At 42.4% G+C, this 72,089-nt stretch overlaps 1 protein-coding gene and 1 non-coding gene across 2 annotated transcripts; both read right to left on the reverse strand.

The window, feature by feature from the left end:
- Positions 1 to 11,580: 11,580 nt before the first annotated feature.
- LOC125395129 (U6 spliceosomal RNA) lies at positions 11,581 to 11,687 on the reverse strand. Its single transcript, XR_007230456.1, has one exon. It is a non-coding gene; the product is annotated as a U6 spliceosomal RNA (small nuclear RNA).
- A 20,931-nt stretch (positions 11,688 to 32,618) lies between these two features.
- Rnd3 (Rho family GTPase 3) lies at positions 32,619 to 50,996 on the reverse strand. The gene is made up of 5 exons (XM_048426021.3): positions 50,597 to 50,996; positions 50,097 to 50,184; positions 38,846 to 38,955; positions 35,944 to 36,078; positions 32,619 to 34,688 (listed from the first exon to the last, which is right to left on the reverse strand). Exons 1-5 carry the CDS (start codon positions 50,744 to 50,746, stop codon positions 34,437 to 34,439), a joined length of 735 nt encoding a protein of 244 aa, XP_048281978.1. The 5' UTR covers positions 50,747 to 50,996; the 3' UTR covers positions 32,619 to 34,436.
- Positions 50,997 to 72,089: the final 21,093 nt, after the last annotated feature.

Below are 72,089 nucleotides of genomic sequence, written 5' to 3' on the forward strand. Positions count from 1 at the left end.
CAGAAGTTCCTGTAAAACTCTCTTTCCCGTCTAGTCGCGTAACTAACCAGACTCTAGGTACTAGTGAGGTGGATTTGATATGCAATAGACAGATTGTGCTATCGGGCCAGGTATCTACTATTTCTAGGATCAACCATAAAATTTACTTATTAACTGTTTTATGGTGAAATTTGTAGTACCTCTTTGAGATTCTGATTTTTTTTTTAATTCATGAGTTTCTCCATTCAAATTACTATCAAAAGAAACTGGATTTAGCTTTGACCGACCGGGGACCATCAATGCCTCCCTTTACTATACAGATCACTCCTCGGAATTTATTTCCTCCCCAGCCTGTCAGTCAAATGAATTAGAGTCTAGGCCTCCAGCTTTATCATGTTTTATAAATGTTTTATAAATCAGTTTTATCGGCATTTGCAGAAACACACTGTTAATATTTGCAAATGTTTCTATCTAAGCCACTTAGGAGTCTTTCTCAAGGTGCTTGTTGACTTAGAGACTTGGGGTAATCCATAAGCAGCTGTGATTTGTCCAGGTGGTCAAAGAACAGCAATGATCTGCCCTTTCTGTACTTCTTTACCCGAGGCTGGCAGCTTTGCTGGAACGGTACTGTTCTACAGAGGCCGCAGATCCATGCTCTACGTCCGCTCCTCCTCTCTTTCCTCCAGATCGGCCTACAGTCTTCTCTGACACGATGCAATACAACTTGTCATTTACATCGTATAACTTGAAGCTCGGGCAATATAGCCACTTCACAGCAGAGGTGGGTGGGCAGTCATCATGATTTCCAAACCATCTTAGCTTGGTTAAAGGGGCTGTGGCATGTGCGTCAGAAGTAGAACCCTTGCAGAGGGATGGCGTTTCACAGAATCAGTGATGTCTCCAGGGAGAGTAGCGCAGTCTTGTAATCCAGCCACTAAAGCAGGAAGGTTTCGAGTTCAGGTGTCATGTCTGCCTACAGTGACTTCAAGTCCAGCCTGTGAAACGTTGTGAGACTGTCTCAAACTAAAAAGGAGAAAGAGGACTGGGGCCAGAGCTAAGAACATTTGCCTAACAGGCATGAGGCCCTGGGTTCACTCAAAACAGAATTCCACATTTTTGTTTTGGGATTGATGGTTAATCCCACCTTCAGTTCTCAAAGTGAGTACTCAAGATTTGGCCACAAGCTGAACTAAAGGAAGGTATCACGCTAATGTGAAAATCCTTATCACAAGCATCATTCAGGTTAAGTAAATTATTACTGTCCAGGATTTCGGGTTATATTGGGTCTGTCTCCAGAGACTGCTCTCTGAACTATCAGTTCATTTGCTTATAATCTGTCAAAACACAATGCAATTTTAATAAAACAGGGTTGAGTAACCATCATAATAGATAGATGGGCCACTGAAGTAGAAAATAGATTGCAAGATGGCATCCGTATCTGTGGAGATTTGATATATGATGCTAAGAAAAGAAAATAGTTGTATAAATAGGATTTGGAAAATCTAATACAGTTAGGGTAAAAATAAATTGTGATCTCCTCTCAAACAATGTACAGGGATAATTTTTGAATGATTAAAAACTTCAATACAAGCCAGGCTTGGTGGTATGACCTTTAATATAAGCAGGCAAAGCAAGAAAGCCGGAAGTTCAAAGTCTTTCTGTTCTGGAGAGTGAACTCAAGACCAGTATGAGCAACCTAGGCTGTCCCTGAAAATAAAATGTGAAAGCAAAATTCAAAACCCTGGGTTTAATAATTGCCAGCACTGGGGTGGGGTGGGGTAGGGTGGGTAAGCTAAATAGGAAGAGAAGCCTCCAAAAAACAGTAGGAAAAATGTAGAATTATCAAAGTAGAATGAAACTTTAATATTTTAGAATGTTATTATTCAAGTATGAAGAACAAAGCTTAAGGCTGGAAAGATGGCTCGGACAAAGCACTGGTCATAAGCACAAGAATTTAAGTTCAGATCCCAGGAGCGCCGTTAAGTCAGGCAGAGTAGCACACTTCTGTAAACCCAGAGCTCCTACAGTGGGATGGGCAAGGAGACAGGAGAATTCCCAAAAGCTGGAAAGCTAGTGAGCCTGGAATACAGAGAATGAACAGAGATCCCACCTGAAAAAAATTAAAAAAAGAAAACCAAGGAGCACCCGTGATTGTCCTCTGACCTACAGAAAGGCATGGTAGCATACATGTGTATACACACACACACACACACACACACGGATATACACACACACAATTACATGCACACATGCAAAATAAAGTTCATGTTTGCTAATATAGAAAACTATATAAAGAAAAAATCCTGATTACATATATATATTTCCTTTGTGTAATGTGTGAATATATACATGCATGCATATCTCTGTGTGAACTATATATACTCATTTGTGCCCATAAGAATTACATGCATACATGTATTTATATGCACGTGTGTACATGGGAAAAAAAATAAAGATAGATAATTCTCATTGTTAATAAGAAACTGGTTAAATAAAAGGGGGGTTATCGGTAAATGGGATGTAATTACTTTTCTCTTGTCTCTGTTGTCTAGACTATATTTTTGGTTCTTAAAAATTAAACAAGCTTTACTGCTTTTTAAAATAAAGATATTTGTGCCATCCTTTCAAATAACAAATATTTTAATTATTTTATTCCAATGAAGTAAGGCAACTGCAATATTGGTTACTTCCAAAAGTCCTTCCTGTCTGTCAGCTTGGGACACATCCGTCTAATATTGCCACGTAGGGCATGCTACACGAGATATGCTGCAGTCCCCAGCTGCGCCAGCTCAAATGTCCCGTTCTCCACAGATTCCGCAGCCCAAACTGGGGTGACATCTTAGGATGTCCTTCATTTCTAACCGGCATCACAGGGTGATTTACACTCAGCGTTTTCATAGTTCCTCCTTCAGTGTTTGCTTTACTGTTCCGTAGACGCCGTGAGGACAGGGACCGGGTCTGTCTTATTCCAGACTGAGAGCTCATCATTCAACCCCGTTCCAGGCAGGCAGTAGACAAGTTGATAATAAAGCAGTAAATATTGAATAAATGAATGAACAAGTGAATTACATAAATGATGGAATGGTATGCATGAATGAGGAAATAAGTTACTGAAGACAGAAACCACTTACTATAATGTATATATGCTAAGTAGAGAATATAAACACAAATAGCATTTACATGCAAAACACAGGTACCCAGAGAAGAAGTGAGCACCGAATAATCAGCATCTCCTGATTTTTCTAGTCTTTTCCAACAAGAACGGCACCAGGAAGTGCTGAGGGATGGAGGTCAGATCTGTTATTTTTCCAAGGCTCCCTGAATTTTCCAGCTACATTTCAGGTCAGGACTGGCAAGATAATAGGGTACCCGGGAGAGTTTTGTAAGTGAGGGTTCTAAACGGAAACCCACTGGTGAAAGATGCAGCCCTCAGACCCTGAAAGGATCTTAATGCAGGGCTGGCCCGAGGGAGCAGAAAATCAATGGCTTCAACAGCCAATGAGACCTGCTTTCTCTAAAGCGAATTTTGGCAAAGAGGGAACCCTCGGGACCCAAGCTGGCAGCATCTCCATCAATTTCCTCTGGCTCCGCTTGGTAGCAGATAACAGCAGGGCCTGAGGTGAGGAGGGCTTGCCTGAGCCAGGGAGAAGACACCAGGGAAGCCCAGCTGGCTGGTAGACACAATTCCTTACCGCTTGGCTCCCTCCCTCAGCCGTTGGAAACCCACCGGGCATCTACCAGGCAAGGGCCTGACCCTGGGAACATTAATTATAGTCTTGAATTGAAATTACAGCTCAAGCCTTGAGCCTTCCCTCCATCAACCATTGTACTCTGCCACATAAGGGGGAAAAAATGAAAAAGGATTTTCACAATTAAGGCCCTATCGCTTAGGCAGATGCCTCGAAGATGATGGGAGAAACTCCAGGCGGGCAGGGTATTCCGTCTGATCGGTTAATGACACAGAGAAATTTTCAACCTCTCTTTCCCAATGGTCTGTGTTCCTTCCAACAAAATAATACTTTTCTTGGACAGTATGCCCGAATCAAAATCGATAGTCCCAAAGCTATATTTTGTTTCTTTTTGAGTGACAGGCAGAGCATTCACCTCAGAAGAAAACCCTGAACTTCCAGAGGCAAACATTCTGGAACCATCCAAAGGAAACTATTCCCTTATGCCCTTAGCAGGTAAAGCAGGGCTCCTTTTTCTAAAACAATAATATCGACTTACTCTTTAGCCATTGGTACAGTCTGATTATTTGAGTTTATGTTTATTTTTTCTTTATTTTTGGTCTGACTTTAATTATAGCATCAGTGTAAAATTACACAGTTGAGAGAAACTGTTCATCTCATTATGGTTTCTTTTAGAGGTAAAAACATCTCCACAAACACGCCTGTCTCATATCCCTGTGAGACCCATTTTGACCCCAGTTTTGAGTGTAATGCACATTCAATTTTCATTTGGTTTTAGATTTTACTGTTTATGGGTTGATACATGGATTGTAATATATGCTAAAGGTAATCTAAAACTAAAGAGAATTAACTCAGGATTAATTTGAATTGATGTTTGTAATATTTAAAAACAATATAGGATAAAAAAACCATTAACTTAATACAAAAGAAGAAACCTCTTTTCTTTCACTTTCTAGTGGCTAATGCTTAAGGCCTGACTACAAGCCAACATTTTCTCATTTTGCTATTTATAGAGCGAACACTTTTGCTACCCATGTAATTTCAGTGCAGTCTGTGCCAATGTATCCACTAGACTCTTCTGATTTAGCATGGTTATTTCTGGAGTGAAACTTGGAGGAAGTCGACCAGGTCTCAGTCCCAGACACATAGGCATCTCCCTAAAGCTGAGATTTATTGGACTGAAGTTCTGCCCCTGGTCCTTGCTGTTGACAAAGAAATTTGAGCTCTGCTGGGCTTAAAGGGAGGGATTGGAGTGTGTGTGTGCATGTGTGTGTGCATGTGTGTGTGTGCATGTGTGCGTGTGCATGTGTGTGACTCCAGCCATTTCTCATTCTCTCGTAATTACCCATATCAGTATTTCTCAAATACAAAACATGCATGACTTTTCAAGGCCGAGGAAGAAGGCAGAATAACGCGAGCTACAAATATTGAGATCTCAGAACTTCTGGGTTCAAGTACATGTGTGCTACATAAACATTCACAGTGTATTTCTCTTCGAGGGTTAATTTCTAAAACTTTAAACCTAACTTGAATGATCCAAATAACGCACGTGAAGTCTTTGGCACATGAAGTCTTCTCCCTCAAAACTCTATATTATTATCATTATGATGTTTTGTTATGCATGTTGAGAGGGTATAAACTTCATTTCATTTTAAGTAAACTATCATCTTTAGATTATTGAATCTCTCCCTCTCATCTTTTTCTTTCTTTTTTTTCTTTTCTTTTCTTTTTTTTTTGTAGCTGTGATTGAGTCTCAAATTCAGAGATATCTACCTGCCTCTGCCTCCTGAGTTCTGGGATTAAAGGTAATTTTTCAAGAGAAAGTTTTTTTAATCGACATTTTCTAGAATATGGAGATTTTAGGCAATGTGTGGACTTTCTTATGTTTTTAGGGGGTGGTTTGCAAATTTTATAACATCATTCTATTTTGCAAAATAATAATGCAATCACGTCATTTTCCTCTTCCCTGCCTCTCTCCCACCCCTCCCATGCGCCCATGCAATCCAACCCTTACTCACTCTCAAATTCAAGGCCTCTTTTTCTTTAATTGTTGTTGCATATATACCTAGATGCATAAATATAACCTTTTCCGTCTGTATAATATTACCTGACAGTTTGGCATTGGATAATCAATTGGAGTGCTCTTCCCTGGGAAACGCCATTATCCAACGCTCCACATTCCCAAGTTGCCCATAGTTCTTTGTCCAGGGTTGAGACTCCACAAGCTTTTCCCCTTCCCTGTTATCATACCCATCAGTTGTCACTGTTCCTCAGACCTGCTTAGGCAGCAGTGTTAATGAGTTGTTATGGGGATGAGACTGTATCTGCTAGAAATACCAGTGTGAACATTCTTAAGAAAGGATTTCTTCTGTGATATATTTATATGCCGGTTTTCTACCCTTCCTCTTCTACATTATACATTAAGTTTGTTTCCTACTCTATGCCTTGAAAAATTTATCTGTCTCAACTGACTCTTATATGTGAATTAATCCATATTTTTATTAATCTACAGTCTGCCACGTAGTGTTACCTCTCTTTCATCTTGTACCTCCTGCCTCCTTTCTGTGTCTGGCTGGTGACTTCCAAGTGCCTAGACCTTCCTCCTGTTCCTTTCTTGCCCGAAAAATCTTGCCTGCATGTTCTGCCTAGCTATTGGTCATTCAGTTTTTTTATTACACCAATCACAGCAATACACCTCCACAAAGTGTACAAACATCCTACAGTGTGTGCCTGTGTGTGTATGTATGTGTGCGCACGTGTGTGTGTGTGTGTGTGTGTGTGTGTGTGTGTATGTGTGCGTGTGTGTGTGTGTGTGTGTGTGTGTTGGATCATCTCTGGCATTGCTGGTTCTAGATCCTTCACTGGTCCTTTCTGGTTCCCCTCAACCATTCCCATCTTGCTGTGGATGTGCTCTCATTCAAACCTGTTACTCCATTTCCGGCCAGAACATCTACTCATTTCCTGTTAATAATTTTGTCTTATTTTTTTCATATTCTTTTTCCTATCACTCTACGAAAGTTTGTCAGATTTGTCCTTCAACGTTCTTTCACTTTTACTCTTCTTTCTTTATTTGTTGAAAGATAAGACCCCACTCTACAGTCCAAGCCTTGAACTCACTGTGCAGTCTGGGCTGGCTGCAATCCTTCGGCATCCACCTCCTAAATACCTCCTTTGTCATTGGTAGATTTTGTTACCTCTCTATCCACAGGCTCCTGTTCTCTCCCTGTTTCTCCTGGGCCCAGGTAAAGGCGGAACAGTTCCACGGTCGCCTCCAGACCCTCTCCACTCTTCTTTCTCTCTGACTCCACAGCCTTTTCTGGTTGTCACCATACAGAAGCAGGCTGATGGAGAACATGATTCATCGTGGAAAGCATCTGATGAGCAGCCCTGGCTCCCAGCTCTTCACTATTACAAGCCATGGGTCTTGCAGTAAGAGGACCCCATTTGGTTCGAAACATTTGCCTGCTTTCTCCAGTAGACCCCTCCCTCAAGACACACACTGTGATATACCAAGAAATCTTGTGCCAGAATGGCTGAGAGTTCAGGTGTTACGCCACCAGTGATGAAACTCTGTTCCAAGAAACCCAAAGAACACTGAAAAAAATATCCTAATTTTGCAAATTCATTTAACATATCTAATGGGCCCAACATGGCCTGAGAAAGCTCATCCACTTCCATTAGCTCAGCAAATGGACGATCATCTAACATGGAGCCCACTTTACAAGGGTTGAGTATTCTTGCAGCTCATGGTGGATGTAATGAAAGTGAGGGCAAATGGTTAGAAGGCAAGCTTTCGCACCATCGGAGAGCTTAAGAGTCAGAAACCTTGCTAACTCCAGCCAGGCACCACCTGCGCAGGTGTCCTGGATAACATGGCAGGGTCTCCAGTGCCAACTGCGTGAGTCAAATTAACTTCCACTGACCTCAGTGAAGCAGGAGGAAAACCAGTAGAAAGTATTTTCCTAATTTTTTTTAAATATTTATTTATTTATTTATTTATTGTGTATACAATATTCTTTCTGTGTGTATGCCTGAAGGCCAGAAGAGGGCACCAGACCTCATTACAGATGGTTGTGAGCCACCATGTGGTTGCTGGGAATTGAACTCGGGACCTTTGGAAGAGCAGGCAATGCTCTTAACCACTGAGCCATCTCTCCAGCCCGTATTTTCCTAATTTTGTTGGTTTGCTATGCAGATCAAATGGTGAATGCGAATCCACCTGTGAATGCTGTGCCTGGCAAGGAATAAGTTTTACAGAGCTGTCATTGATTATACTAAGATCCCTAGACACAGGCAGGCTGAACCTTTTATATTAAACTCAATTATCCCAGACCTTAGTGTTCTGCACATTACAGTTTCTGCTATTGTTTATGTGTTCGGAGTCTTCTTTGTCAGCAGAGAAAGGTTTTGAGAAGCTTAGAAGGGATCTTCAGACATTGGAATAAGTCAGCCCTATCAATAACTCATGTACGGGAGTGGTACTTTCCGACATTCTGAAGAAGTTTTTTTCTTCACTAACGGCATTTTGAGTCATTTGCTGACTTATTTGAATAAAACATACAGCACAAGAAACCTAACAGCACAGTTTATAACTTGGGAGGTGTCTCATTCTGGTAAAAAAGTGGAGTGTTTTGACAAAACCAAACTGATTTAAACCCCATATGTGTAGTTTTCCACATCAAGAACTGGCCAGATCTCTCCGGCTATCAACCGATAGCCTACAATTTAACTCAGTAGTTCTGACACTAACGGCCAACAATAAATATAAGCCCGACAAATGAAGGGTTCTGCACCACAAAAATGTTCCTACTTCACACACCAATTGCAGAGCTCAAGTGGTGACCATTCTGACCAACTGGAGATGCATGTGTTGTGTGTGTATGTGTGTATGTGTGTGCGTGTGTGTGTGTGTGTTCTGTCTGGAGTTGACTTATTTGCCAAAATGGCTTAAAACTCAGAAAAAGTGGGTGTGTTGTTTTTATTAATTTATGATAAAAGGTACAACACAGTCAGAACCAAAAGGATGAGAGGCATTTAGACTGGGTGAAGGGTGGAAGTCCCTTAAGCTCCTTTGTCCTCTCCGGTGCGCCACCATTATAGCCCCTTGACCCGCTCAGAGCTGCTCGAAAGGACATTTTTACAGGCCTTCCTTACACAGGTCCTATTCAACCATTGGTGAAGGGTGATTAGGTAAACCTTGAGAACCCACCTCCTCCCATAAGGGCAGGAAGTTAGTCTGATGGCCATTCCTTCACCACCCAGCCTCAGGCCTCCCAAAGCTACTTCATTAGCATAAACTCAGATATAATTAGAAACATTTTATTATGGGTAAATAGCAGGTGCTTTGTTTTTCACCTCACCACTGCAGAGATTCTTCCCTAAAGGGGAACTACATTGATCATGTAGGCGTGTGTGTGCACGTGGAGGCCGGAGAACAACTCGCTGCTTCTCTCCTTCCACTCCGTGCGTTCCAGGCCTCAACCTCACGTCTTCAGGCTTGGCATCAAACGCTTCTAACCACTGGACCATCTCAGCCACGCCCACTCAAAAGCTCCCAAGGATTTTAGCCATTCTGGGTCTGAGACTGGGGACAGGTGTTAAAAGCACATTTCCCATTCTGTCCCTGGTGCGTAAAGCACTCTGCTTCCTTGGAAGAACAATATCGCCATGTGCTTTGGCCAACTCTGGACATCCTGGGTTCAAGCTTCAGATCCTACCAGTCGGCTTCCTTGAGTTTAACAGGGCTTAGGTTCGCTCAGGACTATTTAGGGGAAATGATAAAGGCACAGACTATATTTGCCTTAGGCAAGACTAGAGCAAGTAAAACCGCTGTTTTCCCTTTTATCTCCTTGAGTTTATTCAAGCTATTTTTTTAAGCAGCTTAAAGAAAAGAAACACAGATGAAAAATGGCCTTTAAAGACAGCTATGACATCGCATGTATTTTTAATCCAAGCCTTTTTTTTTGTCCTGAGTTTATAACACTGCCTTTGATCATTTGAAGTTCCAATAAGAAAGTTTTAGTAGCATAAGAAAAAAATCAGGGGCCTGGGAGATGACTTAGTGGTGAACAGTTGCTCATACTGTGGACCCAGGCTCAACTCCCAGCACTCCCAGTACCATTGTAGTGACTTGTAGCTGCCCATAACTCCAGTTCCTGGGAGTCTGGAGGGCTCTTCTCACTCTACAGGCACCACACGGAAGGCAATTTGGTGCAATGTTAATATTTAAGTTAGTTTCATAAGTAAATTAATATTTATACTTGATTTTCAAAATTTGACGTCCAAATTTCGTGCCCTGCCTCTTTATACAGATTCACAATGTGGAGTTTGACCTAACTCCCTGGAAGTCCTAGCAAAGGGAATGTTCTGGATCCCAACAATTAATCTTCAAGGCTAAGTAATGTCATTATAGTTGTATCTGGAAGCATATTAACAATTTAAACAAGTCATACAACTGGGCAGGCATTGATTATAAAGATTCAAAATTAATACGAAAGCAAATCATTCCTACAGTATTACGACTTTCCGCTGCGAGTAGTGATCCGTACTCTCTCCGGGGGGGACTTAGGCTGTCACCACAACAAATGAACACAAAGGACAATTCGGGGTGCAGCAGTGTGTGCGCTAACCCGACACCCATGGTGTCGAATGATTTTCAGAGTCTGACGTGAGATGCCAACTTGAGAAACATATTATCAAGTCAGGGAAAGAATTAATATTTTCTTGATGGTATCTGTTGTCGGTGGGAGTTCAGTGACATCCCCAGAAAGAGCGTGGCTTTTGGTGCTGTTTTTTAAGTCTCTACAGAGAAGCAGGTGAGGGAGACAGCAGACACTGGATGCGGGCGTCTCCCTGTGAGTTTTCTCTGGAGTGCAGAATACAAATATTCTAAAATTGAAGAACAGAGAGGACCACACATGTCAATGAAAGCAACATCAGAGACGAAAATAAAACTAATTGTGTATGCAGAATTCTTTCTGGCAGTGTGTGCTTTGTAAAGGGAGCGCCAGGCACTTTCATGTGTGAGATGCTGCAAGGCTGCTCACGTCTTCAGCCAATAGGCATGTGTCAACTATGCAACATTTCCGCTCCACATCAGTGGCGGAGCAAGTTTTTTGGTTCTGAGTTAACCCGTACAGGAAACAATTGTGCTTCTGAAGATGAAAGCCTGGCAGAGGTCCTGGGAACCAGCCAAACCCACTAATGTCTCTGACAGGAAGTAGTGGATGATTTTTTTTAAAAATACAAAGACTAGAGATGTAATCTTCAGGTGAGTTAACTGATCTTTTGAAAAGAAAATTTTAAAGACGCATAAGAATATAAAACCTTGGGCATTTTATTATCCAAGAATAAAGAATTTATTCCAGTGGCAATTGTTACTTACCCAGTTGAAAAGCAAATATGAATGCCTCAATCATACAATTGCCTTTAAAGTGATATCTTTAAATAAGATGTGGCTTCAACATGTAGTTAGTTATATGCTACTCATGACTTTTAAAAGTTTCTGTCTTACATTTCTATATCAAAATTAAAAAAAAATTTGCTTGGTAAATTTAATAAAATAGAAAGTTCAAATTTCTATGTCAGTACTTGGAAACTGTTATTTCTGAAATTGGGTCTCAGTAATTTAGAGCACAAAATAATTTGTGTTTATGATCTCATCTTTTGTTCATGTTTGTCATTAAGACAAACTATGGCAATAAGCCCCTCCCCTGCCTTCTGAAAATAATCTGTTCTTTGTTTTCTGTTGTGAAAATATATGATATATTTTTGTATAGTATAATTTTTATATATTTACATTTAATATGCTTTATTAATAAGATACAATATATTTTATAGTTTTAATAATTTCTTTTCCTCTTTTAAACAAGAAAGCAAACTATCTCCTTTCATTTTACATACCAATCTCAGTAAAAATATGGAACGCTTCATGAATTTGCATGTCGTCCTTGCGCAGGGGCCATGCTAATCTTCTCTGTATCATTTCAATTTTAGCATATGTGCTCGCTTTGGAAGCATTTTGCATTATATGCAAATATATATTTACCATGTCAGGGGTTTTGAAAGGCACAATTCAGTGGTTCATGAGCTTTGCACAACCCTGAGCCTTTCCTGCTTCTGAAACCTTCACATCATCTCAGGCAGAGACAAGGCACTGAGACACTTAAGTCTCCATCTCCTGGCAGTCTATGAATTTTACCATTCTAGGTATATTATATAAATAAAACCAAAGGGTACTTGTGTTTTTACATTGATGTCAGTGAGTCTGGTTGTTTCAAGAGTCACCATTTTGTAGTATCATCAGAATATACTGTTATCATGTCAACAGTTTAAATGAACCACGTAATTAAATATCAACTATACAGATTTGAAATTAATATGGAAAGAATCATTTATGTACTAGTATGATTTCAGGTGTGAATAATGATCTGGGCTTTCTACAGAAGAGTTAGTGCAGCCACCACAACAAATGAAGGCCACACACACACACACACACACACACACACACACACACACACACAATTTCCATTGCTAGGAATCAAACCCTGTACATTACCAACATGTGACCTACTACTGAGCTGCATCCTCAGCTTTGGTACTCTTTTAAGACCGGGTCTTCCTGTGTAGTCCTCTATCTTCCTGCATAGTCAACCCTCTGTCTTAAGGTGATCTTACCTCTATCTTTCAGACTCCTGGAATTACAGGTATGTGCCACAAAATTCCATTCCAATGCCACTCAGAATTCCATTCATTTTTCAAGGTTGAGTAAACCCCCGGTTTAGAGATGTGCTATATTATGTTTGTTCATCATCTAGTGATGGGCTTTTGGATCTTATCATCATCATCATCATCATCGTCATCATCATCATCATTTATGCCCTGGCAATGCTCAAGCAAGCACGGACAGTCCGTTTATGGCGGTTTTCCAGTCGTTCCTATCCTGGTCAGTCCTACGTGCCTTTGTTATTGTCATACCCAAGGTCCCACAGTCTTCCTTTATGCTGTCTGTCCTGTGTTTTGGGGGCCTTCCTCTTTGTCTTATCCCGTGCACTCCTCCAAGCAGTGGTATTTTCAGGTATCTGCCGTCATTTATTCTCATAACATGGCTAAAGTATCTCAAGTGCTATTGCTGTATCCTGTTTGCTTCCTTCTGTAGATGGAGCTGTTTCTTAATGTCGTCCTTGCACAGTCTGTCTCTTTGTGTGACCCTAGAATCCTCCTGAGACAAGCCATCTCAAACACATTCTGTTGCTGTTCTGAGGAGCATTCAGTTGTCCAGGTTTCGGAGCTCAAAGAAGGCAGCTCAAGACAAGGGTCTCATAGACTTGTAATTTTATTGTTGTTGTTGTTGTTATATCTCTTGATGACCAAATGTTTCCTAGTGCCTGGAATACAGCCCTTGCTAACCCTATCTGCCTCTTGACGACTGAAATAGCTCCCTCCTTTGAACTGAGGTTTCCTCCCAGATTGACAACACGGTGGAGGAGCTGAAAGCAGCTACAGTAGGCTCGGGGGCTGAGGTGCTTCTCAGACTCTTCAGACAGCTACGAGATCACAAAGTGATTTCCATGGAATGGAAGCCCTCAGTCATAATTCTCATACTCAAGAAGAACAAGCTGGACCGCTTAAATTACAGGGGCATTAGTTTGTTGTGCTATAGCAGCAAGATCTTCTGCTCCAATATCCTGCAAAGGATCAAGGGCAGAACAGAGGAAATCCTACCAGAGGTTCAATACAGATTCAGAGCCAACAGGAGCACAATTGATCAGATCCTCACTTTGAGACAACTGGTAGAAAAATACGAAGAATTTGGAAAAGACTTATATGTCTGTTACATCAACCTCAGGAAGGCATTCAATAGCGTTTGGAGAAAAGGACTTTGGGAAACAATGAGGTTCTACAGGTACCCAGAGAAAATCATAAGAATACTAGAAAGTGACAATAAAGGTACCTTTGCAAAGTCTGCGGAGAACTAAGTGATGAGTTTAAGACAATTGCAGCCGTGTTGCAGGGGTGCTTCCTCTCACCGCTACTCTCTACTATATCCCTGGAATTATGAGGAGAGGTGTGCAGATAAGTGATGTGAGAATCAATAATTTGTGTTTCTGCTTGCTGAAATAATAGGGCTCTGCTTGCTGGAAGTCTAAATGAGCTGCAGGCCATGGTAAATAGAGTGGTGGAAGTCAGTGAAAACAAACATCGAGAAGACTGAGATACAACACATGGGAAGGGCACACAAGGATTTTAACATTAACACTGTAATAAAGAAACAGAACCTCAAGCAAACAGTCAACATTGTCTATATTTGGATTCTTCTCTCTCTTTAACCATTTTCTCTTCTTTCTTCCTCGGTCATAAAGGAACCACTCAAAATGACTCTGAAGAAACATTCAATTGCTGCTTTAATATTTATCTCCTCAAAGTCTAGTGAGGTTCAACACAGATTTATGTTACTGGACATTTGCCTAACTTCTCGGGAGAAAAGTCTATTCAAATCTTATACTCAGTTTTTAATTGGATGTCTTTCGTTGTTGCTTTCTAAATGTTGGTCTCTAGTATTCAAAATTTCGATCATCTCATATCAGATGTCGGCATTATAAATTCTTCCATATGATTTTGCTGTGAAAGGTACCATGTTTTGAGGATGTGGCCTTTGCAGTTAGTGCCTTTTTGGAAGCTTTGGAAATTTTCTGAAGTAGGACCTAGCGGACCAAAATGGGTCAGGAGGGGTGGGATTCTGAAGGTTTCACTCTGCCCTTGGTTCCTGTTTTGTTCTGGGATCCCTGACTCACTCTGCAATGAACAGTGTCTACTATAGGTCCCCACCACAGAAAGCTCAGTTCTTCCTCTGTGCCTTCTGCACCATGCTTGAAACTGAAACAAGAGTCAGAATTAACCTCTGGTTCTTTAAGTAGCTCCTGTCCTGTATCTTATCATGAAAACATAGTGCGGGAGAATTGTCTGTATTCTGTCAACCATGTTTTAAATAAATGCTGGTTGACCAGACAGGAGGTATAGGCGGGAAAACCAGACAGGAAGTAGAAATGATGCAATGAGAACAGGAGAATTCTGGGAAGGAGGAAGCTGATTCCTGCCACTCCTGCTGAGATCTTCAAAGCAGCAGAATGTGATCTGCCAGCTGAGAAAGGTACTGAGTCGTGTGGCTAACGTAGATAAGAACAATGGGTTAATATAACCTACAAGAGTTAACAAGAAGCCTGAGCTAATGGGCCACTCAGTTTACAACTTATGGAGACCTCTGTGTGATTTTCTTTGGGGCTAAACAGCTGTGGGGAACTGGGCAGGACGGAAAACCCCACAAGCAGGCGCCTCCATGTTACAAAAACATCCAATGTGTCTTCCACAGTCTCTCATTTAATTTGTCTTTTTTACTTTTGTAAACATCCTTTCATGCATGCATGATTTTTTTTTTCTAGAGACAGGGTTTCTCTTCAGCTGTGGTTGTCCTGGAACTCACTTTGAAGACCAGGCTAACCTTAAACTCAGAGATCTGTCTCTCTGCCTTCCAATTGCTGAGATCAAAGGCGTGTACGCCACTCTACCTGGCTCAATGCGTGAAAATTTTAAGTTTTGCTTAAAGCCATTGCCTTTTCTTACAGTTGGGCCTTGAACGTCACATCTGAGGAATTTTGCCAAAGGCCGTGCCGTCAGAACGCTTCCCGTGCTCTTGAGACATTTCTGTCTTACACTGAATATTTATGTCTCTGCTCCTTTTGGCTGACTTTTGTACGTGGTACACAGCAGAGGTATATTTTCTTTATCTTCTTGTGAGCGGCCAGCTTCCCCAGAACCAGGTGTATCGTGGCCAGCGACTGGAAGTCCCTGTTAAAATAGTCATGTTGTCTAGCACAACTTCCAGAAGCAGTGCGCTCCCTGTAAGATGTCTGTCCTCACTGAGTCGCCTTGACACTTGTCAGCCTCAGCCAGTCACGCCTGGATGGCTGCTCTTTGCCCTTACTGTTCTATGTCAGCGGGTGCCATATTGCTTTTCTTTCTCTTTAAAAGAGGTGGTTTCATTCTTATTGGTTTATAGCCAGTTTTGAAATCAGGAAACTAAGTCTTTCAATACAGTCCTTGCCCCAAGACTGTTTTGTATACTCCTGGTCCTTCCCATAAGACATAAGATGTAAGAATTTTAGGACAGACTTTTAAATGTCTGTGGTGGATACCTTCAAGGCATTGATGGGAAGTATCAAGCTTTGCTGAATCTGAAGGTTACTTTTGATAATACTCCTGTTTGAACAGCATTGCCTTCAATATTTGGTCATGAATGCATTTTTATTTACTCTTGTCTCGTTAAATGCATCTCATTTTTCTTGTATTTTCAGTGTACTAGCCTCTTACCTCCTCATTTAAACTTATTTCTACAACTGGCTAATATTTTATTCTTTCTAATGCTGTCAAAAATGAGATCATTTAATTTTCAGATTGTTCATGCTTAGTAAGTAGAAATTTAACTGCTTTTATGTATTGATTTTGTAGCCTGAAATTTTCCAGACCTATTTTTTTAGCTATAATAGGAGTGTGTGTTTGAGAGAGAGAAAGAGAGAGAGAGAGAGAGAGAGAGAGAGAGAGAGAGTCCCATTTCCTTACCTACATGGTGAGCAAATCACTTTATACACTAGTGTATTAAATAATTTATGGGACAGAGTCGCTACCATAACTGTGATCATAGAATAAATGTCAAGCATTAAATATGCTTCAAGGTGCACATTAAAGCCTTCTTTAATTTGATTCCCTGAGCCTAATGCCAAGAATTCCAATGGTTTTTATCACCAGAGGAAACAAGATGACCTATTATCTTTATTAGCTCCCCCAGAAATGAAGTGAGATAAAAAAAAAAAGGAGTCAGGAGTTTGGGTTTTATCTACTGAATTCCTAGAGACTCAACCAGAGAGTTCATGATAAGAGCACATTGTCCTGTTTGAACAACCAAGTAATTTCCCTAAACCAAGATATGGAGCAGATAAGAAGCCAGGCCTGGATCTAAAGTTGAGACATCCTGTGCCTCTCAATTGTTTTCCATTCTGTCATTCATTTATTCCCCCAAAATTTATGGAGGGTAGGTTCCAGGCACCAGACGGGGTACCAGGAAGACATATTCGTCAAAGAACTACAGGTGTCAATACAAGATCAATGATGTAATAGGCTAAGGAGGGTACCGTGTGCTCAGGGAGCATCTGATTCGGCAAAGAGACATTGTCACATGCTTAAGAAGAGTTTTCTTTCCACGATGCCAAATATATGAGGAGAGAAATGTAGTCAAGATGCTTGTAGTTAACTTGTAATGTAGCTATTACCATATAGCATATCAAGCTCTGAGAAGAAAAAGTCGAATCTCAAAATCTCAGATGGACCTAGCAACAAGCAAATGAGTCAGGATTTGACCCCGTGACTCTGTGATTTGTACAAGCCAGTGTGCATGTACCATAGCAGGGGTCTATGAGTCCCTTTCTGACTTAAGAGGGTTTTGTAGATACACCTGTTTTCTCAGTTAGACGGTGTTATAGTACAGAATTCAGACGGAATTGCACATCACGAAACAGAGAACTAGGTAACATTACTCTGCAAACTGACTAAGGGGTAAATGTATATTGGATAGAAAATGATAAAATATTTGGTGTTGTTCATTTTTCAAAAGTATACTTTGAGACCGAAGTGATTTGGGAGAATTTTTGTTGAAAGTGTGATGCTTCTCTCCTCGCCCCAATAAGAGAACTACTTATTTCAAATTTGTTCTGGGAAACCCAGGCTGGATATACATTTTTCTTATTCTTCAAAAATGGCCTTAGCGGCCCATAGGTGTTTGATGATTCCCTCTTTTCTTTGCTGGGGAAAATAAAAGCCAAAATTATGGCCTATTTTAAAACAACCACCACTCTGAGTGATGAACATTGGATCCCTTTATTTTCTTCACGTATCTATTCCATTATCTGGTTTGGTACTGTCTCAGGAATTATCTTCCATATTTCTTGGCATATGGCAATATATAAGTGAATAAATATTCTCTTCAGAGACCTCGCGAGAGAATTTAGATTTGTTTTTAGAACCAAAAATTCCATAAATTAGATTTAGTTTAGTTTTTGAACTGAAAGTCCATAAATCTGATTCCTTTATGATCCTAATTTCAATTTTAACCTTGTTGTCTAGAAAAACTCAGGGAAGCCATTCAGTAGAAAATAAGACAGTGAAGGAGAGAAGTGATGCATGCGGCCAGAGCTTCAGACGCAGTTAAACCGCTGTGTCTGAGGGATGCGGAAGGCTATGATGCTGATGGTGAGGATGGGGGTTTGTAACATCAGCGTGGGGATATAGCCCATAAGACCTCTGTCCCAAGAGCAAATGGTTCTGTCATTCAAGTCCTGATTCACTGCCAAGTGCCAAAATTGACTGGGTGAATAAAGGCAATAAAAATGAGCTATATGTCTGCTATGACTGGCGAGTGAGAACAATGAAATGAGAAAAGAGGCAAAGTTGACATCTTGGGCATGGGTGGGAGACAGGGAGGACAGCATGACACATTCACACTGCGGTCACAGGGGACTTGGCTTTCCTGTTGTTTTCCTAAAAGAAGGATGGAGTCTACAACTTAGGTCCCCGGCAGAGGAGCACAGAGCAGCTGTGTGCTAGCTTTCACATCCTAAAATTCCCTTGTGTCTCTGTTCTTGCATATACAGCAATGTGTTAAGAATTCCAAACTGATTCTCTCTAAAGTCCCCAGCCTTTAAATCCTAAATTGAGACTCATCAATTTTCAGAAAGCATAGTCTCTTACTTTAGAATGCATGACTTGGTCTAAACCAACTACAAAGACCACTTAGATAAGAAACCTGGAGTAAGGTGGAGCTGCCACGGAGATGCTAAATTTTATAACGTGGACTCCGCACAGCAAGAGAGTTTGAGACGATGGTGTTCTCCAAAGGCATTCTTCCTGATCGTCCAGAGTGGCAGACAGTCCCAGTTTCAAAAAAACACTTGAATATTGTGAAAATATATTCCTCTGGACTAATTTCACTGTCTAATTTTGTAGCTAGATATAGACATCTGAAGCAAAGGAAAAGTCAGGGAACCAAGGAAATGACTCCAAAGTTAAAAACATTTACTGAATTCTAGAGGACTGTCCCCAGCACTCACATCAGGTGGTTCACAACAGCCTGCAGCTCCGAGCTCACATTTCTAAACCATGCCCAGACAACACCGCACACGCATGCACATACATGTGTGCATACATACGTACACACATATGCATGCGCGCACACATACACACATATACATTTACACGCACACACATCAAACACCTAAACATGAAATAAACATTTTAAAAGTCAGGATTGTCTTTGGTGACTCTCATCTTACTATACGTGCAAGCAATCAACTTTGTCTCATGGAAGATTCAGCTTGATTTTTCACCAAGATGAGATAGAACCGTTCCTAAAGAAAGAGTATTAGTTACTAGTTTCTACCAAACTAAGTTACTCATAAGGCAAAAGAAGGTAAAAAGGAAAGGTAGGCAAATCAACTTCTACATCATTCATCCCTCACTAAGCTGTCATTCTGCGACCAGGAGAGAGATGGTAAGGACAGAGCCAAGGGACACAGTCCTTCCAACTCAAGCCTGCGTGACCGCTCCATTAAGATACACTGTGCTGTACTGGATGACGTCAGTGAGGGTCTAAATCCCTTGTAAGCTGCGATGCAAATTAACTGATACTTGTAAGCGATGTGTCATGTTTTGCCTGTCCACTTTATTCTTTTACTTTGGTCACCACAAGGAGATAGGACCAGAGATCCCTGGAATTCCTATCTATTTCCATAGAAAAAGATGCCAAACACCCAATAGGACTCTATGCCATAATGTAATCCACTGGTTCTTATTTATACAGTGCACACTAAATTGCCCAAGCATGCTTTACATGAAGAATGCTTTCACCTTTGAGGGAACAGGGTATTTTCTTGCTTTTTATACAAATATGTATTGATTAAAAATAACACACAGATGCTGGCTTAGGTTCTAGCTATAACATCTACCCTCGTTTATTTTACTATTCCTTGGTCTTTTTTTTTTTAATAGCACACATGACAAATTTTGGAAATTTTCTCAAAGGAGTTCAGATTTAGGGATTAGGCTTCTTAAGAATTTAAATTATTTTTATTGTGAAAACATTTTGAATCTGAAAAGATTTAAAAAAAAAAAAAACTTTGTCAAAAGGGATCTCTGAATTGTGTGGCCTCAGCAGTGCCCAAGACTGAGAAAGCTATCGGGAGAAGTGTAATTAGGGAGCGTTATTCATAGTAACAGAAGCAGTGACGTTAGCCAAAAAGAACAAGGCCCTCAGACAGTGAGAGAGGAGCAGACAGGATCAGAAATGATAGGCAAGCTAGCCAGAAGAGAGCTCACTACTGTATAATTATCTGTTACTCAAACCTGTGATCCTCGTGGTTTCGGGTAGACTTGTTTGGGGCATGTTTGTCTGCGGGGTTGGACGAGATCGGAGGTGGGGATGGGAAGACAAGGAAAGATAAATCCACACTGTGAAGTCTTCCACCTCTAAGCGTTTCCAGTTATCTCCTAGAGTGTCTTGTTGGCAGCTACAGGAACTACACACATTTGTGAAGGGGGAAGAAAACAAACACATGAAAAAGTCCTCATGCTATGTTCCCATGAGAACAATGGGTGGGGGCGGAGGGGGGGGGAGGAGGTGTTCCTAGTCCCGGACGTGGTGCAGTCACCCGAGGGCTAGAAGGGACCATACTTTGAAAGGCTTCATGAACCTCAGCTCTGGCCAGGTAAAGTTTAGAGTCCCCCCCTTCCCTCAATGTCCTTTCTGATTCTCAGGCGTTCCCATTAGCAAGCTTTTCTTTAAGGCCAATTATATTTCGTATTTCAACTGCATCTTCTGTGAGCCTCTATTAATAATTCACTAAGGAAAGATGTTGACCAGACTCCCTCACAGTGGAATAGACAGTGGGTCAGTCAACCCAAGTTCCATGAGCCTCCTTTGACAGCAAGTATCCTTACTTCATTTTCTTACCCCGACTTCACACAAATTACATGAGGTCAAGAATGAAACTACTCTTCACACCAGAATATCTCCATGTTACCCAGCTGTCCCACAATGAGGTCTACTCTTGACCCCTGCAGACTCCCCTTATGTAAGAGACCTGATTCTGGCATCAGACTAGGTATCCGTGAGACCATCTGAAAGTTTATGGAATAAAAGGTCCTTCCAGAGATTTCTTTCCTCACCACCACCCCATTCCAAGACTTTGCATAGTTTAAACATAACTGCTTACTTTATTACATACTCACTTGAGGCCATATTAAAAACATCCTAGGTTATTTGCTTATTTTTCACATATAATTAATTATATTACATAGTCTGTCTTTGTAATTATCCCTGTCTCCCTTCCCTAAATCCAGTGTTTGACTATCAGATGCTTTAAACTAAGTTTCCTTCTCTTAGCTTTGGATGAACAAAGCCATGCTGTGTCATTCCTTTCTATTTAAGTAAGCTGATGTTGGAAGAGAAAATAAAAAAAAGTATTTTTATTCACTTAATACATATATGTCTATTGAGGGCTGGTGTGGGAGAATTGTCTGTATTCTGTCAATCATGTTTTAAATAAATGCTGATTGGCCAGGCAGGAGGTATAGGTGGGAAAACCAGAAAGGAAGTGGAAATGATGCAAGGAGAGCAGGAGAATTCTGGGGAGGAGGAAGTTGATTCCTCCCATTCCTGCCGAGATCACCAAAGCAGCAGGATGTGAGCTGCCCCACTGATAAAGGTACTGAGCCACATGGCTAACATAGATCAGAAAAATGGGTTAGTCAAGACGTGAGAGTTAGCCAGTAAGAAGCCTGACCTAACGGGCCAATCAGCATTATAACTTACAGAGATTTCTTTGTGTGATTTTCTCTGGGACTAAATAGCTGGGGAGCCAGGCAGGACAGAAAACCCCAACAAGCTGGTTGTGGGGTAGCAGGCGGGACAGAAAACACAAGCAAGTAGCCACCCCTCATGCATGTTACAGAGGGCCTTATGCTTGTAAGAATCATGCCAGAAACTTAGTTAGAAGGGTGAATAAGACAGTTACATGCACACTCAAGACACTGGGATACATTTCATGGTGTGGGATGCCTCACAAATAACAGGAACATTTAACCAAATTGTATGGACAATGGGAAAATATCGGGACTAGTCAAATTAATGTTGACATCTGAGATAGCAGCTTGAGTTTGCCACATAGATCTGGCCAACCACAGGAAAACCAAATAGTGCTAACAGCAGAAGAAACAGCAAATGTGGATGTCAGAGACAAGGAAACAATGAGACAGGGCCTTGCTTTGTCTCTCTATTAAGCCAAGGAATGTAGAACATACCTTAAAACTTTATTATTTTATTTGAGAGGGGAAAGAAATCTACACTAATGCTATTAGAGCATGCGAAGAATTCCATTCTATAGAATAATGGTCTATAACTTTAGGACACCAATTACGATCCACTTGGAAGCTCTGTTAAGAAGGACTAGTAAGCCATGAGTCATGCGCCTCATGAGCTTGAAGAGTTCAAGAAACTTCTGTAGCTGGAGCAGAGACTACAGTGGGGAGGATGGGAAGAAGACTGTGGTACTAGGAGAGCCTGTGCTGAGGAGAGGAGGTGGGGAGGGCTGCTGGGCATTATGGTCCCTGCATGTGTTTCCCTGCCATGATAAGGGTGATGAAGGCACAATTTCAGGTCAGCTTCTGTCGTTGTACTGAGATGGGTAGTTGAGGCCAATCCATCCATTCCTTCTCCAGTTACACCCCTCCATGGAACAGCAATAAAAACAAATAGTTACAATAATACATTTTTATTCCCAGTTTTGTGAGAAACAACCTTGCTGATAATACCAGTATAAGCTAATTGGAAAAAAAAAAAACCCTCTATGCATACATTGTCGACCAAAAAAAATTTCTCGGCATCTGTATTTGACAGTACTATTAGAGAAATGGAAGTCATAGATGTGTGCCTTATAAAGGGAGATTTAATATTGGCTTGCAGGCAAGTGGCCAGGTAACCCAGCAATAGTCACCTCATCTGCATCTGCATAGAATTCAGTAGCCTCTCAGTCCCCAAAGCCGGATGCCTCAGCGGTCCTACTCAGTCGCTGGAGGCCTGGAACTTCCTGAGAGCAGCTGCTCTTCCCGAACTCTGACGTCAGAACAGTGACTGACAGAAACTCTCCGGACAAAGTTCCGGCAACCAGGCACAAGCCTGTGTTCAGGAACTGCCAGCTTGAAAGCGCTCAAGTGCCGCCGGCTTCCAGGGCAGGTTTTGCCCTCGGCCCCGAGTTACTCCGACCTGGAAAGGCTCTAATAGACACGTGCAGAGGCGCGTCTCTTAGGTTGACGCCTCATCCCATCAAGTAGGCAATTAAGACTTTCCATTACAGCTTCTAGTTGTGGAAAGCACTCAGTAGGCTGAGAAAAAAAAAATAGCTTGTCGGGGGTCCATTGTCTGGAAACTCATCCTTTACAGTCACGTCTGTTGTCGTGAACTGCCATCCTTTCTCCACCTCCCCACAGCCTGTTCTGTCAAGTTATGGAACTGGAGCCGTGCCAGGGGGCTCGAAGAAAGGTGTTTCGATATTGCGAGCTGAAGGCAACTTTCCTCCCATCTCTCTAAGGTTTCAGAGAAAGGACCAAAGTAGCCAAACTATGAGAGGGAATAACAGTCAGATTTATTTATTTTTCCTTGGAATTTAGGACTCTCCTTTGCTGTCCATTTCCAGACCTAAGGAGCTGGAAGAATGACTGGACAAATCTGAATGCCCCTTTCAGAATAGAGGTGATTTTTTTAAAATTATTTGTTCTTTTGATGTTAAGTTTTTTGAGTTCTTGGTATATTTTGAAGATCAGCCCTCTGTCCGATGTGGGGTTGGTGAAGATCTTTTCCCATTCTGTAGGCTGCGTTTTGTCTCATTGGCCATGTCTTTTGCCTTAAAGAAGCTTCTCAGTTTCAGGAGGTCCCATTTATCAAATGTTTCTCTCAGTGTCTGTGCTACTGGGGTTATATTTAGGAAGTGGTCTCCTGTGCCAACACATTCAAGTGTACTTCTCACTTTCTCTTCTATCAGGTTCAGAGTAGTTGGTTTTATGTTGAGGTCTTTGATCCATTTGGAAGAGTTTTATGCATGGTGATAGATATGGATCTATTTGCATTCTTTTACATGTTGCTATCCAGTTATGTCCACACCATTTTTCTTCCATTTTATACTTTTAGCTTCTTTGTCAAAAATCAAGTGTTCATAAGACTGATATCTGAATCTTTGATTTGATTCCATTGGTCCTCCTCTGTGTTTTTATGCCAACACCAGGCTGTTTTCATTACTGTAGCTCTATAGTAGAGTTTGAAGTCAGGAATCGGTGATGCCTCCAGACATTCCTTTATTGTACAGGGTCATTTTGGCTATCCTGGATCTTTTTTTTTATTTGAAGTTGAGTATTATTCTTTTGGCATCCATAGCCATCAGAGAAATGCAAATCAAAACAACTCTGAGATTTCATCTTACATCTGTCAGAAGGGCCAAGATCAAAAATACTGATGATAACTTATGCTGGAGAGGATGTAGGGTAAAGGGAACACTTCTCCATTGCTGGTGGGAGTGTAAACTTGTACAGTCACTTTGGAAATCAGTATGGTGATTTCCCTAAAATTAGGAAACAACCTACCTCAAGGACCAGCATACCACTTTAGGGTTTATACCCAATGGATGCTCAATCATACCACAAGGACATGTGTTCAACTATGTTTATATCAGCATTATTCATAGCAAGTAGAACCTGGAAACAATTGGATGCCCCTCAACCAAAGAATGTAAACAGAACATGCATTACATTTACACAATGGAGTACTACTCAGCGTTCAAAACAATGACATCTTGAAATTTGTAGGCAGATGAATGGATCTAGAAAAAAACATATTAAAGTGAGGTAACCCAGACCCAGAAAGACAAATATAATATGTACTCACTCATAAGTGACTTTTAGACATAAAGCAAAGAAAAACCAGCCTACAGTTTACAACTTCAGAGAACCTAGTCAACAAAGAGGGCCCTAAGAGATATATGAATGAATCTACACAGGAAGGAGAAAAATAGAAGATCTCCTGAGTAAACTGGGAATGTGGGGGTCACGGGAGAGGGTAGAAGAGGAGAGGGGAGGTAAGGAGGAGAGTGGAGAAAAGTGTATGGGCCGTAAAAACAGTAAAAATAAAAATGATTAAAAAAAAAAGAGTAGATGTGATTTATTCCTCTGTACACCCACTTCCTCATTAAATCAGTATTAATGGAACTTCCCACCATCCTCATACAAAACTTTAGGGAAGATGGTAAACGTTCTACTGGAAGCTATTGAACAGATCCTGCAGTGGGAACTAAGAATCTTCCCTGGAAAGATGGCCTTGTTTGAGAAGGAAGATGTCATCATGTGGCCCTTCTCATGGGATTAAGGGTTGGCTGGAGCATCTGACTTCTGCCCTTTAGCACACTTCAGCTGTCACCCTTAGGTTGCTTTTAGTTTCAATGGCTTCTACCATATATACAAGTATTCTCCTTTCTCCATCAGTATAGATGCAGGCTCTCATGTTTGTCATGAAGGAAATGCTTTGCTCCGTTCAGTACAGACTATGACCAGCAATACCTTCCTGCCACCATTTATGCTATCAGAAGAATACTACAATTTTTTTTTGTATTTGGAGTAAGGTTTCACTACATAGCCCTGACTGGCCTGGAGCTTGCTGTGTTTATCAGGCTAGCCTTGAATTCACAGAGATCCATCTGCCTCTCTCTGCCTCTGCCAGGACTAAAAAGCATACTCCACCATTTCCTGGTCTCCACCATTTTATCTCAGAGAAAACCTGAGTTTGTATTTGAAACACAGGCACATTTCTTTCATAAACAGGATTAGATAGAGCTAACCACAAGTTGAGACATAAACACTTTTCGAAGTTTAAAACGGCATTGAGTCACTGATGAAACCTCACACCGTCCAGCTCCATCCCAGTTGACATGGGATTTATTGCTCCGTTCAGTTCATCTGAGTTGCATACGCCACCCACCCAGAATCACTTATGTCTATGTTGCTTTGCAAACTGACTGTGAAACTATCTTTGCAACCAAGAAATATTCATTTTATTGAATACTGGCTCCAAATTGCCAAAATGGTGATACTGGCAATTTTATTACAGTATTTTATTATAATTGTTCTATTATTTTCTATTGTTGATCTCTTTATGTGCTTGCTTTATAAATTTTATTCTGGCAATTATGATACGTCAAGTCTATCTCAAGAGTTTGGGATGATCTTTGGTTTCTGATGGCCACTTGGGGTCTTGTAGGGGATCTCTCCTACAGGTAAATGTCCATAGTCTTACAGAGGGAAAATATGAATTAACCAAGTAACAACTTTTCTCCTTTTATTTGTTCTGGAGCATGTCCAAGAATCCTCAAGATTTGGGGCATGAGTAGAGAATGTCAACCGAAATGTGCGAGAGGATTCTGCCAACAGCTGCCAGCAAGACTTGTCATCTAAATTGTCATCTTCGCTCAGTCTCCTTCTCACTCATTAGACTGTCACCCATAAGGACAAAGGACCTAATTTCTCTCGGTTTCCCTGCGTAGAACGCAGTGTCTGAAACACAGGAAGTACTCAGAAAGGATCTGCTGGCCACATAAATGTCTGGGTTCACAGCAGCAAAAGGCACCGTGCCAATAACTGCTCTCATTGTCTTTGCTTTCCACGCTCAGAAAGCTCTCTCTGCCTTGTCAGTGGGACCACATCTATACGTTAGGGAGCTTAGCACCCGAGTCCCATCAGATGGCTGCTCATTGAGACTGGACCTCCTTTACTGCCAGCATCCTGGAGGAGAGCTGTGTGCAATTCCAAAGCCCGAGATTTGGTGTCTGTGAGTTTGGTGACCTTGGGCAAGGCCTGGAATGAAACTGGTTTCCGTGTTCTTTATAAACAGACAAATCAGAAAAAAGAATCCCTAAGCCAGAAACTGCATCCGTGGATGAATATCCAATCAAGACAATGGACTACTTAAACTTGGAGCTAACGTGATGGGTATTTGAATGTATGGATTTACGCAGATTTTAAGAAAAAGAGGCTTACAGATTTTTATTAGAGTTTAATTTCTTAATGGAACTAATTAAAAGTAATAAAGGTTAAAATATCCCTGAAGTGCTGACCTTTGATATCCCCTTTTTCTATAAAATTTCTACTCTTCTAGGAGAACTGAGTTACTCCACAATATCCATTTTCCCCTCTGTTTGTCCCTTCTCTGCTTCATCACTTAAAACTTTGTTTGTCTAACATGTTCTCTACATGCCCAGAACAAGTGTCCTGCTATCTCTAGCTGTTCACATGTTCGGCTCTCCAAACATCACACAAGAATGATCTTAGTTATGATACAATAAACATCGGATGAAAATTTCTGAAGATTTTCTTCAGTCAGAACTTGGACTGTTTCCCTCAGATGATCTGTGCTTCTCAGGAGCAGGGCCAGGAGTAACACCTACTCCAAAGGAATTTGGAGGGCATCAGGGGCTAGGTGGTGACGGGCACGCTTGTCAAGAATGCCACATTAGGGTTCATGCGGCCAGCGGCTGGGGGTAGAGAGCCAATCAGATCTGTGACACTCAGGAATGGCAGTTACACTGTTTCTATGAGTGGCCTGGAGTTTTAGGAGGAATTCCATGGTCAAAGGCCACCATCTCTTACTCTAAAGAAACCAGAATTAAGGGGTAGAAGAAGAAAAGGGTGGGTTTACTGTAGCTGTGTAGACTCCAGTGGACCACCATCTGAGCATTTTAAAACAATGCAAATTCATCATCTTCTGTTTAAAAAACTAAAACCAAGCAAACAACACCAACAAAATTTAAAACACCCCAAAAATTAAAACAGAGAAGTGTACTGTCCTTCTGCCAGCTCAGGGGAAAATTTCTTTTCTTGACTTTTCCAGTTTCTAAGAGGCAACTGTGTGTTTTCAAATTCTTTTTCCTAGCCTCCCTTTTCCATCTTCAAAGCCACCAGCATGACATCTTCACAACTCTCTCTCTCCTCCAGTCTGAGCCTCTGGTGTCACCCCGCCACTGGCTGACTGTGACTCCGCCTACATGACTTTTATAATGAGTTGTGGCTCTGTGGGGCCCAAGCTTGTTAGCAGGGTCAAGAGCCAGTCTCCTCCACCATGGATGGCAGCATTCGTGTTTCAATTACATCCAACGATGGGCATGATTTGGAAGCCGTTACTGAGCCATCTGCAATACCTTGAACTTGCTTGCTTTTGCTTACTTAATACGCTACACTTCTGTATGAAGAGTTGTATTCATGAATGCTATGTGGAAAGAAGGAAAATGCAGAAAGAGAATTTATGTGGCTGGGAATATGAAGAATGGTCAGAAAAGAGGGCAGACTGCTTGTCTGCAGTTTGAGTTTTAACGGGTCACTCATTGACTGATGACGTAAAAAATAAAGGAATCTCCCCCACCAGTGATTTGTCAGACCTCCTGTCTCTACACTGTTCAGTGGAGGCCTGATAAAATTTGTGAAGGGTTTAAAATAATGATAGTAATGAAGTAAAGAATAGTATCATACACATCCTATAGTTGTACAAGAAGGCAGTGAAAGGTAAAAGTTCAGGAATGTGTTTACATACTGTTGAGTCTCTTTGTGATGGATATAATAACAGAACGTCTAAGAATGAGTAATTCATACTCATAAAGAACAGAAATTTATTTTTCCTAGTTCTTGGGGCTTAGAAATCTAAAATCAAGGTACCAATACCTGGTGAGACCCTCCTTACTGCATTTCACAAAGAAGAAGCCAGAAGGAAAGCAGACAAATCTTGTGTTCTCCCATGTCAGAAAAGCACCACCAGTGAACCCACTCCTGGAAGCCATTCTTGTACTATTTATTAATGTAACCACCTGAGTGGTTCAACCAAACCTCTCCCAAAAAATCCATACTACAACAGCCTCCCAAAAGACCCATACCACAAGAGCCGCAATCAAATCTCCAGCATAAACTTTTGGGGACACCTCCAGACCACCGCAGTTGGTAAGCGCTAATGACGTATATAAGGGACTGGGGTGAAGAGGGAGTACTGAGGTGGGCCAGGTGCAGAGCAGATAGCCATGTGGGCACCAGCCTTTCCTACGCTTTCCCTTCTCCTTGGGGGATTTCCGGGGCTAATAAACCTCAGGGGAACCACAGAGAGTACTTCAGATGCGGAGTGCTAGAGAGAAGCAGATCAGGACTGGACAGTCCTGGAAGCCTCCTTTGTTTTCCTAGTTCAAGTCATTCATTCATTCATTAGCTTACAGCCAGGTTTCAGCATATAGTGATAACTCAGCCAGTCTTCAGCTGAGTGTTGGGAATCTCAAACTACCCTAGAGCATCTGCTATGTAGGAAGAAAGAAAAGAATTTTAAACCTGTACACAAACTGAGAACGTTGTAACCAGAAGCTGAGCAAGGAAGTCCAACTCAGTTTTTTTTTTATTATTTTTCGATCATTTTAAAACATAATAAAGGTCATATTGGCTAATTGCTTCCGGCCTTGTTTTGAAAGTCTATGTTTGAAGATTTAATTATGAATTATGAATAATAACTCATGATTATGTAACAACAATGATGATGATGATTATAAGTCTTAGAGAATAAGTGAATAGAGATTTGGGCTGGATGAGTTGCATACTAGGAAGACAAGACCAAGGAAAGAAGTGTGCAGTAGTCAGGAAATACACACAGTGTCTTAAGAGGGGAAAGCTCTCACCTCAGAATCCTGATGGTGGCATGCAGCACCTCAGCCCACTGGTGGCGCTTACTTAAATCGCGCAGATGACTGTCAGTTCCGTGGGAGCCACTATGTGGTTTGAACTGACTCTGGTTTTCTATTTCCTTCTCTAGTCTCTGTGATTGTGTGAATACCCTGTGTAGAGAAGTAGCTCCCTCTCAGGGAGTCCTAAACATGTCAGATAGCAATTTATTGAGGACATGCCTTTGAGAAAATAAAACTAAATGAGGCAGCATCCTCCTCCTCTAACTGGATTCCTCGAAATAAGGACCATGCAGTCAGCATAATACGGTTAATGCATCTAATGGCTTCATCACTATTCATCGCACCCACCAACCATTCGGCACAAAGCAAAAGATTTCCAGCAGTCAGTGTCAAATCTTTTTCTTTTCCAGTTTTTATTTCAATGCTGGTATCCACAGCGTCCAGTCAGGTTGGGTTCCAGAATTATTGCTATGGAATTCCTTAGTTTTTGCGCAGTTCCGGGAGCCCTGGGGTGTGAACGTCGTGAATGTTAACCATGGGGGGGCTCCTTCCGTCATCTAATACTGCTCCCACCATTCAAGAAGCAGGGATAGGGATGAGAGAAGGGAGGCCACAGGCTGACAGGTGTGAGGATGCAGTGTGAAGCAGAGGGAGGTTTAGGGAGCAGGAAGAGCTCGGGAGGCCAGAGGAGATGGAACCACATCCGGTGGCTTACACAACTACTCCGTGGCTATGGCGTTCTTCTTTCACTTGTCCCAACACCACACCATACTCATGGATTGGAAGAGCATTGGAACTGTCGTGTTCTCTCCACTGCTTGCTTGAGTTCTATTCTTGGGTCTTCCAAATGACCCTGTAGACGACCAGCCGCTACACCCAAACACTGATTAGATGGTTCTTCACTTACCGCGTATACTGTGTTGGAGCATGAGTGAATGGTGTGAGGTTGCTTAGAATTATATCTATAGTCAATTTATATTGTACTAATGCCTTAGAAATAACTTCAATTTCGTAACAGGATCCTATGGATTTATGCCAATTTTAACTTTTATTCAGCAGCCTAAGATTCTACAGGAGAAAGGTCCAGGTACAAAGCCAGTACATTATATTACCGATGGCTCTTTGGGGGTGTGTCCAGGCTTAACTGAGGAGGATTGTCTCCTAGTGACTCTCGAACAAGCTACTAAAACTTTGTGCGAAGGATGACTGGCAATAGGTCATTGTTCTGTCGTCATTAAATGAAGTCGCGCCATTAGGGTGCACTAAGAATTCATCATGCACACTGAATTACAGCACGGTGAATGTGGCTTAGCAGGTGAGCTGGCTACTCACAGAAGTGTTTATTAACCAGCAGCCAGGCACCCATGAGTCAGTTCATGCCAGTGTGGATCAGCCCATCTTGGTGTGAGCTACCTGCCTGTCCGCCTTGACTGCATTTCATTATGAATTCTCCCTGACTCTCCCTCAGAGAGTGAGTTTTAATCGCACTAGGTGCTCAACTCAGCAAAGCGCTGAGCATACCCGGAGGGACTCAAGAAACACCTGGTGAATGAATGGGAAAAATGACCAAGATAAAAATCACATGGTTTGAACCATTGTTGATGTCAAAATAACCTACCCAGAAGAAGTAAAGCACACAGAGAGGTTCAAGTGTCTTCAAGAAGGAGGTCATTTAAAGCTTGTTTCCCATACACCCAATCCCTAGGCCTATTTTCCAGTTCACACTCAAAACATCCTCTCTGTAAGACTAGAATCTTCTAAGCAACCGCTTCTGGAAAAAGATTAATAGAAGTGAGAGAGACACAAAGTCTCACTCCGAGTTGGAAGACCACCTTTCAGTATTTTGAAAGTTCTCGATTGTAGTCACTAATAAATTGAAAGGCCTGTGCACACAGTAGGCAGATTATGTATGCCAGAGGCAGAAGTCAGGGCAGAGGTAGACCAATGGCTTCAATAAATTAATGTGACTGAGAGGAGCTGACCAGAAGGGACATTACTGCCAAGCCGAGACTCAGTCAAGGGTCAGCAGAATTTCTCCTCTCTCCGACTCTCTTTCTTTGGTAACAGAGCTTGTTGAGAAACAAGGTTGTTTTTTTTTTTTTTTTTTTTTTTTTTTTTTTTTTTTTTTTTTTTTTGCAAGTTTGACTTAGATGTAGGCATGGAAGCTCCCAGTGCTGGGTTGGAACAGTGCTTTTATTTCCTTTAGTTCCTAACGACAGGAATGAGTTACAAACATATTCAGTAAATGTCCGGGCTCCCAAAACTTCCAGCCAACTATCCCATGATGCCCATGCTCTTAAGAGAGCTCACTCACATAGGGACCTCTGGCTTCCCCTCTGCTTTGTTCTTCTGAGAATTCTAAATAAAGTGACTATACCAAAAAAGATTTCTAAAGCCATTTTTTTTTAAAGAAAAGCCACAGGATGCAGTTTTTATATGAAATATCTTAGCTATGTTGAACGACAGTCCTACAGAATGTTTTTAGGCTTTTGTGGCAAAATGTGTAGACATTTTAGTGGAAGACAACCAACCGGACCGATGGGACATATACCCCCTCTCTCCCCTACGCTGTTCCGTGTGTACCTGACAATCTTCATATCAGAAAGGAGGCCTGCATTCTCTTGTTCTGTATTGAGCAATGCCTCTGCCATAAATGAGCCTAGTTTGGTTTTGCCTCCACGAAGTTGCAGACGTTGGATCCTGAGCTAAGCCTGCTGCTGAACAAGAATACGCGTTGTAAGGGCATCTCTAGGTTCCCAGGTGACACACTAAAGTCACATTAGAGCTCCTTGCCCAATCTAGGCCTGCACCGTTCATTTCCACTATGAAAGATGTCCAGGGAGTTGTTACTTCTTCCAGATTGATCCCATCCACTATCGTGCCTCGTTTTTGTATATGTTCAAATCACTGAAGTATGACCCATTTTCGTGTGTATTTTTTTAAACAATATGTCAACATCTTCTATACAGAGATTCATCTTTTTCCAAGAAAGTATTGCCAAGACTCAAATTCTGAACTTTACTAATTCCATAAATCTTAGTTCGGATTCTGCTGTCACCTCGGAAGGAACATAGATGAACAGTTAAGAAGGAGGAAACATCCCAGGTAGACAGACATGGTTACTTTTTTATTTGAAGAAAAAAAAACAAAAAAACACGTACGTTTTAATAAATACTGTGGAAACACTGACCAAACAAACATACAAAGTGACTTCAACATTAAAAAAGGAAAAGCAACAAAAAAGTTCTGCTTTATAACAGTTATATAACTTATTTTCTTTTTACAATATTTAAATACAGAAAGCACTCGCCAGCTGTCTTGTAATACTGCCCAGAGCATAACGCCACACCAGTCAAAGCACATTATGTTGGCAGAATGTCTGACTTTTATGGGTAATGATTGAAATAGCATTTTCTTGCAGAGACAAAGTGCTTGTAAGACACAGAACTGGGTGCTGTAATTATCTTAATCTCCCCTCCTGCCACTGTTTAATGGAAACACAGCTTCAACGCTTCAAAAAAGAAGCATCATCATTGGGTTAAAAAAAAAAAAGGTTTGTTTTCAGCAAGCACCACCTAGAAGAGGGCCCTATCTGACATCCTCTCTGGAAGGAACTGCTCAACTATTTTAAATGCTGATTCTCACTCTAGCAACGATCAAGCGTTGAACCTGACCCTGCCTGGCTCTGGTTAAGTGATGTTTAGCAATCACTTGAGAAATGCTCTAGGCGCGTAGCAGGGCTGACATTATAGGCGGCTTTTTTTTTCTTTCTATCTGGGGTTTTTGAAATCTTGGGCACATGGGGCCTTTGTCAGGACAACGTTCATTTGAAGGAGGTGGCATAAGGCAACACTTCCCTATCTGCTGCCGGTCTGGGGGGCATAACAGGTGCCAGAGCTTTTTGCTCTGTGTATCTGAAACTAACTTTCTCCCAGACAACCTCACTCACAAACTGTGCTCTCTGCCCTTCACCTCTCCTGGTGAAAACAGACATCTGTTTCGTCTTTGAAATCACTCTATCACATCAAACCAAGACACCTTTTATTTGACTTCGCGCTTTTTATCAGCAATGGCAAAAAAAGAAAAACAAAACCACCCACTCTTTTCTAAACAGCGCACAAAATATTACATTGAGCAATTTACCACTTGTTAATGACAACCACAAGGATGAACAAAACCATCAGACAGAATATAAAGCAACACTCTTTTTTTTCTATTTGATCTATGCGATCTTCGCAGTGCTGGTCCACGCATCCCGTAAGGCCGCGCCGAAGCCTTGCTTTTCAAACCATCTCCCGCAGCCTCGACCTTCAGGAAGTCAAGAATTTCAAAGCCTCGTGAAGGTTTCCTCTCGAATCCCACAGGTCCCGAAACAATTTCCATTTTAATGATGAGCTAGGAGGAAATTAGATCCCATCCCCTAGAAAACTAAACGCTAAGGTCACAGTGCGAGTTCCCCGACGAGGACGGTATACTAATATATACTTTTTGAAAATGAGATTAAAACATTGGGAAAAAAAATCAAATCGAAGTAGAGATCCATGAATAGCTTGTAACAAAAACACAAAAACAAAACCGAAAACAGGCAAGCACCATTCAGAGCATGGATTTTCTTCTCGGAGGTACTGGCGCGCCTCTTCCTCCAGCCCGTTTGTAGCTCCCTTTGTTTTTGGCATATTCGTCAAGTCACACCTCAAAACTCTTCAACATATTCACTTCGCACCACGCGGTCTACATGCCCAACCTAAGGACAGGATTCCAAACACTGGGTATCCTTGCAAGGGCCTCCTAAGCCTGTGTCTATGTGACTTTGGCTGTGCACTTCAATGGACTCCATCTTTCCGTTTCGCTCTTGTTTTTTATTTTTTGTTTTTATCTTTTTTTTACACTAGATGCCCGCGTCCTCCTTAAAGACGGCGAAGCTTCACATCACAGTGCAGCTCTTGGCTTTGTCCTTTCGCAAGTCTGTAGCAACTGCTGAGAGTTCTGGTCGGCTAGGCATGTGTGAAATCCGCTTTGTGGCCCTCTGTGATTTGTTCCGCTTAACGTTTTTATTTGTCTTGTTTACACACGCCAAGGTGGCGACGTGAAAAATGTCCCTGACGCTGTTTTCTGACTGTAACGCCGAGCATTCGATGTAAGTGGCGGCTCCAATCTGCTTGGCCATATTTGCTCCCTGCGAAGTAAAAGAAAGAATTTCCATCAGTAGGAAGACTTTGGAGAGAAGTCGGAAAGTGTTAAGATGCCACAAAATAATCTTGCATGGGAAAATATCTAATATGCCAAATGGATTTCCCAAGTGGTGCAAAAAACATATTTTTTTCTTAATGAGCTACTTTGTAGTTTTCTAAATATTCAATATCCAATCCTAAGGCCCTCAGTTATGTTACTCAGTAGAAACTGCTCTAACTCCCTACAGCTTCCAAAATACTGATTTGTCCAAACAGTAAAATCCTGAGCACCCAACTCCTGAGAGGATGACTCAAAGAAACAACAGAGACACTAGGGTGTCATGTGACCCTCACTGCCATGTGGAACCAAGATGTGAGTAACTCGTAGGTCATAAGCAGGGCCACTGTGAAGCACAGCCTCATACTGAAACCATGAACGCTGTGTCTTCCACATAGATCTGACAAAGGTGCTTCGGCCCCCAGAATCCACTTTGGTCCTTCAAGAGGTTCTCATTCCTCTCTTACTATGAATGACCCTCAACCCCAGTCAAGAGGCTATACAAAACACAGCGCTGATGAAAGTTAATAAATCAGTTTCTATGATTGTATTGAGTTCGTTAATAAAAAACGAAGAAACAAGCTTGCATTTAATTAGTAAGTAGACTAACTTAGAGTGCCCGTGGATATAATAAGAAGGTGAGTATAGTAATTTTTTTTCTTTAAGTTTTTGTCTTGCTGGGCAAGTGCTCTACTACTGAGCTATATCCCCAGCCCTAAAACTGAAAACCTTAAATGATCCATACCACACACAGCTGTAGATACTGTGCCATAAACAATTGTAGAATCTCATGGTGAGTTTTAGTAGAAGGTTATTTCTAAATGGATTTTCTTCCCTTTGGGGCCAACCATGCAGCATGATGAACCTCCAAAGGGTGGCTGGCAACATGGAGTGGTCTACTTTATTAACAACTTGATTTAGGATTTCATTGGGCATCTGAGGAAGAGAGGACAGTAAGCTCTCTTCAAGAGAACCACTGATTTTGACCACATTTTCCCTTAAGCATGCTGAACTTTAAAACCATTGGCGAGCAGAAGCGTCCAAGGGTATCAACGGCGTAAGTGCCCTAATGATGATTTTTACTATAGTATGGCAGAACATCTCATATTTCAGCTGACCGCTGTCTCACCTCTTGAAAAACTGCTACATTTTATTATTACCAACAATATTCCCTTCCTTTCACTTCCGCTGACAGCACATACCTGATCATACGACACGGGCGTCTGCCTGTGATTTGAGAGCTCCACTAACGTACTGACGTCTGTCCGCAGGTCAGACTTACAGCCAACCAAAAGCATCTTGGTATTGGGACAGAACTCCTGGATTTCACCTTTCCACTGGGGAGGAGAAAAAAAAAAAGGAAATTTAACAAAGTACTGACATGCATACAAGGAAAACAATTTCCTCACTGTCAGACGTTGGAATGCAACTTCAAATGAAGAAGCAAGCTTGTATTTAATTAGTAAGTAGATACCAAACTGTAGAGTGCCCGTGTATATTGTTTTATATTCTGTGTGACTCACTGGTTTCTCCCACAATGAATGTATTGGGAATCAACAGAAGGTGGTTTCAACAATGTCTTAATTATGGAGGGATTTGAAAGACAAAAGCACCCGAATAATGACATATCCAAATGGATGACTACATCCTCGGATATGCTGAGTTTCTTGTTACCAGGTGGAAGGCTGGGCATAAGAATTAGCCCACATCAGCAAAAGTAGGCATTTCGCAGACTCCATCATGAAAGACCGGGCCATGCTACCATGTGCTCTGTCTAAGGGTCTGGCCTCCGATCAGTAAAGCAGAATGGTTGAATGGATGGAGACCACGGCTTACCTAGAGCACTAGGACAGGGCAGCATCTGGGGTTGTAGCCCATAGGACTTGGGTTTTATTTTTTAAACTGTTAAGCACTGCTGTCACGTCTACAATGTAACTAGTCCCTGTTCTAACCGGAATTAGGAGAACTTCCAGAAGTCCCTGGCACCGAGTCCAACTGTTTCCTTTACAGCAAGTAAATGACTTTTCATGGTTTGATGGTTTTCTCCATCATCAGGATGGGAGCCAAGCACCCCAAGAACATCACTGCTCCCAGAGATGAGGGGATAGAGGGCCCGAGACCCCTCTATGCCCATCCACAGAAGTCTCTTGTGCTCTGAGAAGTACTGTAATGATGATGTAGATGTAGCTATGTCTCTCTGAGGATTCACAGAGCAGACGGGACAATAACGTTTTCTAAGTGTAATACCAGAGAGAGGGACGTTCTAGAAGAGGGATGTAAGAGGCCACCAGAGGAGGAGGCCTCAAGTCTCAAGGTGTAGCATGGGCAATAGATTCTAGTACCAAGCACCCCAGAACGATGGAGGGCGGTAACCCACAGAGAGTCTTGTTTGTTTTTTGAGATTTGCTTTTTATTCCCTTCCACGATTATTTAAGAGTCTCTATCTACCACACACTCCTCAAAAATTAAAAACACAGAATAAGAGATCTTTTCTACCTTAAGTCACTCTGAACTCTCCAATGTTAATGGACTTCAAGACTCACACGACAAAAAGGAGATGAGGCCTTATGCCTCACACAAATATAAAACACTTGTATTAATAGCTACAGATTCAATGTCACTATTTGTTTGGTCTTAAGTAACGAAAGCAAAGTAGAACATGAGAAAAGCTTTCTGTCATAAATTATGTATAACCCAATACTACATCAAGTACAAACTCCAGTAAATAAGTGCCCCTTTTATCTTCAGACTCAGCCAGACACCTTGTTACGTTGTTATGAGTTGTGTGATGTTTCTGGCTTCCCCCTGTACTTGTTTGCAGGTTCTGAAGACAGGGAAGGTGTATTCCTAACAGATTTCAGCAAAAGTCAATCTATGTTTCATATATTACTCTGAATGGAAAGGAGCAGAAAAACTAAAAAAGTACCCTTCGGTCTACTAAGAGTGCAGAGTCGCTGAACTGCTGGCAAGGCTCTGGGCAGTAGTGGCACAGTCTTTAATCCCAGCACTCAGGAGGCAGAGGCAGGCGATCTCTGTGAGTTCAAGGCCAGCCTGGTCTACAAGACAGGCTCCAAAGCCACAGAGAAACCCTGTCTCAAAATACACAAATAAACAAACAAAAAGCCAGGACATCTGCACAGGTGCCTTTCCTTTTCTCCTCCTCACTCTGACCAGGCCCCAGAAGCCCATTGATATTCTTCGCTCTTAGACATCTCTGCTGTACACAGAATAAAGCGGGAGTGCAGCTAGAGTCTCGCTCTCAACCCCGCCCCCCCCCCCCACCGCCACAGCACCCACAAGAGTGGGTGACTGGTACGCTGCCCCATCTACAAGCACTTGTGACCATCAAGAACTACCAAAGAACAAAGCCTAGGTTGCTGCAGGCCAAGCAGACTTCCTGCCCCTACTGAACTCCGCAAAACTCCTTGACAACAAGGCCCTATAACTACCCTGGGGGCCAAGTCCGCCAAAGGTCAAACATCAGCCCTGAACACATACACAGTGGCCTTCTTAGGCCTCAAGACCTGACTGCAACAGGTACCATTCCTCTTAGCCCTGGTTCATTCTGGCCATAGCTTCTGCTAGTTCCGCCTCCACCTACAGGATCTGGCCCACCTTTGCTTCCAGAAACCAGGGCTCTGTGATAACAAACATGTTCAGTGTAACCGATGGCTTACTAGTATTTGGTGGGCACCTGATTATAATTCGCACTGTCTCATGTCTAGGGACAAGCCCTGTTACACATATTTCTCTTGTACTAACTTCAATAAATCGCTGAAATACAACTTCCTTGTCAAAATAACTCCTATTGAATTAAGGTTAATATCTGAATTGAGATCAACAGCAAACACATAAGGAACAGTCTGGCCAATGAACAGAAGGCTCAGGTAGGACCTTATTGTAGGTCTCCACCATTTCCTCCCGAAAAACAAACAGTGGAAGATCAATAAAAGCATTTTGTTCTGAGCTTTATGAAGCAGATTAACGACCCAAACTCGTGGCATGCGTGTGTGGGAACCCTGTTTTGGTGTGGAAGTTCCTGGGGTTTCATCAGAGAACATAAGGCCAAAGTTCAGACTGGGCCCTTCAGGGCTCAGCACTTACCTTTTTTAAGACACTGTCCAGAGTCTCCGGTCTACTGATGTCAAAGCAAATGAGTACGGCATCAGAATCCGGGTAAGAGAGGGGACGGACGTTGTCATAGTAAGGAGAACCTAAGAAACAAAACACACAGGTCTCAGACAAAAACCTCTATCATCTTTCAAGTATTAACTCTACCCTGAGACAAATTCCTTCCCGATTACAGTGTAACACCTGCCTCGTTCACTCCAGACCCACTCCCCCTCCCCGCACATACCCCTTCTTGTAAAGGAATGCAAACACATACACAAAAGACAGCTTCATTCACTTGTACAAGAAGATCAGAGTGTCCTTCCTATGCGTGGGACTTCAGTTCTTGGGAAGGTCAGGAACTTAAGGTACGAATTGATAGAGTTCAAGGATTAGCGTCAGAGGGAACCCAGATGAAGGGGCAGGGGATGGGGCCAAGGGATCTTGAGCGCAAAGCCATTCTCACCACTAAATGAGGAGAAGCCCACGCTTTAGGACTGGGTGCGCCTCTGATTCTTCAATCCTAAGACGAAGGGAGTGACAACCTATATCCGTGGGATCTGAGCGAACCCAGGTGGCCGCTGGAATTTAGGGAGAGATGCGTACATATTAACCAGAGGTATTGTGGCTGTGTTATCGCTGTGGTCAAAGGCTAAGGGGCAGCGGCCACTAGAAATGGAGCTGTTTCCTGGGAAAAAGATCCAAACTGAAGATTAGTCCAATAGTTGAATGGGGGTGAGTGGGGGAGGGAGGAAGAAGGCAAGATTGATGGTGCATAGAGAGCCACAGCAAGGCACATGGGTGTCACTGTCTCCGGTTACAAGGCTGGCTGGGCCACTGACCTTTGAACTTGCTTACACTTAACCCCAAGCCCTGTGCAAGATTGCTTCCTGCTACAACCAAGAATGTCATAAATGCCATGTTTGGACAATGTGACCTTTTCCGCACAGTTCTGCCTGCAACACGACAGCAGGACATAATCCAAGGCCCTTGGCCTTGGTGAAACCCAAAGTCCTCTGAAAGTGCAAGTCCGCACCCAACCAGCTGAACCACGGAACTTTAGAACTTTCATTTTCAGGTACCTTTATGAATTCCAAGTGCTGGGAATTCACACAAGGCCAATAATTATGAATTGTGAAATAGTTTGACTATAAAGTTGAAGATAACTTGTCAGTTGCTGCTTTGAAGAACCGATTTAAATCACATAGCCCTTTCCACAGATAACCGGAAACCACTTACTAGGCAAATGCGAATACAGTCGCACTTCTTTTAATTCAGTTTTGACATAATTTTGCATTTCTGGCAGAAAAAAAAGTAGCATGTATTCCCTAAGTCAAAACTTCAGTAGTCCAAGTCAAAATAAGGAAGGGGGGGGGCTTTCAAAAATAAATAAATAAATCAACCCTTTGTAGGCCTGCTGGACAAGGTTCTTTCTAACAGGCAGGAGGAGGATCACAGCTATGAGGCCTGCCTGAGTGGATTGAGCTGGTCGCACTTCACACGAGGACACCAGTATCTCCATATTAGTTTTCCATGGAGCAACTCAGTGATACTGTGTGCTAGAAGTGAGTGTAGTTGGTGCAGGTGTTCTGAGCCCCCAGCCCTGGCCGCAGTGCGTCTGCCTGCTTCATAGCTGTTTTGGAGACGGAGAACGTGAGGCTGCTGAGCTAGGAACAGGAGGACGTTCTGGGGGTCAGGAGGGAACGTGTCAGTCTAAGAAGTTCTCAGGGAAGGCAGCAGCTTCCCACTGGCCACTGGCAGGCAGAAGTGCGCTAACAAAGCCTGCACGAGAAGGTACTTTCCCACAATTAGAGGCCTGAACTGAACAACTCGTGTCACTTGAAATATCAAGATGCACAAAATAGAAAAAAAAAAAAAAGAGGCCATTGCTGAAAACGGTTACCCTTTCAGCCTTTCAGCCACTTGAAGAAAGTCGAGGTGATGAGAATTAAACTTGAGTTCAGTTTAAGCTTTTCTTGAGAGGGGTCCTTTACCCTATATGAATATATTGCTATTTTACATTAGTTTCTGCAGTTCCGGCTCCTTGTTTGTGTGTCCAAAGTCTAAGTTCCACCCAGCTCTGGCTGTGAGCATTAGAATATCTCTTTTCTGATAGCCAGGCACAGAAATCCCAGACAGGACGGGAAGGAGGACAGAGGAACCTCTCTTCTGCTCTTCAAAGCTAGATTAAATGACCTGACCCGACCCGCACAGTCAGGGCCAGCCTGTGTCAGTGGAACAGGTGTCAGAAAGCTCAGGTCTCATGCTTTCCAGTCCCCAGGCCCTACAGGACAGGACTAGCATCGGCAGGTGCCAGGCTCCCTCAGGACAGGATGCTGCACGCACTGCGTGGCAGAGCGGGGCTATTGTCCAGGACAATGGAGACCATCTTGTCCAAAGGTGACTGAAGAAAGTCAAAGGGGCAAAACTAATTTAATTAAACTTGGGACTGCTGGGAAAATCCAGAGACCCGGGTTGCAACATTCCAGTCACCATGTGGCTGCAGAGAACACCCTGCCCTTTGTGGGCTGTTTCCCCTCCCCCACCCGTCTTAAGGCCACAAAGGGATCTGGCTTTGTGCTCAGCCCTCTGTCACAGGCAGGGGATTGCTTGCTTGTGAGAAAAAAGGAGAGAAAGAAAGAAAGAAAGAAAGAAAGAAAGAAAGAAAGAAAGAAAGAAAGAAAGAAAGAAAGAAAAGAAAGAAAGAAAGAGAAAAGAAAGGAAGGAAAAGAAACCAAGGCAGCTGTTGTGCTCAGTGGCTATATGCAAATATGTGAGAATTTTCCCCTCTTGATTGACTTTAAAAAGAAACAGTTCTCTTCGCCTTAACCAGGATTCTCCTGGAGGCCTGTGTCTGCTTTTGTTTGCATTTGGCTTAGACAGTTTGGATGAAAATACTTATGTAGTGTAACACTCCATGAGAAACCAGGCACTGAGCTCAGAGGTGAAGCGGTAACTCTGAAGCGCTTTTAACAAGGTCTAATTAGGAGCAGCACTTTGATCTGAGCCCGGTTCAACCCCCTACAGTAAACAATGCAGCTTTTTGATCAACAAGTGCCCAAGGGCACTAATAAAATGGATCCTGAAATTCATTAGTCATAACTGTGATATGACCACCAATGAGAACAGTAACTTGACACAGAAGCTGAGAAAATCCATGTTTTTTGAGAGCTTAAGGTCAATTTCTTTTTCAGGAAAACAAAACAAAACTATTGTTTCCTTTTTTTTTTTTCAGAATAAGAAAGTGAACGATAGGATTGCAGAACTGGCCTAACAGGAAATGTCTAATAGCTCATTGGGTAAGAAGTATCCTTTCTTCTGTGTTCTTCCCTATAGGGCCCTGCATTGCACAAGGGGAGCAGGCATGTGTGGGAAGAATCCTAGGAATGCCCTGTCAACTGAGGAGGCCAGAAGACAGGAGAGACTCCAGAAGACGAATGGAGAGTAAGCCAAGAAGTGAGACCATTGCCAGCCCATGACTCCTGTAGCCTGCTGCATCCCCTGAGAACCCGGGAAGGCAGGCTTCCAGAAAGACTCATTTCTGTAGACCCTAGTTAAGCGCATCAGGCACTAACTGAACATGTCTTCTGGTGAGCTAAATGGTCCCGATGTTGCACGCAGTCGGTACTTCAGTACCTAAGGATGGACTACAGTTGAAGCCAAATAAACCTAGATTATGAAGCTTTGCTTGTGAAGTCAAACTTTCTCTGCATGTGGAACAGGCTTCAGGCAGAGGGACCTTTCCAGGGTAGCATTTCCTTAAAGACAGCACTGCTTTTAAGGTCCTTGTTAAGTAACCTACCAGTCTCTCCATAGGGAAACGGCAGGGAGCTGTATTAGTTTCATGTAAAGAGACAGGACTATATGTGAAACAAGTGTCTCATCCTGTCCACCCCCACCCACCAGCTGAGAGACTTTATCCAGGCATAGATTAGAACAAGTCTGCTTTGGGGGCTCTTCGTTGTCCAAGTTTGGCAAACGCCGACAAAGTTCTGAAAGACTTTTGCAATGGCACGTCTACACACCCTTGTCTTCAAGATCATTAATTTGGGGTGAGAGGCAAATTTCCAGCCCAAGAATAGTCACCCAGTGCCTCACCTTGAAACTCCCTCTTCAGACACATACCTGCCTGCTGAAGTCACCCCACTGCGGAGGTGCAGCACGCCATATATGTGCATAACGAAACGCATGTGGAAGAAGAGGTATGCCTAAAAGCGAGGCGAAACCAGTCCAAGCACTGAAGCTTTAGAACAGTCTGCACACTGGAAATCCTTCTCACTGGGCATTTTCAAAGCGTAACCCCTTACCCATGAAGGAAGATGGACGCTCTCCCTAAATGAATTCCTACCAGGAACAGGATGTGGGGAATAGTGGATGTTTGGGGCAGAAAACAAAATACAGTAAGTTGTGGTTCTTTTAGTGTTCACCAAGGGCACATGGGTAGGGGAGCAAGCCCCATGAGGGGCCATCACCAGAGGGGATGTCACAGGAGAGCAGCAGGCTCAGGAATGGGAGTCGAATCTAAACAAGACCTTGAGACTTGGCTTCAGTGTAACGTTCTGCTGAATGCTTCCCCCAGATGATTGTATCACAGACATCAACGCCCCCAAAATGCCACCACCACCCGGCACATTAATGATATTTTGTGTGCATCTTCTATTGAATCAGACTCTTGGAGATTAAGAAGAGATCTTATAAAAACATGTGGGCCGCTATGTGTTCTAATTCTGCAGGCTGTACACAGGTACATAATTGGATATAAGTTCAGAGGGGTAAAACTGACGTCTCTATTGGGGGCTCTAAGTAGCATTTTGATAGTAATCCTCAATCTCGAGATACTTTAAAATAATAGGAATCCTCCCATTTGACTGACAGTGGATCCGCAATGAATCAGAGCTCCATGGGGTAAGATTATGTAAGTTTTAAAAAGCCACATTATCATTCAATCCAGACTACAGCAATTTTGTTTCCACGGCTATGCAAGAGTCCATTATCTTAGCATGGAGTCCCTCAAGTGCGTTCACCTTTCCACATGCTATGACATTAGGCTTGTGTTTCTAAACCACTGTGCTCAACATCTGCCTGAACTTTTGAAGCAGCTTGCTTTCTGTGTTGGAAAAGTATGAATTTTTGCTAAAAAGAACTTTGAATGTTATCAATATGTTTAAACCAGAAGACATTTCAAGGACATCAAAAAATGACAGAGGCTGGGGCTGGAGAGATGGCTCAGAGATTAAGAGCACTGATTGCCCTTCCAGAGGTCCTGAGTTCAATTCCCAGCAACCACATGGTGGCTCACAACCATCTGTAAAAAGATCTGATACCCTCTTCTGACCTGCAGGCCTACATGTAGGCAGAACACTGTATACATAATAAATAAATAAATAAATAAATCTTTTTAAAAAAATGACAGAGGCCCAGCTGATGCATTTGGGACACCCTACCATGCATCATGAGCTACATGGAGAAACTGGGGGTCCACGGTGTCCTATTTCCATGCAAGAGAAACTACTATTAATGAAGAAACACCTGGTTATTTCAGGAGAGTTAGAATGACCGATCTGGACACCTTGCTCAAATGTGCAACTTAGGAAAAGCCAAATTGGAAAAGAAGCTGGCATTGAATGGGGTAGGGGACAAAAAAGTCTAGAGACAGATGAAGATTTGCCTCCAGTCAAGCTGTTGGTCTAGTTCAGTGTATGAAGCCTCAGTTTAACAGCTGGGCATGATTTACACACCCTAGGTCCCAACGAGCATCATGACTCAGCGAAATACCTGGTTCTATGGAGTGTGTTCTGCTGTTCAGATCAAAACCATTTTCTGATGAGTTTGTAAACTCTTAGCCTATCCTGAATTCTTCACTACCTGTGAGAAGCTCAGGTCAGAAATCTCAACTTTGACAATCTGGGTTTTCCCTGATCACCATTAAGTGTAAGCTGGTTTTAAAGAGCAAGGGACTTTAAGGACTTTAGGGAGCTGAGTCAACTTGTAGAGGAGAGCTGGAATTATGGGAGTTTTAATGGACAGGAAGACCTGAGTTGGGGGCTTGGACTTGGCACAGGCATCCAACGCCTCTTGAGTCTTGTTGCTGCAGGTGAACCCACCATTCCCACCTAGGTGCCTCTTCCTGTAACCATGGTTTCCATGTTCCTGTTTGACTATGGGGAGTACAGAAAAGAACTGCCCTGGGAAGGATTCCTCAACATGTCCAAGTTCACAGGCATTTTCTCCTGGCTGCACCCCATACTTTTTCAGGGCTTTGCCATTCGGTTTCTTACTGTACCCTGGAGGAAGCGTGGGTATTTTAAATTTTCACCTATAATCACAGCATTTTTGTTGTCTTGTCACCCTAAGTAGACCGGAAGTAGCCTGAGGACAGGAGACAGCCCCCCCCCCCCCATCACAGCATCAGCAGGGCTGGCAGATGGCAAACCTGACTGGTTTACAACCACAGCTTCATGTCCTCCCCAGATGTGCTCATTTACATTTTAAATCACAAAAATGAATAAGCAATCTCCTTTTTAACCTGCTTCCCTTGGTTAATACAAAGATGAGTCTCCAAAAACGGTTGAAGCATTTCCATTCTTGCCAAGGAACATTTCGTTAGGGCACTTACCATCAAGACAGGCCTTCAAATTTGATGCAAAGACTGAAATATACCTTTTTTTTTTGTTAGATTTGTGTTTATTCTGAAGGCTGTCTTCAAAGTAAAGTAACTAAGATTTTTATCTGTTGCTTTGAATATGAAATGTAGGGAATAATGTATTTTTTGATAATACTAGAAACAAGCATAGGAAGTGTTAACTTTAGTATTCAGAACCAGAAAGCTGTTCATAGCATATTAAGATTCAAAAGAGTTTTCATGGGGCAATTTTCATGGGGCAATAACACAGTTATTAACTGGGAATCAGCAGTTGAATCGAATCCTTTAATAATATGCCTTAAATAAAATGTGCATTAACTTGCCCTGGTTAAAAGCTGACATGAATGGCTATTACTCCCTAAATCACATATGTGGAAATTACCCTGCAATCTGTCCTAGGAAAAGATACGGTGATCTTTACATGACAAACTTTCTATTATTAGTAGGCATTTGGCTTCATGTTACAAATTGCTTCTATGTTGGCAAGCATAGCAGATTTTTCAAACACAAACTCTTAGAACTACTTTAGTTTCACTTCTTACTTTAAAATACCAAAACTCTTCTCTCTCTCTCTCTCTCTCTCTCTCTCTCTCTCTCTCTCTCTCTCACACACACACACACACACACACACACACACACACACACATCTCATTTGGGAAACTCTGAATATTCTCATTTCTGCACATTCTGCAGTTATTAATAAACTTATTTACTAATGAAAAGAAAATATTTCTCAGTAAAAAGGAAGAAGGGGACCCAACACAACCTTTAGAAATCCCTCATTTTAGAGGAGTTTCATATTTATAGTAAGATTTTGTTAACTTTGGAGCATTTTAGTAGCCCTAAGAGTCAATTGGCCCCATGCCACTGTTCCTCACCTAAAGCAGGGGTTCTCAACTTGTGGCTCACAACCCCTGGGGGTGTCCAATGAATCTATCACTGGGGCCTAAGACTCTCTGCATATCAGAAATGTACATAATGATCCATAATAGTGGCAAAATTGCAGTTATGAAATAGCAACAAAAATAATTTTATGGTTGGGGGTCACTACAACATGAGGAACTGTATTAAAGGGTCACAGTGTTAGGAAGGTTGAGAACCACTGACCTAAAGACTATTGCTGACTTCCACAAACTACTGGGGAAGCCTCATGGGGAAACACACTGGTAACCAGTTAGTTGAAAGAGGTCATTAGAGTTCAGGAATGAAATGCTTCATAAGATGGACTCATCCCAGGTCTAAAAGAGGACCTGCTTAAAGTAGATACAGAAAGAAGGAAGAGGAACAGAGAGGAAGGAGATAGTAACTGCCTGGACCCCCAAAGAGCAATGAATTCTCATATTCTGCTTCTGTCTGGTATCCTTCCCCTCATTCCAATTGGCAGTTTTGTTTATGATCACATGACTGCTTCCGGGGGAGGCAAACACTTAGGAGCTGTGGTTCATGCATAGGAAGCCCGGAAAAGAACTGCTTCTGTTTCCTTAATGTTTGCTCCTCTGTTGGAAGACTGAATACATTAACAATACCACCAAAGGGCACAGTTTATATTCTCTCCCCTCCCAATTTTCTCAACAGTAATCTCTCTCACATAGTCTTAGAAGAGAATAAAACAATACATTCAGGGCTCTATGAACTTGGTTTGGATCTTCTCGCCAGAGATAAGACAGTAGCGTGGGGAAAATCAAACATGAGAAGAGGCATAAAGTATAGGCAACTATTTTCACATCTCAACAAAAATAATGTCTTTGTGGGTGAGAAAATGTTAAAAAAAATCTTCAGGAGCTTGTCAGCAAAAGCAAGTGAATAGGAAAGATGGTAAGATTATTGGGAAGCATAAACTTCCTACTGGAAGCTACTTTTGGTAGAAACAACCTATTCCTAGAATTTAAGCAACGTTCTGTAACTGTGTTTAATTAACTAACCTCTCACTTCACAAACAACACAGTGGAACCCCAAATAATTCCCTATGTCTCCTTTTCCATTTGTGTAAATCTAAATTTGAAGTAAGGCTTCACAACTGGATAATTTTGCAGTACAATACTGCTGCAATCAGCTTTCAAACTGTCACATGTTACAAAAACATGCACACGGTTTCCTTTCACTAAATAAAAACATAAGCCATTGTTTCACTACTGATTTCATTTCAGGTGATTAATTTGATGAAAATCAATATTTATGAAGTTGCCATTCTTAAGGCACAGGTAATTCAGTGACAATTAATGCCAGGAGCCCTATCTCCTTGGCAACTATGCACATCATTATTAATTTGCTCATTCTTTAGGTTTTATTGGGTGACTATTGCATGCAGAGATTGTGAACTACGTAGTTCTAAGGCTTGAAAAGATCTGGTGATATTTGCAACAGTGTCCCACTAGAAACTGGTCATACACATTGGTTTATTTGCTACGCTTTGAAAGGCTTGTGCCCTTGCTCTCTTAAAAGGAGGGAGGTGGCAAGTTCGGCCCATGGGCATCTAATCTAAAATCTCCCTTGGTGGTCTTGTGACTCTTGGAGCTTGAGACAGGGATGTACAGCCCAGCATTCCTGGGAGTCCACCCATCCCCCTTCTTATCCAAATACTCTCATTCCTAAATCCACCAGGAAGCCTGGCTCAGCTCAGAATCTGGCTTGGTTTGCAGGCGGTGAGAACCTCAGCACGGGATGCCAGATCCACTGAGACTAGGAGCTGAAGCCAGCCAACGTCCTGGGGAACAAAAAGACCTGCCTGTCCAGACACTAAAGCCAAGACGTGATAGCTGGGGGAGATCTTGCACATTATCCAGCTCAGCGACTACCCTCTTTATACAGATGATGAAAATGAGGCCCAGGGAGGTAGATATTTGCACACAGAAATCCCTGGTAACCAGGAGCTAAGACCTAAACACAGCTTTGTATCAAAGACTGTATCCGACCCCACTGCTCCACTGCACGACTAAATTCTTATCGAGCAGAAGTCCAAACAGGGCTGTCCAAACAGGGCTCGGTGGGAGAGAGGGAGTGCTGGTGCTAATTACTGGTACCACACCAGCTGTCCTGCCCACTAGGCATAACAATTACCATGATATGGCTGAGAACGGGAGCCTAATAAAAGACTACGCTACGCCATAATTCTGATGATAGAAACTAGTAGTAAGAATTCCACTAGCACTTTCTCTATAGTATCAAGTCTGTGTATGCAACCTCAACAACACCAAAAAAAGAAAGAAAGAAAAAAAAAACCGCTTTTGGCGCAGCTCAAGGAAGAGCCTGGCTCTCCAGGGGGAAACTAGATCCATCCTTCTTACTGCAGCAGTCTGAGCATCTGGCACCGACCGTGAGAGGCTCCGGTGCGAGACTTTCCTTTAGCCTTTGTGCCGGGGCTGCCTCTGGAGACCTTGTGACTCTGGCCCCTTCCTCCCGCTGTCTAATCCCCCAGGTCCCTCAGAGGTTCCAGCCCCGGGTGTGGGAAGCTCGCTGAAGCTCCACGAGGCCACTCCCAGCTGAGCGCAGCTCCTCCTCGGGCCACCCCGCCTGACAGCAACCCTGCGTGTTGGCGCTTGTGCGCTCCTCCTTGCCAGTTTCGCCCGAATCTGTCTGGCAGCCCAGTTCCCCACGCGCACCGGTCTTTCCCCTCCCTTCCTGGTAGCTTCTGCTCCTCCAGAGAAGGTATGATTTTTACAAACAGCACGCCTTCTCCTCGGGCGCCTCTGGCCTGGCTTGCTAGAGTTTAGGTACCAGGAGATGCTCGGTGCTGTCCTTACTGTCTCTACCCCGAAATCAGCCTGGGCGCCAGCCTTCCCACCCGCGGAGATCTGTCCTCCCCACCTCCGTGCCACGTAGGTGGGTGGGCGCGTGGGAAGGCAATAACCCGGCCTTGAACCCTAGACCTCTGGACAGAACCCACCACGGCGCCAATAATTCAAGTAGACAGGAAGGTCAAAGGCGAACGGTGCTGCCTGCGGCCCTACAGGCGGGAGAGGCCGAAGCAATGGGGGTAGGGAGTGGTATGTTCCGAGAGCTGGCACAGAGTGATCCCCGGGCGGCCGCAGAAGCAGCTCTGCGCCGGGGACACGGAGGCTGCGGGGGCGGAGGCTCCGCGGTGGCCGCTGCCCGCACCACCAGCGCATTCCTGGCAGTAGGCGTCACTGGGCGCCGCCGGCGGCCGTTCACCCTTCTCCCCCAGCGCGGAACCGGCACGCAACCGGGTGGCTTCGGGGATCTTCTCCCAGCTCAGTCTGCGCCCCCGCCCCCCACCCCTGCTTCGTAACCAGATGGTTGGTGACATCCACGAGGGGCTTCCTCTGCGAGCCGGAGGGCTCCACGCTGCTCGGCATGCTCCAGCACTCGGCCACCCTGGCGGCCTGCTCCGGCATGGCCCCAAGGACGGACAGCACAGGCCACGCGGCCACAGGAGGCTGCTCCAGCAGCGTCACCCCCGGACACACAGCGTCCTCCTGTCCCCAAGGCCACAATCACCCCGATCGTCACCCCTGCCCGGGGAGGATAGCATTTTCCCGCGGCCCGAGTCCTGGAAGTCCCTCTAGGGGCTACGTTAGCGGACAGGGCACCAGATCCCGAGCCCCGCGGCGCACCGGCCCCGACAGCCACGCGGTGTGTTCTTACCTGAAGTGTCCCACAGGCTCAACTCTATTCTTTGTGTGTCGATTTCAAAACTGGCCGTGTAATTCTCAAATACCGTAGGGACGTAATTCTGGACAAACGAAAGGGACAGAAGAAGAAGGAAAAATGTAAAGTGATTATTAAAAATATTAACATGCATCGAACACTTTATGGGAAACACCCCAAGCCCCCAATTAAAAAAAAAACGCACCCTACCCCCGCTACACACTAAACACGCAGCCACCTCCCGAGAGCCCACCCAGGTTTCCCCATCCGGCTCGCCACTGTGAAACCAGCAAGTTTCGGGGGGCCAAGAGCCCAGGGTGCTGGCACATCCCAGCCCAGAGGTTTCCAGGGCACTTTCCCTTCCGAGCAGTGTGGCAGTGGAGACCGGCTCGGCGTGAGGGCGACTTTGAAGAGGAAAATCACAGCGAGCGGACGCTCTCTTCCAGACTGGGGACCCCACCGGCCGCTCCCCTCAGAGTCGTGCAGGTCACACTCACTTCGGGAAAGCAGTCCTTTGCGAAGACGTGAAGCAGCGCTGTTTTCCCACACTGGCTGTCGCCCACTACTACTATCTTGCATTTCACGTTCTGATTAGGATCCATGATAGATTTACTGGATAATTTCTGGCTGGCTCTTCTCTCCTTCATTGATGTTGTCTTATTTTCTCTTGGAACAGGAATTTTTCTCTTCAGAAGAAAAAAAAATATATATACTTCTCTATATAAAAAGCAGACTAAAAAAATAAATCGCAAGGCCGGTGGGAACCCCTTAAGCGCAGCGCAATGGAGAGGCGGCGGCTCTTAACTCCCCTCCAACAAGTTTTCTGCGTGACTCCGCGCCTCTCCTCCCAAGTCCAATTCCAATCGGTCTGCTTTGTTTCACGCTCTCTGCGCGGCTTTATATGCCGAGCCTTCCAATCCCCTCTGCTTTCTCAATGAGAGAAGGAAACTGATCCGCCTCCTCCCCTTTTATGGAGCCTGGGAGCCAGCGCGGCCGCCTAGTTGGCGGAACGTGTAGGCAGTGCGCCCTCTAGGGTAGAGTGCAGGATGGCTCGCAGGCCCAGGTTCTGGCACAATCAGAAGGCCCTAGGCAGGCTTTGCTGGTGGACAAACAGCTCAGGACCAGGGTGAGGGGGAAGGAGATATCTGTGCACACGGGCTCGGCGCTGGAATTCTTTGCAGATTGCTTTCCAAGAGGCGCGTCTCCAAGAAGCCCCGTGATTATCTGTGAAAATAAAAAAGATTTCCTACTCAAAGCCTAATCATGAAACGGAAGTAAATCTTGGAATGGGAAAAAACTAAGAGGTTATACTGAAATAATATTAACAAAATTAATATTAACAGAAGAGATTATGTACATCACATAGAGGGTGGGACATTTCCTAAACTTACTTATCTCAAACACAACCCGTTTTCCTGAACCGGTGCAGAGGACTGGCTATTCAAACTTGTTAGCTTCAGCCATTCCAGAGGAGGCAGAAGTCTTTGCGGAAGTGGATAAAGCAAAGAGGGGTTAGGGGAGAGATGATAAAAACTATCAGAGACTCACTCAGTCCCACCTGCCACTCTCGCTGTGAGAACGCTAGAACCAGGGATCTACGTGCTCTTCTGCCCCTTCAGCTGCAGCCTTCACCCCCAAGAATCAAGGTACTCTGCACTGCACCCAGAAATCATGCAAGACCACAGAAAGTATGCATGACCACACTTGAAAAGTCAAGGACCCCACCTCCTCCACACACACATCCATACCACAACAACTCCGAGTCTCCCTCCCCACAAATCTCAGAAGCGACAAAAATAGAGGCCGTGTTTGTTCTCTTGTTTTCCAAGGGCAGTGTCTTCATTGCCTGTAACTCCAATGGTCAGGAGGCTTCAGTTACTCCGTCTGTAGTGACGGTGTCTGGGAACATAGCTCAGTCTGTGAGGTGCTTGTTCTGCAATCATGACTTGGGGTTTATCCTCTAGCACCGGTTAAGGAACTGTGCGTGGAGACACTCCTGAAGTCCCAGAACTGAGGGGGCTGATTCAGGGGATCCCTGGGACTTGCTGGTCAGACAATCCAAGCAAATTGGAGAATTCAAGATTCAGTGAGAGACCATGACTCAAAACTAATGGAAAAAACAATTGAGGAGGACACCTAGTGTCAACCTCTGGATTCCACACATATAAACATGTACACATACACATAAGTTTACAGACACATGCATACATACACGCAAATATATACACACCTCACACATGACCCTTTATGGAAACTTTCAGGTATATAGTAAAAACTGAGGATTAAAATGAAAAGTATGATGACAAAGTAAGCAGTGTGTTGCCAGGACTATGAATTCAGGAAACCCAGAATGCTATCTTATTTCTCTGAGAGCTGAGAAATCTGGATTCTTCCCCTAAGGGACAGTCCTGACTCTATTGTCCTGGATAGGTCTGTTTCATATAGGCTGACCATGGAAAGCAGAAAGCTTGCCAATGTTCATATGGCTGTGTTTGCCAAAGTTTGCTTGGGAGAGCTCTATTCCCTTCTTCACATAGTTCACGAAGGAGGTACTGGCCAGTATCTTCTGAAGACTTCCTATGCACTTTACTGTTACAGAGGTGAAAGCATCTTGTGAAAACTTAATGCAGTCGAATCTATAGTCAACTTCAATATAGTTGAAGGTAACATTTCCCTAACCTGACTAAAGGCAGGAAACATCCATCAAGTTACTTGCTGGGTGGAGAAGTAATGGCTATAATAGTGGGGCCATGCTGTCAGGAAGAGCTGTATTCAAGCCCTGACCTTCATGTCTTCTGGCTAAGTGACACTGGAGCAGCTATTTCACTTCTGTAAGCCTCAGTTTCATCCTCTTTAAAATAGGATTCGTGATGGCATCTGTAAGGAAATGCAAAGAAAGTTTGGAGAAGCGTCTATGGCAGGATAAAAGCTCTGCCCTTATTCAGTATTTCTCTATAGCTTCCACTTGCTCTCCCAGAACCAAGACACATATCTTGGTGAATCCTGGATTCATTAGTCAACTTCCAGATAAGAAATGGGCACATCCTCTCTTTTCTCCCGGTTTAAACCATAACACCTTCCTGTTCCAGAGAAACGACTTGATCTCCTATAGCCCTGAATTGATGTAGTTTATATAGTTAAAGTCCCACTAACTAGAAGTAATTGTTAGTTCTTTGAATGGACTTAATGAACTGGACATCAGATAATTTGTCATCTGAGCTAAATCTGAGACCAGCAATGATACAGCAGGCCTCCCTCCGGGGACAAAGGAGTTTACTTCACCAAGTAGTAGCGTAGTCATTTCCCCAGAGAATAATCTAGAATCATAGAGGATAGCTATTTTTGGAAATCGGGTGACCCGGATCTCCAGAAATCTGCCAGCTGCCGAGTGAAATTTAATGGATGTACGACTGAGTAGAAAAATCAACCTCCTGAAGCCACCAGATTTGATTATTTCTAGGAAATGAATTATTTTCTTTTGTCTTTCGAACATTATTTTTAACACCCAAACACTTAGCTTTGCAGTTATTTACTAAATGCCTGCTATCTACCAGGCACTGTCTTTGGAGTTTCAAACGGAGTTTTAAATAAGTAAAGATGCAAATTTCCTTCTGCTCCCACAGCACATACACTGCAGGCTGTGCTCAATGGAACATAAGGAAGAGAGAACACAGGTCAGAACAAATGTGTTATACACTGTAGAGAAAACCAGGATCCTCCGAGAAAACCTAGTCTAGTGGGGACTTCTTAGTGTGCCTGTTTGGAGATGGATCCTTTGATGGGGAGGAGGAGTCAGCCACGAGCGGGTCTTCCACAAGGCTGCTCCAAGCAGGAACATGCAACAGAAAGGTCATAAGGAGGGCAAGTCTGGCAGGTTTCAGGGACAGAAGGAGGACCAGACTGAGACGCACTGAAGGGAAACCTTCAGGAGTAGGAGATCCCAGCAAGGGTGGGGGCTGAGTAGCTGGCCTTAGAATTTGAATATATTGGGAAGGGCCTCATGAAGCCAGTCACAGGAATAATTGGAGCAGGGTCCCAGCGTGGATCCACAAATGAACGAACAAGCAATGGACGTCTGGGGATCTGGGTCTACCTTGAAACCCTGTCTATGGGATCATCTCTGACCTCTGGTCTTCCTTGTGTGTTTCTCCTTGTTAGCACTTCCTTGTCTACTGATAACTCTTCCTTACTTTGCTAGACCTTGACAATCGAGGGAAAATAAACAGAAAAAAAAATCTGTGTGGTTTTGTTTATTGCACATCTTCAGCTGTTCCTAATGGTCTGAGCTGAAACTTCATTTCTTTCTCCTGTGGTAACCCTTTAACCTTCAATACTAGGGAGGGGTCTTCCTTCCACAGCCAATGCTGTAATTTTAGATGATTTTACGCCAGGAGAGAGACTGAGAGCCAACATCTAGGAAAAACACAGACAATCAATAGTTCTGTGTTCTTTCTATCAGGAACTTTCATTTTAGTTCAGACTAACCCAACATGCTTATTGTTCAACCTAGGACAGTTTCTGAGTTCTTTTCCTTGCTTACGTGAAAGGAGCCATCACTACGTGGCTCCTTTACATCACACAGTAAGGTTTAGGAAATCACCATCCCTGCCCTGTAAGACATTCCTCTTTAGAAATACACCACAGACTACCCGGGCTCCGCATTCCCAGCTCAGTGTGTTCGTGGATCTCTCACAAGATATACCGACAGTGCGATGAAGCATCATTGTCTATATGGATTGCCTGTCCATCTTTAGACGTCAGCAAAGGCACTGGAAAAGCAAATACACTGGAAAACTGAGCTCATAGTGAGGAGAAAGCACGGGTCATCTGCAGGCCTAACCCAGAAAAGGAGAGAAATTGGACTTCAAAACAAGAAAAGGAACCGCCTGCCCTCAAAGACATTATGTCAGAAAATATGGACATGACTCATAGGCACGCTCTCTGAGAATTTCACAAGGTGGTGGAGAGTAAATAGCTTCCAAGTTGTGGAGAATAAGGGCAGCGATATAAACACAAACTTTCCTATACTGAGAAGTGCTGATTTCACTGCTGTCTCTCGGGGAGTAACCGGGAAAGGATGCTCGCTGGATTAGTCCGACACATTAACAGCATTTGGTGTTTTTGTTTTTGTTTTTTCTGAAAAAAAGAATTGAAGAAAGTTTCTTGGCATTCAATAGGTTAAACCTGCTATCTGGGAAGAACTCATTCTACCAATACCAGTCTTTTTCTTCATTTTCCCCTAAAGAGTTCATCTATATGCCTTGCCCAAGCGCACTGGCCAGTTTTCTAGACTGTGTAGTAAGAATGCTCCAGTCAGGGTTGAAGTAACTGGTCTTGTTTGTCTTCCTTAATGCTAATACAGCTTACTTCTGTCATGTACATTTAGACCTCTCTGTGGTCAGCAGAAGACACTGCCCTGCGAACGCTGAATGATCAGCCATTGGCAACCTGATCACCCTTCTCTTTGTTCAGAACGCATTTGAGAAACAACTCCTTGCCTTCTGTAGAGACAGCTAGGTAGATTTAGGCCTATGGATTTTAGAGCACATATAATCCTTTCCAACTGCCTCCCCCTAAGTTCAGATTCCTAATTTTCAACTGCTGATGGCATTTTCTATACTTCAGCATTTCCCAGAAGAAGAGAATGAACAGTAGATTACTACAAAATCGTCCAGCGGGTGCCAAATATTCAATCACACTTTGTGCCAGTTGGAAAGTAGAATATAAAATGTATATTTGAGAATGACCTCCAGGAGAAAATATTTTGAGCGCATTCCTTTAGATTGCTTTCTTTGAACAGAGCAGGGTGGTAAGTTCTAGAGAAGTATCCTTTTGAACGTCTTAGGCGCAGTCAGAGAATAGCAAAAGTCTTACTGGGAACAGATCAGATCACCTCTCACCATTGCCTGGACTTCCCTGTTAGGAGATACACAGAGTGAGTTAGTGATGGCTATGTCAGTGGTCAAAGCAGCATTTGATATTTTAACTCAAGACTTTGTCCAAAGATGCAAAGAGAGATATACTATTAAAGGTTTCTGAAAAAAAAATATCCCCTTAGGGAATCCCGGTCCCTTATGCCAAACCACTTACCTAGTTGGTATGTAAAAACTTAATTGAAGTTTGTGCTTGCTTAATCCAAAAGAAATACCTATTAGATTAAAAACTGTTAGTAAATGAAAGTATCACACCACTATTATTTGGCCATTTCTGGCCTCAGAGTGGGAAAACAAAAGACAGTTGACTGGGATAGCTGGAGAATACTTAATCCTGTGGAGAAAGGGGGGACTGAGGTACTTAGCCTTGACCTGTTCACTCACCCCCTTTTTGTTTATAACGATTTGACACAGAATTTGTGGCAGAGGCTCTCCTACGTATTTGGAGCTGTGAACCTCATCTCTGATCAACAGAAGCAACTAACCAGTAAAGGAAAACCTGCAGAAGTGCTCCAAAGTCGTTCTCTGCTCAGAATTAGGGGGCGGGTGGCAGCCACCTTGATGAGAAACCTAGGAAATTCTGGGTCATTTACTCTTCCTATAATCTATAGAAGTTGAACTGTATTAGAGCCGGAATCTTCATGGCACAAAAGCCAAGGTTCACGGATGTATCCTGGCCCGGAGTGTGATGAGGGCCGTAGACCATTTGGAGAGGGACAGACATGAAGAGGTGGGGCGGATGGGTGGGTCTGTTCTTTTGACACAGCCAATTTGACTCCAGGAGAGCTAATTCCCGGCTGGAGAAGGGAGAAGGGAATGCAGTCACCAAGTGTGTGGCTTACATGGTAACGGCAGCAGAAAATGACAGTGCTGGCTCTTTCCAACACAGAAACAGAGGCATAATGGTATCATTTTGGTTCCATTATATTATTCAAAATACATTGATTTTGAATCATACAAAAATGTTGCTAGGTAATGTTTGCGTAAGTCCAGGCTGTCAGTTGAGACACAGACTCCTATTGTTTCCACTCGGAGGAAGAAGCCATACGTAAAATACACCAAAGTGCTAAAAATAGCACAGAAGGCTATCTAAGTAATGTAGGCAGGGTCTGACAAGCACTGACATTTTTTTTTAAATTATATTTGTTTTTATCCATCTACTGCGTGGGTCCTGAGAACAAACTCAAGCCATTAGGCTTGGCAGCTGAGCCATCTTTGGGGCCCCAAATAATGCTTTCTAAAAAAAAAAAAAAGATTTCTAAGAGAGAAGGAATGACCCAGGTCTGTTGGCATAAGTCTGAGGCAGAGGGATTGCAAGTTCCAGACCTACTTGGGCCACAAAGTCAGTTCAAGCCTGGGCAACTAAGTAAGACTCTGTCTCAAAGCACAAAGCAGAAAGAGAGCTTGTCATATGACTTACTAGTAGAGTCTAGCATGTGTGAGGTCTGGAGTTCTGTTCTTAAAACAAGACAGAAAGAGGGAAGGCCGGGGAGGGAGCATCCTGGATGTGGCTGGCTCGACTCTTTCATATAATGTGTTGCAAGTCTAATGGCCTGAGCTCCATCTCCAGAAACCACAGAGTCGAAGGAAACTTATTCTTTGACTCCTGCCCCACTGAAAAAAATACGTAAGTATCTAAAAATTAAAAACCAAGAATCTTGCCTCTTAGAAATATCTCCTGATCTTGACAGCCCTCTGCCTTTTCCTGCCATGGTTTCTGTGACTCGCTCTGTAAAGGACCTCTTCTCTAGTACTAGCTGAAATATCCTTTATATGTCATTGGGAGATGACAGGTAGCACCTTGGAACCTGCCACATGAGCAGAGGACAAATGACTCAGTCTAATCCTCCTCTTATGTAATATTTTCTGTAGGTCACATCACTGTCCCTAAAGCAGGGCAGACTGACCGTAGGTTGAATGAATATGTAAGTATTATGATGTAATGTCTGGTGGCTAACAAGGAAGGTGGTACTGGGGGGCGGCAACTGTCCTGTCCTTTAAAAGGAAAGAAGAGGTCTCAATATATCCAGAATGTCATTCATCTTAATTCTGACTCAGAGCAAAAAGTTGCCATCAGCACATAGTATGCGGCCATCGATCTTAATAAATATTTACCAAGCTTTATGCCAGCACAGTTGATTCTCATGTATAGCTTCATAGCGTCTCTAAAATGCATCATAGTGCATCTGCATTATCCCAGAAGCTCCGTGGAATCAATCAAATGCCTGCTCTTGGGGGTATCCCATGTCGGCAGGCCTGGCTGATATTGGATAAGGTTACCCGAGTCTCCGCACACCGGCGGCAGGGCACACAAGGTGGTGCATGCATAATTAAAACTTTGAATATATAGCACCAGACATCCTAAAGAGGTTGGAGAGACTAAAGTTAGTGTTGGAAGTGAATGCCCTGAGAGAGTTTGGTTTTCAAAATGATAAGTGAGAGCTGAGAAAAGACATTGCCATTTTGGTTTCAAATTGTTATTAACTACCTCTGTGTTCCTGCAAATACTAGACGTCTCTGGATATCAAGTTCTTCATCTTATGTTTGGAGGAATGGCCTCTAAGACTCTGAGCTCTTGTATGGTTATTGACACCATGTCCTATTACCGGATTGTTTTGTAGATCAGTAGAAGAAACTACATATCCTCAATTGCCTGTCCCCGAGAAACTAAGAATCCATACTTCTAATCCAGTATTATGACCCTTCCTAAGCCCTCAATCCTTTACGTATTTGTACTTACAAAATTAAGTTCCTGACTAGTTAATAGTATTGGCAAATAAAGGATCAGACTCTCATCTCATATGACTGATATAGTTTATAAATCATTGTAATTGATAATCGTTGTCTACTTGCCTAGATTTAGAATCACAATGGAAGTACACACCAATACATTTATGAAGATGTTTCCAGAGAAGTGTAATCAGTGAGTGAAGATCCATCCTGAATGTAGTCAGAAGCATCCCATGACCTAGGATCCCAGACAGAACTAAAAGGAAAAGTAAGCCGAGCTCCAGCATTCAACTCTGTCTGCTAGCTGATTGATAGGGCAGTGTGAGCCACTGCTTAATGCTCCTGCTGCTTCTTCCCCTCTGAGATGGGTTGACCCCTCGAACTGTGAGCCAAAAGAAACCCTTCCTTTAGTGACTTTTTGTGTGTATGTGTGTTTGTGGTGCGGACTTGAATTTAAGACATTCCATATCCAGGTTGGGCAAATGGTCTACCCCATAGCTGCATCACCCACATCCAAGCTGGGCAAATGGTCTACCCCATAGCTGCATCACCCCTCTCCCAAGCTTCTCCTCGTCGGTATTTTGTCACAGCAGCAACAACAAAAATTTCATTACAGGCAAAGAGGAAAACCCACTCAAATCCAAATGACAGAGAAGATTGCAACCTGGTCAAGCAAATGGTTCTGTTATGTTTATACATAAATATTTCTGCATAAATATGTCACATCATACATGCTAGGTTGACTTTATTGAGGTTTAATTCCAGAAAAAAGCGCAGAACCTTGAGTATATACTTGAATATATTTTGACAAATAATATATGTTTGTGTCTTCAGTGTCCAAAGGAAGGCTAAACACTATAGTTTTCTTCATGACCCTGCTCTATCAATCTCGCTTCCACTCAGTCCAGTCAGGGTACTTATTTTATCTCCATGGGAAAGCTTTACTTATTCTTTGAATATATATATGTATATGTGTGTGTGTGTGTGTGTGTGTGTATCCTATCAGATTCATATATGAGGGGGCAAATATTTATACTCTGTTCCCATTTGCCATGAGCAATAACCTACTGGATGAATATACCATAGTCTACTTATGTGCTTCTTTTGAAAGATATTTGGAGTAATTCCAATTTTAGGGTTATGAATTAAGTTGCTATGAACATTTCTGTATGTGACTCTTTACAGACATTTTGATCTTGAGAAGTAAATGCGCAAGAGTAGACTGTCAGGGACAAGCTTTACGTGAAAGCTTAACTTGAAGAGCAATTATTAAATGATTTGCGGGAGGGTTATACCATTCTACAGCGCACCAGCAATGTATAAGCAATTTCCTTCTTTTCCAATCTGACAGGTATTTCATAGTTCATACTGTAGCCATCCTAATGGACAGAAAACAGAAATTCTTTACAGTTTCGATTTCCATACTCCACTCTACTTATTCCTCCTTTATGTGATTATTATTGGTATCCTCTTATGAAGTGATCTAAGCTTTTACCCACTTTTGTCAGATGCCTGTTGTAGGGAAGCTGCTTGTCCATGTCCCAGCTACCCAGATTCCTGAAAAAAAAAACCACACAGAAACTATATTATTTAAATCACTGCTTGGCCAATCACTTAAGCATATTTCTAGCTAGCTCTTACATCTAGTATTAGCCCATTTCCAGTATTTTATATCTTACCACAAGGCTCATGGCCTACCGGCAAGGTTCCAGCATATCTGTCTATGACAGCAGCTCCATGGCTTCTCCTTGACTTCACCTTCTTTCTCCCAGTGTTCAGTTTAGTTTTCCTCGCCTAGCTCTACTCTTTTGCCCTATGACAGACAAAGACAGTTTCTTTATTAACCAGTGGTATTTACAGCATACAGAGGGGAATCCCACATCAGATGCCTAACTTCTTATTGATAAATGAGAAGTTAAAAGTCTAGATTCCAGTTATATGTGAGGTATTCATATTGATATTTTTACCCAAATTGTGACTTGAGTCATTTTTAATATTATTCTCCATTTATTTCAGTCTTTCATTTTTGACAGTACTTTACCACTTTCAATGTAAGAAGTCTTCTAAACATTTTCTTAAATAAACCCCTAAGCATGTTCTGTTTTGTTCTGTTATATTGTAATTTCAAACTGCTCAGCAATAGTCCATAAAAAGAGAGTTGGTGTTTGTAAATTGATCCTGAATCTTCAAATCATGTGTAAGTCACACAATTACTATGTATATGTATAGTACATCTATTAGGACGTTTGTGCTTTTCTCTCTATTTCTCTCTCTCTCTCTCTCTCTCTCTCTCTCTCTCTCTCTCTCTCTCTCTCTCTTTCTTTCTCTAAGTGGAGATTCCCTAAAATTTTCCACATTTATATGAAATGTTTTCCTTATTCTTTCCAAAAGTTAGTTATTATTGGAATATTATTGGAAGCACAATGTTGAATAGAGTTAGCAAAAAAAAAAAAAAACACAAAAAAACCCCAGATTCGTTATAGTCTTAGAGAACAACACTCAGGATGTGGCAAGTCCTTCAGATTCCCCTTGCTAGAGCCAGGAAATTCCCCACTTCTCTGTTTGCTAAGAATTTGTTCCATATTTACTGAAATGGTGAGTTTTCTCCGTATCATGGGAATATATTGATACTGTGTTTAAAACACAAGCTCACTCTTATATGTGGCTTGATTATGCTTGTCAGCATTTGCTTAAGGATCCTGACCTGTAAATCCTCTTGTGGTACCCCTCTCTGATTTTGGCAACAGGGTTATATGGCCTCATAAACTCACTAAAAAGCACACCCCTCAAGACGTAGAGTTTTAAGAAATAGTCAAATTTACTCTTCAGGTCATTTGGATACACTTTCTTACTGGAAATTACCTAAGTAAAAAGCTTGTTGCCCAAATTATATAACTATTAGACATGTGTTTTATATTTATCCCTTTATTACATGTGGAAGTGATGTTTTTAAGACATTTGTCCTTGTCTTTTATGTTGTCAATTTTTCTAGTTTGTGGTATTTTATTCTTTCCTTTCTAATGTCTGTCTGTGGGTTGGCTCTTTTTCATCTTGAATTTTTTGTGACTTACTTTATTCTGATTAGTTTTGTTGAATGCTTGTACTTTTTATTCATATTAAAAAGAAACAACTTTTGAATTGACTTATTATGTAGTTAAATATTAAAAATTAAATATAATTTAAAAGATTTATCTGATTGATGTCTGTTCTAGCTTTTGTTTTCTTTCTTTTCTTTACTTAAAACTTAATTTTATTTGACATCATTTATCTAAATTTTTATGGCCAGGTAAGAGTGATCACTTTAGCACTTGGTGCTTTCTATCCTGAACGTTCAAAGCTATCCAGTTCCCTTTAAACAATCATTTATTTTTCTCATTGCTGTGATACAATACCCAACAAAGGCCACTTAGAGAATGGTTTCTTCTGACTCATGGTTTGAGGAGATAGCCCATCACGACTGCTAAGTATTTTCTTGGCCAACAGACCTCTCCACCGATGCAAAAAAATCCCAATTAGACTAAATCGGACTGAATTAAAAGATGCCCAGGTTTAATAGATGACAATACTCCTGGGTGGCCATGGAGAGGGGAAGAGAAAGAAGGGGAGACCACGTGGAACCGGAAGACCACATGTTCATTCTCTAATGGGCAGTTTAAAAACCCTGTGGGAGTGGTCTTGACCTTCCCCGGGAGTGGCTGACCGTTTGGCGGGGCTTTCTTGACCCTCGCTGGAGAGGGGTCACTATTTGGCGGGCTTTCTCAGAGTTAGGACTGAGGCAACCCCCAGGGGAGGGAACTTATGCCAGGCACTGGGGTAAAGCCCACAGCTAAATATTTCAAGACCAACTTACAAAGTGCTTTCCAGACAATGCCAACACCTGCACCAGCTCCTGGGACTTCACCATTGGCACCAACTCTCCTGGCTCAAGGACACCTACCAACTACAATCTGGTTTTATCTGCCCTTGTGTCCCACTTATACACCTGAGCCTTACCTGTACAACCGGGGCACTTCTCTGTCCCATTCTTTCTGGCAGTTAAATGACTCTTTCCATTCATAGGGCTAATAATAACAACATATTTTTTCTCCTAGCCATCTGCCTTCTCATCTCCCTCAATGAACAGATGCCTAAGGACTCCAGGATGACAGTAAACCAGATGCCTTTCCAGCTACACCTCTCACTGAGGGTGAGCCCACCAACTCCCAGCTCTCCCTTCTCCCACATTGCCCCATGCCCACAGGAAGTAGCCAGACTTGAGCCAGCGCCTCTTTATTCAAGGAGTCTAAAATGTTTGGTTGAGGGTCTTCACCTCAGCTCGCTAGCACCCCTTTATCCAAGAAGTCTAAAATGTTTGATCGGAAGTATCACCTCAGCTGCCTGGTACCCCTTTATACAAAAAGTTTGTAATATTTAGCTGGGGGCTTCACCCCAATTCTTGGCATAAGTTCCCTCCCCTGGGAGTTGCCTCAGTCCAAACTCCACCTCGCGAAAGCCTGCCAAATGGTGTCCCCTCTTCAGCAATGGTCAAGAAAGCCCGCCAAACAATAACCCCTCCCTGGGGAAGGTCAAGACCACTCCCACAGGTTATTTAAACTGCCCCCCAGATAATTAACACATGGTCTCTTGGTTCCACGTGGTCTCCCTTCTTTCTTTTCCCCTCTCCATGTTTTCCTGGGGCCGCCCAGGAGTATTGTCATCTACTAAACCTGGGCATCTTTTAATTTGGTCTGGTTTGGTCTGATTGGGATTCTTTTCGTCTGTAGAGAGGTTTGTTAAACAAGAAAATACTTAACAATGACAGGGAGACAGGTCAGCCTGGGTCTGCATTTATATCTGCAGTTAAGAAACAGAGGTAAATGCTGGTGCCCAGATGGCATTTTACTTCTGTTTGGTTCAGGCTCCAGTCCATGTAACGGTGTTGCCCATATCAGGGTGGGTAGTCCCACTTCAGTTAAACTTTTCTGGAAACACCCTCACACACACACTCAAAGGTGTGTGTCTATGCTATTCTAAAGCCAGTCAAATTGACAGTGAAGATTAGTGACGAAAACCACAGCGATGGAACGCATCACACAAATGGCGGTGCATTGTATGTGTTATTGTTCAGACCAGGTATGAGTTCTTCCTTGACTGTCATTTAACAATGTGTTCTCTGGACCTGCTGGCCCAAAGCAGCAGGACCTCCTCAACACAGGGCAACAACAGAATATTCAAGAAGAGTCCTAGTGGGGGCCCAGCATTGATAATGTTGTAGAAACCAGAGGCCTAGAACCAGATCAATGACTCTTCGCAACAAACATTTGCAAGAAAAAACATATGAACCAAGGGGTCTATAGTGTGATTTACTGTAACTTACTGCAGCATCCATGACAAGATTTCTAATTCCCCCTTTTTTGAATTCCCTTTTTTTTTCTCTTAAATTTTGTTTTATTGGGGGGAGGGTGTAGCAGCAGAGGGTGGATGAGACTGAATGGGGAAATGAATGGGATCAAAATACATGATGGAAAAGGCACATAGAATAAATAAAAAGAAAAAAAGACTCAGTACCAAGTGCAAAACAACAACAATAACAATGTGTGCTCGATTTCCAAGTATGTGGAGAATTTATTGAGTTTTTGTTTGCTTCATTCCTCTGAAACCTATGGAAATTTCCAGATTTATTTTGTTCTTTTGGTTACTAGCTCATGCATTCTTGAACATCTGAATCAGCTGTATATAGAATTTCATTAAATTCATGAAGTCATTTTCTGCCAGCACTGTTCAAATTTAATAGAGTCCAGCTGATTTTTAAGAATGTGCTTATAGTACAAATGCTGTGTCTTGATGATTGTGAAGTTGTCTATTTCACTTTGTTAATTTTTCCATGTACTTTAGGTGAGTCCCATATAAAATTGTCATTTGAAATGAATTCATCCCTGGCTACCAAAAAAAGTTTCTCTTTTCATTGTACAAGGTTTTGTGTGTATGTGGTGCTAGTGAGAAAATTCAAGCTTCACGTGTGTTAAGTACGAGCTCTTCTACCCTCTAAGATACATCTCAATGTGTCTGATACTTCTTGATTGACTCCGTACTTCCTCTTATGTAAGCAATGTCAAGAATTAACTCTCTGAGATTAGCGTTTGAATGGTGCCGTTCTTTCCGGCTACTTAAACTATCTGTGTCTTGTATTTAGATACCTGCTTTTGATAGTATACAATTAGACCTTGTATTCTTACTATATCTGTTGTGAAAATGGATCTTTAGCTGGTATTTAATATTTAGATTGAATACGGTAATTGATTCGATTTGATTAACTATGACTTTTTATTAGCCCTTTCTTCTTTTTTCCATGTTACCTTCCAAATGTTTCTGGGCTCTCACCGAGCTGGGACTACTTTCTGTCTCTCAAGAAAAATAGATCAATAAAATATAAAGTACACTAAGTAGAATCAGCCGAGCAAAGTAATGGACCAGTGCCAACGCTGGTGGCAGCCCCGGCCCTGGCAGTGGGAAACACTTTGTTTCCTCTTTGTAAAAACAACAGCTAAAGGCGTAAATAATGTATTGTTATCTGGAACAGTAGGTCTGTTTGGACAGCCCAGACCTTAATATAACATGATACATTGAAAAAACAATCAATAAAAAAATACAATAAATAAAATGAAGTACATTTTCAGTAGATATGCTACAAAACAATGCTAAATACTTTAAAGTTGAGAGGATGCAAGAGATAAGCAGGACAAAAGTCTTGGCCACTGTGGCAAGGCTAGGTTTCAGATTCAGTAATACAGCATTTCAGAATGAAGGATGCTGCTGCATCCAGTTCTAGATCTGCAGAACGAGTAGGTTTCAGTAGGGAATCGGAACTTGATATAATCGGAGGCAATTTTGTCCTCTCTACGTTTCACTGTTCCTCACACAGAGAAAGGCTGAAGAAAGTTAGGCAAAGGTGCAGAGCTCAATTGTGTCCAAGCTGTGTCTAAAGCCTGTCCTATGTTGACCTCTCGTAGGACATCTTCCATTTCTAGTGTGAACTAGGTATTCTGAAATTAGAGCAGATGAGAAATGACACAGAAATGTGATACAACTCGCTTTTGGGAGAAAATGCTGAGAGAGAAAATATCTATCACAAAGTCTGTAGAATACAGAAGGAAATAATTCCATAGTAACTAGTATGTAATGATAATAGCTCTCCAGATATTTGAATTTAAAAATATGTTATTGAATATATATAAAGTCGAGAAGATGATTTTAAGGGGCACACACACATGCAGTAAGTTGGCTCCTACTGTAAATTAAAAAGAGATCTACCATTTTGCATAAATTATGTGGTGGTTTAAATGAGTATGCCCCCCTATAGCTTATTTATTTACATACTTAGTCTTGAGTTGATGTGCTGTCTGGAACGAGTTAGAAGGTGTGTCCTTGTTGGAGGAGGTGTGTCACTAGGGTTGGCCTTTGAGGTTTCAAAAGTCCATACCAGGTCTGATGTCTCTCTCTCTGTCTTTCTCCACCTGTTGTCCATGGACCAGGATCCAGCTCCCAGCTACTTTTTCAGCATCATGACTGCATGTGATTACATCTTCTGTTAGGATGATAAGGAACTAAGGTTCTGAAGTAAGCCCCAGTTAAACACTCAGTCATGGCTTCTTTTCACAGCAGTAGAGTAACTAAGACAAATAATTCATATTTTTGTGGCAAGAGCAGTTATGATAATCTACCCATTCAGAAAAAAATCTGAATGAGAATATTAGTATTAATTATAGTCTTCACACATTAGGTGTTTGTAGGTTCTTTGGTCTAAGGTGTTATTTAGAGTTAGGTGGAGTACTGGTGTTTGGAACAATCTTTTTGTACACTGTGAAGATGGGTCACTCTGATTGGTTTAATAAAGAACTGAATGACCAATAGTTAGACAAGATTTCCAGGCACAGAGGATGCTTGGAAGAAGAAGGACAGAGATGCCAGGAGACACAGAGCAAGCGGAATGGGCAGTATGGAAATGAGGTAATAGAGCCATGAGACAGAAAGTAAATTAATAGAAATAGGCCAGCATAAGTTATCAGAGATAGCTAGAAACAAGTTATCAGCAGAGCTTTCATAATTAATAATAAGTCTCCATGGCATTATTGCAGAACAGATGGTTCTGACAAAAAAAATCTGCCTACATAGTGGTTAAAGTATTTTACAATTCCATGTTACACATTATTACTTTCTTGTAACTTTGCGTGTTTCTTATTCCTCTTGTAAAATCCCTCCAGGAGCTGGAGCTACAGCGTGAGGCCAGCTGAATATTCTTTGTCATGGTGCCACCCAACGTCATTGCCCCAGTAAGCGGACTGGGTGCTAAGCCTTGTGTTGTTCCCATTTCTATCTTATATTAACTACGAGTTTATGGTATTAGATTTAATTTAGTTTAATGATGTACTCATCTTAATAGGCTGAAATATGTTCACAGATGCGTGGGAGAGCATGCCACTCCTTGTCATTAACAAATGGAATCTTTGATAAAAAATAACTAGCAAAATGTTAAATGGTTGAATGGTGATATATTTGGCAGAATAGCCTGTTGTTGGTTTACCTGAATACTGCAACATATGCAAAGCTATAATTAATATTATTACTTATGGGAGGGTTGCTTATTTGTTTATAAATGAAAAGCACGTCCAAATAACATTAAAGTCTGCACCACGTTCCTTCCAAGAACCATTTTTTATGGCCCTAGAAGTTCAGAGGTTCTTTTCTACTGTTATTTATCTCCTCCCCAGAACACTCTATTCTATAAATAAAACAATAGAGACTTTTTGATAGCTGAAAGTGAAATGAAATTCCTTTTTAGACCAGTGCTTTCAGTTGAGAAAAATCAATATATTTCAGTTCATTTCAAGGTTGATTCTTTTCCATTATGAAAGAGTGTTTACAAATGTTTCTGACAAAGGGCACACCAGCAAATCATTACTCTGCTCTCAAGAATGCACCTCTGTAAGAGATAACAAAGTAAGAACCAACCAAAGAAAGCAAATCAGCTTGCTTACTCCTTACACAGAGGCTGTGGGGACCCTCTGACTTATTCACATCCCACCTAATTTACAAGGAAGAAAAACAATGACTCTGTAATAGCTGGCTGATTAGAATAGTTTTGGTGTTCTGAAAGAGCAGCTAATATTTAGATGGGCTTCTAATAAGGAATTTGCTGGATACTTTGGAATCTGTAGCAGACATTTTAGGCTCAGTGGCTCCCACATAAAAAAAAAAGTATCTGTGCATAGTGGAGTGTTTAAGGGCTTGAACAATGGAAGTTGGCAGACCTGGTTTCAGGTTTTTCCTTTCTCTGTATTTCTTGTGAAGGAGCACTGTGGGAAAGCCCTGGAACCTCCCACTTCTTTGAGTTTGTGCATGACAGTATAACCTCTTTGTGCCATAACTAGGAGGTTCATGCTTCCCTCTGATTCCCTAATGCTTTTCTTTGCTCTAGTGCTAACTCACAATGGACAAGCCGAACAACTGCACGGTGAGGAAAGTTCTGAGCGACCCCTGCTGCACTGTAATATGTACCCCTGAGTACCATGCTCTCCTACTTGGAGACAACATTTGTGTCTTTCTCTATCCTGGACAAAAGGAGACTTACGATTTCTCTTGCAGGCAAATGCACAGAGCTTGTCGTCATTTAGCTCAAAATTACACATGTGGTATACATTACCCCAAAAGTCGTTCTTATGTGAACTCATGATAATCCTAAATGTACTGGGATCACACCTTCCCTACTACACCACATAGGGTAATTTGTTGCTAATATGACTCACGTTTTCAATAGCCAAGTGTTTCATTGCAATGGAGCTATTCTGAAGACGGCCATGGATTTAACAGCACAATACTTTATTCTTTTCTTGTACTTTTATTGTGTATATAAAGTACCTTTATCAGCTCAGAGGGCCATAACAAAATATTGCAGACTCCATGGTTTTCTGAGGGCTGGAAAGTTGAAGATTAACTCTGGGCCATTTCAGTTTCTGGTAGTCTCTCCTGCTGCCTTTCAGGTTGCCACCCAATAACAGTGGCCATTGTTGCCACCCCAAAATGGGGTGCTAATACCAACTTTCTCTGTGCATGTGCAGAAAGGGATATCACTGTTCTGCGAAGGCACCTGTATCATCTGAAAGATGCCTTGGATTTTGAACCTCATTTAACCTCTGTTACTTCCTAAAGACCCTTCCTCCAATGTAGTCATATTGGGAATTAGAGTTTTGACATTAAATTTTGAGGTGAGTGAAAATCCATCCATAGAACAAAATAAATGTATAGATTCAGTAGCAGCAATTCAATCACTTTAATTCATTTTTTAAAAAATAAGTGACTTGATTTTTGTAAGCTTTTGCTGTTTTCAATGTTTTATCTTGTTTTGTTTTGTTTTGTTTCTGAGGCAGCATTTTATTGTGGCCAAGACTATCTTAACAAACTTTATCTAGCCTAGCCTTGACTCAAACCCATGGTCTTCCTATCTCAGGCTTGCCTTACCACCATGAGCAGCTACTCTTGGCCAGGGAGTCTAAAGCAGTAGATTTGCAGTGGTGGTTTGGATGAAATTGGCCCTTATAAGCTCATAGGTAGTGCCATTATTAGGAGGTGTGACCTTGCTGGAGGAACCAGGGGTGGGGTATGAGGTCTTATCACTCTCCCTTCCTGCTGTCTGAGGACGCAGATGTAAAGCTCTCAGCCTCTCTCCAGCACCATGTTTTCCCGCATGCTGCCTTGCTTCCCACCATAATGATAATGGACGAAACTTGTGAAACTGCAAACCAGATCCAATTAAATGCTTCCCTTTATAAGAGTTGTCGTGGTCCTAGTGTTCCCTTCATAACAACAGAAACCCCAACTAAGACACTTGCATTCGTTTATTCTGTTTTGCAAAACATTTTATGAGGTAGCAAATTATCATATTACATTACAGTTTGGGGGTTCATAAGATCACTGTAGCCTTCATAAGAACTATGTGGGGGTGAGAACATTAACACCACAACATAGGGTCAGTGAGACACAGGTCAGGGCCTCTACTACAAAGATCACAGAACAGAGGTCTAGGAAAGCCCAGACTAATGAGCAGCCAGACACGTACACAACCGCAACCACTGCCCTCGCTTCTCTCTCCTCGGTTCACTAGTTTCCTGTGCAGATTCATTAGAGTCTAGAATCAGCTTTAAAATCCTCCTCAAGAACTGGTTCAAAGTGTTATTAGCGTCTGTAACTGAGAGTCTCATGGCTGTCGAACGGGAGCACACTTCTGACGTTGTACACGGATGCAGTAAATTTGAATTTCAAAGAAAATAGACTCCTAGGAATTGGATAGGTCATAAGATGATCTCACTTAAAAAAGCAGGTGATGTGGTAAGTATTGTTGGCATATTTAACTACTGCCAAATCGACTAGGATAGAGAGAGATAAAACCATGTACAAGCTACTGTATGGAATGCATTCGTAGCAGTTAACTAATCAGCAAGTGCCATTTACCAAGTGATTTCTGGGGACACAGTGCTAAATAAGAAAATGGTACTACGGCTCCGCTTTCCGAATCACAGACAACATTCTAGTGGCTCTCGAAACATTTTATGCTAATGGAAGACATTCTCAGCCGTTAAAATCTAAAAGGCAAAATCATAGACAGTTCGAAGCATACATACTGATAACTATTTTATCCTGTCTAAAGAGGGAGTGCTGCCTGGCAGGGACAGCTACCAGTCAGTTGCCATTGAAGGGCGGGCACAGACGTTGAAGGAAGCCAAAGGAAAGGACGGCACCGCTAAGGAGCAGCTTGTCCGAGCTAATGCACCTTTGGAGTCTCTTGCTCAACCAAAGGACACCTGATAGCAGCATGTTAGCTTGCTTAACCTTCCTGGTCTCTTGCCCTAGCTCAAGGTCCTCAGTGAGAGCTCAGAAAAGTAACTCTACCTCAACGGTGAGTGGTAAAATGCTTGGGACAATAATAGTGTGTGTAGTTGGGTGCCTGGTTCAGAAGGGGTTAAATCAAGGGCATGGAGCATTCCTGCTTTGGGTGGAAGAACCGCCAGTGGTGTCACTGAGCACCAATGTCACACTAACTACTGAAGAGCAATAATTAAACTCATACCTTTAACTTTGTCAGATGAATTATCTACAAGGCTCCACCCCTTCTAGAAAAATAAATTCAGCAGTATGAGTCTGCTGTTAGCAGCTGCAGTGATTACGTGGGAAACGTCACTCGGGATTAGTTGGTTTAAGAACAAACTGTATGTCTAGAGTGCTAGAGCACTCAGGAAGCAGGCTGTTTCCAGAACAGGCTCAATCTTCTAGGTTGTGAATACATATCAGATAAAGCCAACATCTTTTCCAGAAAGAATTCAAGTCTCATGTCATAGTGATAATATTTTTAAATATAAGTAAAGTGTGTATAGTTTCATTCAGTTCTTAATAAAGTTGTGCATTGTAAAATTTTTACTAAATTCAACTAATAAGGGGACTGTTCCAAATAGACCAAGTGAGAGCGATTGAATAAGCTACAGTGAGAATGGTCTAGATTTTTCATAATACAACAAATTCAAGGTAGTGACAGTTTGATAAATCAAAGAAACAGAGACCTCATTCAATCTAAGAGAGAAGATTGAGGGGTGAAGGCAGACAGGTACGACATTCATCATCTTCCACTGAGGTTATTATAGACTTGAAAAAAATAACCCTGTGTTTTGCTTTGAGCTGGTTAATCAATGCTCATTCATTGTGAGTGTGTGTGTGTGTGTGTGTGTGTGTGTGTGTGTGCTATTCTAAATTCAGTACCTTTCTCCTTCTTCTGTGTGGTTTATGTTTTGAATCTTAAAGCAGACAACACAGAACTCTGTCTACTGTGATATGCTGAGGGGGCCACACACTGGTAGAGCTGATGAATGAATGGCTTTTCCTAGGGGAAGGTCACCACTTACTAATTGATCTTTACCAAAGAAGCCCAGAGGAACCTTCCCAGGAAGATTGATTCCTCTGACCTAGAAAAGATCATTTTCCTAAAGAAGAGTTTACTTGTTCTGTTTTCTCTGCTGAACTGACACCAGAAAAATTATCTGGAGATGCGCAAAACATCCGTAGACTCCGGTTACCTCATGTTCAAGAGATGTACCACACAGATACCTAGAGGCATCTCAGCTAAGTGGGCATGACTATTCCAATTAGGCAAGAGTCCTCACCATTAAATGTCATTAGATTTAATTTGATGCCCCGAGAAAATTGTTGATGAAGCCCATCCCATGACGGGCGGGGCTTTGTGTACTTAAACCCAAGCAGGATGCTCAGAACGCACTTCTACAATAAAATCCATTAAGTCTCCAAC

Source organism: Myodes glareolus, chromosome 21, assembly GCF_982192425.1.
Source record: "Myodes glareolus chromosome 21, mMyoGla1.1, whole genome shotgun sequence".
NCBI lineage: Eukaryota > Metazoa > Chordata > Mammalia > Rodentia > Cricetidae > Myodes > Myodes glareolus.

Bases quoted from the DNA above. Each gene is read 5' to 3' on its own strand.
- Rnd3 (XM_048426021.3), bottom strand. From the start codon at position 50,746: ATGAAGGAGAGAAGAGCCAGCCAGAAATTATCCAGTAAATCTATCATG. The intron at 36,079-38,845 runs GTAAGTGCTGAG...TCTCCTCCCCAG, and splicing joins TGGACAGTGTCTTAAAAAAG to TGGAAAGGTGAAATCCAGGA. The intron at 34,689-35,943 runs GTATGTGCTGTC...TTTACTTCGCAG, and splicing joins CGCCCGTGTCGTATGATCAG to GGAGCAAATATGGCCAAGCA.